The 70,636-nt window shown below is 47.8% G+C and overlaps 1 protein-coding gene across 5 annotated transcripts; it reads left to right on the top strand.

The window, feature by feature from the left end:
- The first annotated feature begins 6,887 nt into the window (after positions 1 to 6,887).
- PDGFRA (platelet derived growth factor receptor alpha) lies at positions 6,888 to 52,884 on the top strand. 5 transcript variants are annotated; one of them, XM_041724496.1, is made up of 23 exons: positions 6,888 to 7,110; positions 16,639 to 16,699; positions 18,298 to 18,615; positions 21,780 to 22,040; positions 23,238 to 23,368; positions 24,967 to 25,138; positions 25,231 to 25,420; positions 28,722 to 28,837; positions 29,781 to 29,907; positions 30,954 to 31,147; positions 31,840 to 31,934; positions 32,149 to 32,281; positions 34,443 to 34,547; positions 35,040 to 35,150; positions 35,414 to 35,567; positions 36,458 to 36,624; positions 38,925 to 39,040; positions 39,533 to 39,655; positions 41,062 to 41,173; positions 42,502 to 42,601; positions 42,717 to 42,822; positions 44,111 to 44,352; positions 49,768 to 52,884. In XM_041724496.1, exons 2-23 carry the CDS (start codon positions 16,651 to 16,653, stop codon positions 49,913 to 49,915), a joined length of 3,270 nt encoding a protein of 1,089 aa, XP_041580430.1. In that variant the 5' UTR covers positions 6,888 to 7,110; positions 16,639 to 16,650; the 3' UTR covers positions 49,916 to 52,884. The 5 variants fall into 5 exon arrangements, with proteins under 5 accessions (XP_041580430.1, XP_041580432.1, XP_041580433.1 ...); XM_041724498.1 differs by lacking the exon at positions 6,888 to 7,110 and adding an exon at positions 8,270 to 8,398; XM_041724499.1 differs by lacking the exon at positions 6,888 to 7,110 and adding an exon at positions 9,338 to 9,643.
- The last annotated feature ends 17,752 nt before the right edge of the window (positions 52,885 to 70,636 follow it).

Here is a 70,636-nt window from a genome sequence, read left to right on the forward strand (position 1 = left end):
CCGCCTGAATATTCAGGAGATAAAGATCCCTGGCTCTTCCTTCTCAGCCTCTTCTCTGTCCCCCCGGGGCAGGGGGTGGGGGTGGTGGTGAGGGTGGGGGTGGTGGTGGCGCAGAATGCCGGACTTACCCACAATTCTGTCCTGGATTTTCTCCTCCTTTGACTCTTGCCTTTGGAAGCGTTTTCCAACATATCATTTTAAGACCGGGCTCATCATTTTCCTCCCCAACTTTGTGTTCCTTGTGTCCCCCACCTGAGCACCAGCACCAGCGAGGGCCTAAACCTGGGACTCCATTCTCCCCGGGGGCTCCCATTCAGTCGGGAAGGGGAAGGGTGTGCACTCTACTTTCTCCTTTCAGATGCACTTTCTCCCAACCCCCCCCCCTGCTGTGAGCCCTGGGGGGGGGGCCCTGGAGGCCTCCACCTCAGCCAGTTGAAACCAAGGGGGGGACCACCCTGCCTCCTGGCACCTTTCTCTAGGATCTGGCCTAAAATCCAACTCTGCTCCAGTCTTGTCCTTCCTTGAACCAATTGTGGAGCTTCCCTACAATGAAGTCCAGACTCAGCACAGCCTGGAAGGCCCCATGATCTGGCCTCCCTCTTGCTCCCCCCCATCTGGCTCTTTCCATGTTCCAGCCATTCCAAACTTTTTTTTCACTTCTGATGACCTTGTGGTCTCTCTCTCACACCTCCAGGCCCTTGCACAGGAGATTCCATGCCATTGAGACTGTTATCTCTCTTAGGTTCAAAAAGATGCCCCTTCTCCTCTAAGAAGTCCCCTGCGATTCCCAAGTTGGGTTAGGCTCCTATGTGATCCACATCACTGACCCCTCTAAAATTTGAGTATAGCACTATGTAGTGCAACTGTATGTTTAACTGATTGATTGGTTTTTTTTTTTTAATTTTTATTTACTTATGATAGTCACAGAGAGAGAGAGAGAGAGGCAGAGACACGGGCAGAGGGAGAAGCAGGCTCCATGCACCGGGAGCCCGACGTGGGATCCGATCCCGGGTCTCCAGGATCGCGCCCTGGGCCAAAGGCAGGCGCCAAACCGCTGCGCCACCCAGGGATCCCCTGATTGATTGTTTAACCCGTCTGTAAACTCTATGCAGGCAGGGCTGTATCCTCACCACTTGGCACAGGGTCTTGGGCATCAGGTTCAGTAAGGATGCCTTGTATTGAACTGGAGCGCCTCCCAACCCAGGCTGGAGATCCCAGTTGCACACATTCTGGAAAGTTTGGGAAGGGCCTGTGGCCCACGATTCAAGACTATGCCCGGTGTGCCTTCCTAGCCATCTTCTTCTTAAGAGTCTCACAAAGCAATGAGTGTTGCCCCAGTGGGTGCGCTCTCAATGCTCTGCAGTGAGGCTACAATGGGGGAAACTTGGGTTGCCAGACAAGAATCTTCTAGCAACTTCCCCGAAGGCAAGGACTATATCCATTCCGCTCACTGCCGTATCACTAATGCCCATAGACCCAGACACGAGGCAGATGCTTAATGAATGTTTCTTGACTCAATGAATCACTCTCCAATGTTGAGAAGAAACTCTGATTGGCACACACCATGAGTTTTTGATGAATTAAAAAATGGCAAAAGAGGGGAAGTCTGGTGGGGGAGGGTAGCCATGCCTGAGGTGCAGGCCTGGGGACACCTTGCTCTACCAGGTGCAACCTCTCAAAGTCAGGGCGTGTGGTGCACAGCCCCATAAGACAACCAAGGGGTTCCCTAACTGATCCCTACCTCAAACTCCACATGCTGAGGCCTCCTCAGCCTTCCTTCTTCCTGGCTCTTGTGTGGCGAGGCCAGGCAGGTCTTCTCATTTTCAATTCCTTTCTTTACCCTTCCTGGCTCTTCCTCCTGCCCTCTTGCCTTGGGCTCATTTTCTTTTCTTTTTTTCTTTTCTTTTCTTTTCTTTTTTTTAGAAGGGCCTGAGACTTTGGGGAGTAATCACTCAGAATCCAGACACTGCTGCTCCCATCCTTACTTGAGAATATGAAAGAGAAAGCTAGACTGGCTTTTCCCCAGCACTTGAGGCCCGTCCAAGGGAACTGGAGATGAAAGTGACAGTGACAATGTCTTTGGAAAAGCCTGAACAAGTGAGAAAAGGATACCATTTATTTAGCTCTTTCCTGGGCTTCACATACCTCATCTCACCTGATTGGCACAACTATCCGGGGATGCAGACATCACATCCGGGGGGATGCAGACATCACAGGCATTCATGTAGGTGAGGAAACAGAAGCTCAGAAACATGACCTGTCTTGACCAGATCAAGCTGTACCTGGCTCCAGGACACAGTGAGGCAGATGGAGGCACTGCTCTATGCAATTTCTTAACCCCTCTGACTTTGCTCACAACCTACAGGGTTGCCTTGGGGGATTAAATAACACCCCGATTAAATAATGGGGCCCCTATTCAAATTTATGTGCTATGCTTAATGCAGTTGTGGAACACAGGTCCCAGTGGCTTTCCACTTCACAACGCCTCGGCTGGATTTTTTTTTTTTTTTTTTTTTTTTATTAAACATCACAGAGCCTTGCTGTACTCCTGGGACTTCCACAGGACAAGGCCCTTTCTTCAGTCAGGCTGACCTACACGCAGCCAGCCCTCCCAAGCCACAGCTGTGTGTTGGAAAGCTGGCTGCTCAGGCCCCTAATAAAGAGCAGACCTCCCAATCTCTTCATTCCCTCTCCCTCCCCTTACGTAGGTTTTCAAATTAAAAGTAACCCAAAGCTAAATCCTTAAGAGAAGGCAAGGGGGGGTAAGAGGCCCCAAATCCTGGGAGATGGAGAAAGTTCGGCTCTCTCAAACAGGATCCTGAAAATCCAGACCCAGAGGGAGTGCAGTCCTACCACATTTTTTCCCAATTCTGAGGATTGTGGGCCCACCTGGGCTGGGTGGGGCCCCAAAACAGAGTTCCCAGTCTCTGGTCCTCTGGGAGGTCTGTAAGCAGGCTGTGTCGCTAGGGACCCTAGGAGACCTTGCAGCTCGGTCTCCAGCCACAGGGAACCGCTGCCTACCTCTCCCTGGACACAAGTCCCGGGAAAGAAAGACCCAAGGAACCCAGAAGAGACGCTGCCCCCTTAGATAGCCAGCAGCCGCCAAGGAAGAGGAGGTGTGAGCTGAGTCCTGGACAGAGAACCGTCACCCCAAGTCACACACTTAGCCAGTCCGGACCCCTTTGGAGAACCCTTCCTCCTGCGCTGCCAGGACTTGGGCCTCTGCATCCTGAACGTGCACAGAGGCTCAGAGCAAGTTTCTGAGCCTGGGCTGGGCAGACCCGAGGCAAGGGCGGAGTCCGCCCCGCTCCCCTGCCCTCTCCGCGGGGACCCCACATCTGGGCGCCACATCCACACGCCTCCTCCGAGCCTTCCCTAGGAAGGTCCCTTTGCGAGGCCCAGGGAGGCGGCTCTTCCAGGCGCAGGCAAGTACGGAAGAGGTGGGGGGGGGGGGGGAAGGGGTAGTTAGAGCCGCTTTCTTTCGCCAACCGCCAAACGGTTTGCATTTTCAAATTGTGAAGCTAGAGATGGGCCCCCACCCCATCAACTTCATCTTGGGGGGGGGGGCAAAAATATCACAAGTTTGTTTCACTGCGTGCACAACGAAGGGCTTTGGTAACCGCTGCAACCCTAAGTCTTCTAAAGCAAAAGGACCTTCTGAATTCTCCAAGGAAAGCAGAATTGGGGGTGGAGCTGTAGAGCAGGGGAGTAGAGAGAGGAAACAAAAACCCCCAGCTCAGCGGGGAACGCCCCCCCCCCCCCCCCGCGAGAGCCAAAGGTGTGCGGCCCGAGCTGGGGCCCAGGGTGCGGAGCAGCGGGGGCCGCCGGGGCGAGCCCTGGAGCAGGCCTGGGTGCAGGAGGGGCGGAGGTTTTGTTGTTTTGGGGGGCCGTTTTGGCTTGGGTGTGCAAGGCTTGCGGGGCCCGCTCTTTGATGGCTGGCTCAGCTTCAGGGCTTTGATGCCCTTGCATCCACTTTTCTGTCGCCCGCGGGCCTAGACGAGGCCACCACGCCAGAACCGCCGTGCCCCCTGCGGCTGTCCCCAGACCTCTGGGCGCAGCCCGGAACTCCGGAGTTAGGCCTCCCGCCCCGAGGGTCGCAGCCCCCAAGACTCGCGGTCTGGGGAGGAAAAAAAAATCCTCCTTTTTAACCCCGTGAGGATTGCTCAAGGGAGAAACGCAAGAGGTTAAGATACGAGGCGGGGTGCGGGCTGGGAGCTCCACGTCGGTGAAAGTCACTCCAGGGCGCGCACGGGTGGCCTGGTTCCCCGCGGTGCCAGGGGCCGGAGCCGGGGGTGGGGGTGGGGGTGCAGGGGGGTGGGGGTGGGTGGGTGAAGAAAGGACCTCGCAGTCCCCTTGGCCAGCGGCGCTTCCAGCCCCTGGCGATCCAGGACCACCCAGGACCCCGGGCGCGCAGGGAGCAATCTGGAAAGATCTTAGAACAACAAGGGAAGAGCGCGGCTGCCCCCCACCACCCCGTCCCCCGCCCGGGCCCGCCGCGCCGCAGACCCGTCCTCTCCCGAAGGGGCTCGGACCCGCGGCGGAGGGCGGACGGCAGGATTCAAACCCGCCTATGAGCCGTGGGAGGCGCGGGTGGGTGGTGGCTGCCGGGGCAGGACGGGTGTCGAGGCACGAACCGCCTCTTTCCAGGGCCTCCAGCCCCCAGGTGGCTCCCGACCACTGGGTTTATTTTGCTTTTGCAGGGGAGGCAGATGTTGACCTCGCTCCGTCTTTGCTCGGCCCAGACTCGGCGAAATCGTCCCCCGCCCCCCGCCCCCCAACCATTTGCTTCCCTGCGCCACCCCCCACCGGTGCGCTATCCCGGGAGTCAGCATCCCAGTCCTTTAAACCTTCTGGAATGTCACACATGGAAACCTTTAGCAAATGTTTGTTAATGATCATAACAAAGGCATCATTCAAATTAGGCAGGTAATTACTACCAGAAGGACAACTGGGTGCTCGCTTGCTCATCCATTCTCCATGCTTCCAAGTGGAGAGGAGTTACGACCCGAAGACACCCCCCTCCTCCAGCGGCGCCCCCCCCCCCCCCCCCCCCCGCCCAGCCTGCTTTTCAGGCCCCTTTAAGCATCTCTGAAATGAACTGTGAAGTTACCATTTGTGGGCGGGGAGCCCAGTGTTCAGGAGACCCCGGCGCGACTGGGCTGGCAGTTTCGCAGAGCAAAGCAGGCCTTCCTGGGTAGGCTTTCTACCTTGCCTCCTCGTCTTTGGGGTATTTGATATAAAAACTCAGATCTCAGCTTGTCTTTTTTAATAGCATGCAAGCCAGCCCCCGCCTTTTCCTATTATTCCGCACGCTGAATTTTTTTTTTTTTTGGTGGGGGGAGAGGGAGGTGTCGCGCGGGCCGGTTCATTATCTACAAGCATTACGGTATCCTGTTAGCATTCCGAACAAGAGGCTGTTCATATATTTGCCTTCAATGATTTCCTGAAGGAACATGTGGAAGTAATAGTGAGCAGTGCAGTCACCCGGACTGAAGATGCACGAGAGGCGGGCGCGCAGCAGAGCTGGGGGGTGGGGGGTGGGGGGTGGGGTGGGGTGGGGATGGGGATGGGGCCCCTAGCCCAGCCCCGGGCGTCTTCCCGAGCCTGACACCCCAGGAGCCCATCCCGGGGCGGCACAGGACCCCACACTTTTCTGTGTGACCCTCCCCTGCCGGCTGCTCCTTGTGCCCCCTCCTGATGCGGGAGGAGCTGACGGCTGTCCGACGTTCCAGGCTCAACCTGGACGCCCCGGCCGTTCCGAGAGTGCGGAGGTGGAGTGGGGGTGGGGATCAAAAATGACCCCTTCCACCCCACTGGAGAAGGCGCTCCCCTCCCCCCGGCCCTCGCACGCCCCACTCGGCCTCCTAGCCCGGTTCCTGGAGCGTCAGCGCCCCCTTTCCTCCGCGAGCGGAATCGCGCCCTCCCGGTACCGTGTCTCGCCTCGCGCCGTGGGGCGCGGGGGGGGCAGAGGATTTGGGGTTCGGTTTAGCCCTAGGGCGTCGGTAAGCTGCGTGCTCCGTGGCGGGGGGCGGGGGGATGCGCGCGGAGGCGAACCTTCCCCGGGACGCCGAGGTGGCCAGGTTGGCCGCAGACGATTCCTCCCAACGCCCAACCCTGAGCCTTATTTCGTGTGCAGGACAGAAGCCAGGGCAACCTCGCCCAGGTCCCCCCACCCCACCCCATCCCCCCCAAACAAAGACGCGACAAGATAAGTGGCTCCGAGGGAGTAAAGGTCGTTCTGTCGGGGAACGTTCCAAACCTACGCAGACCCTCGAGGCTTTGCACCTTCTTTCAAACCCGCTTACAAAGCAACACAAAACAAAACCGAAAACAAAGGCCATCATCTTCCTGCTGGACCCAACAGTTTGCCTGATCCCATTGAAAGAGTTAGCGGCTACCCGGCACTTTCCCTTAGAGGACCCCCAAGTCGTAAAGACGCAACCGCCCGGGGACCTCTCCGGACGGCCCCTAACTAACTAGCAGTTTCTACGGGAGGGACGTTTCTCGATTCCAGATGTACAGTCCTCCGGGGCATGAACTGCAAGTTGGCGAGTTCTGCTTCTTTCCGAGGGAACGCGAAGCAATAGGGCAGCGTAGGAGACGATCCCCCAAGTCAGGAGGCCGACTCCTTCTGGAAGTGATGGGCAGTTGGTATTTTCACGGACCTCTTTCCCGGCAGAGCATCAACACCTCCCCCCTTCCACCACCCCCACCCCATCTGGTCTGCTTCTCCCCGCCCCCCCAGTTGTTGTCGAAGTCTGGGGGTTGGGGCCGGACCCCCTGATTGCGTAAGAGCGAAGAGCGAAGGCGCAATCTGGATGCGTGGAGGCTCGGAGCGCACGGACCTCGGGAGAAACTTTTATTTTGAAGAGGCCAAGGAGGGGGGCGCTTCATTTCCTGACAGCTATTTACTTAGAGCAAATGATTAGTTTTAGAAGGATGGACTATAACATTGAATCAATTACAAAACGCGGTTTTTGAGCGCATTACAGTTGGAGCTAGAGAGAGAGGAAAACACAGAAGGGGACTACAGGAGAGAGGACTGGAAGCCGTGGACACTTTTTGCTCCCTATGTAGGATTTTCATTACGAATTGACATAGGAGGAGAAGGTAAGAAAGGAGGAAAAAAATAATGATTTTTGTTTGTTTGTTTCTAAGACAAGTCCTTGATCAGGCCCCTTTGGGCTGGAAGTGAAGGAACTTCACTCAAACTTTGGGCGATGAGAAAAAAAAAAAAAAAGGAGTGGAATTCCAGCTGTGTGTCCAGAGAGTCATTTATTTTGAATAAACTTCACTTGGAGGAAAGATAACCATAGAGTTAGAAAGTCTAGGGATAAAAAAAAAAGAAAAGAAAAGAAAAGAAAAGAAAAAGCACACATTTTCCAGGCCTATTTTTAAAAGCAGTGTTTTTCTAACAAGTCCATAGCCTCCCGAAGAAATTGTTTTAGGCTTACATTTTTGAGGTTTCTTTTTGGGGCTGGGGGGGTGGTATTCGTGTATGCCGGGACGGGCACCAAGTAGTGCTGGGAGTGGGGGCAGAGGTGTTTGCCCTCTTCTTGGCAGTAGGTCCTGGAAGGCGACAGGTTTTTAATGAGTATTTTCATTCCTCGCCCGCGGTTTGGCGGGACCCGCTGCAGCCGGCGGGGTGGAGCGCGGCGGGGGCCCTGGGGTGGGGGTGGGGGTGGGGGTGGGGGGAGCGGGGCGCCGAGTGGGGCGCGCGCCGGGCTGCGAGGAGGGGAGGCGTGAAGGGCTCGGCTGGAGCCGGGCCGGACCTGGGGTGCCAGCCGGGGGCGCTTGGCGCCGGCCGAGGGCGCGTAATTACTGGACGGCGCAGCGCCGGGTGCGAGCCGGGGCCAGACCCAGCACCGCGGCGGCGGCTGCGAGACGCGCGGAGGGGGCGCGGGCGTGGGCGAGGGGTGGGGTGGGCGGGGGTGGGGGGTCACCCGGGCGGTGTGCGTGCGGGATCCGCGGGGCGGGAGCGCGAGCGGGCGCCGGTCCCGCAGCGCGCGGGGGTCGTGCGCCCCTGTGCGGGGGCGCGGGCGGGCGGCGGGCGGTCTGGAGTAATGACAAACACATTTGGCCCCGAGTGAAGGAGTCGTCGTCGCCTCGCATTCCAGAGAGTGGGATTTGAGGAATTCCGAACCGCGCTCCGAGGGGCCCTCATTGTGCGCTGGGGTCCCCACCTCCACTCCGTGCGCGCCCCCTTTCCTCGGTGGAATCGTTTTGGTTTTTTTGCTTTTTTTTTTCTTACACCCCCCCCCCCCCTTTGCAAAGTCCGGGACTCCTCTGCTGCCCGGTCCCGGCCACAGGAAGGAAAGAAGGAAGATCGCCAGAAAAGTGTAGAACTTCTCTTGGGGGAAGTTAGGGACGCCTCGGAACGGAGAAACTGGGTCCCTAGGTAAGAGGAAGGTGGTAGGCGAACCGTGCTCCCCACCTCCCGCCGGGCACCTGAGCTCAGGTCCGCACCCCCCCCCCGCTCGCGTGTCCCTTTCCTCGCGGGGATGCGTGGCACTCGCCGTCCGCGCTCGCCCTGCGCTGCTGGGGCCGCAGTGCCCGGGTCTGCCCCGCTCTCTGCGGCGGCCTCCTGGGCGGCTTGGGGGGGTCCCCTCTTCGCGCCCCTCCCTCCTTCTCCGACCATCCCCGTGGAAATCGGCTTTTGCTTGTGAGATTAACTTGTCCCCCGGCAGCGCCGGGGTGGGGGGACCGGCGGCGTCCACTTGGCTCTCAGCAGTTCTGGTCGGAAAGGGGCGCAGCCGGCTGGGAGCCAGAGGGACCCGAGGACGGCCGCCCTAGGGGCCGGGGGCGGGGGCCGGGGCCGGGGGCGGGGGCCGGGCCGCCCGGCCAGGTGTGCGGGAGCTGCAGCGTCCTGGCCAAGCCCTCCGAGCGGGAGAGGCGCTGGCTGGCTGTGGGTTGGCCGCGCGCCCTTCCAGCGGCCGGAGCGCCGGTCCCTCTCCCTGCTTCCCTAACCCTGCTGAGACCTCGGGCTTGCAGAGCGGGCGCCTGGGAGGGCCGGTCCTCCCTCCACCTCCCAGGGTGAGGCCGACCCGCGCCGAGCGGGAGCCTGGATGGCCTTTAGCGGGTCCGGACTGCCCCGAGCCCGGCCCAGCTGCCTGGAAAAGCCCCGGGCTGCGCGCCCTGTGGGAAATGGCTTTTTGGCTCCGCAGCCGAATTGCTCAACGTTTTGGAGCGACTCGTCTCGCCGCAGTCGCTCCCGAGCAGAACTAAGGCAGCTTTTATAGGGTCGGGGACGTCCGGGGCACACGGGCGCGACAGCCAGGCGCACGGCTCCCGGGACCCACACCCCCGAGCGCGGCGCGCGTCCGGGCTGCCGGAGGGAGGGACAGGCACTGCCGGGGGCGCACCTCGCCCGCACCGCTGGTGGCTCTGCTTCTAACACCCCCACCCCTTTACCCGCGTCTGACCCGCTCCCACTCGGACCCTGGCGCCTCTGCTTCGCATCCCTGCCCAGCTTTCCTTTCCTCCTTCCACTATCTTGGTTTTCCTCCTTCCACTGTCCCGCCTGCCTCGCTCCCCGACAGGCGACAGACGAGGGCCCGTCCTTTCTCGCCTTGACACCCCGCGCTGTCCCTGCTCCGAGGCTCCCACACAGTCTGGTTTTTGGTTCGACCCAAGCGTAGCTCGAGTGAGTCCCCACAGCGGGGAGGGGGGTGGGGTCGGGAGGCAGAAGGAGGAGGTCGGGGTGGGCGTAGGGGGGGAGGCTCCGGGAAGGAGAGGGTGGGTGACCCTCGGCCCTCGCACCAGCCCTTAGGGGGGCCGAGAGGGACCCAAAGCAGAACCCCGGCTCCCGGCCGCAGGGCTGCTTTCTTCCCGGGACGCGGACTGGGGAGGGGTGCAGGGGGAGGAGCATCGGGCCGGGCTTTCCAGCTGCAAACGCGTCTGGCGCCGAGGCGGGCCCGTTCTGTGCCTCCTGGGGACCGGCCGTGGGCGGCGCGCAGCCTGGACGCGTCCTGCGGACGTGGTGGCCAGCGCCTTCCTGCACACCCCGCAGGGAGGGACGCCCTCTGGCCTGCGGGAGCTGCGACCGGGTTGCACGTTGCGGATGGACGAGCGGCAGTTCTGGGGGGGAAGCCAAAGCCTGCTCGGGGACCGAAAGGTGCGGCTCTCCGCGTCCCTGGAGTGTGGCCCGCGGGGCCCCCGCGCAGCACCAGCCGTCGGGGGGCGGGGGGGCCCCGCGGTTCGCGGGCTGCGGCCAAGTGCCTGGTCCCCCCTGCGCTCTGGCCCGGGCTTTGCCGGTCCACGCCGCTGGCCGAAGCGGCTCTGCGGCGTTTTCTTTTGTTTTAACCTGAAGAGGGAACCCGGAGTCGGCTGGGAAAAGAGGTTGGGGTGGCTCAAGGGGACCTCGGGTTTGGGGCGCTCCCTGCCCCCAGCTGCAGCCCTCCCGTGCCCCGAGACGCGGAGGCGAGGGGCGCGAGGGTGCGCTGGACGGCGGGGCGCAGCCGGGAGCCCCCGGCCGCGGGGGGGTCGCAGCCTGCGCGCCCCGGGCCTTCCCCGCCGCCGTGCGGCTCGCGCGCCCGTAGGAGGCGCTGGCGCGCGCCTGAAACCCTAAACCCCCGGGCCCGCGTCCCTCGCCCGGCCCGGCCCCCGCCCGCGTCTCCGCCGAAAACAATGCAAACGCGGAGCGCCGTGCCCGGGGCGCCGGGGCCGCCGCAGCCCAGGCCGGGAGGGCGGCCCTAGTTAGGGACGCCAGACTGCGCGAGCGGCCGGCCGTGGCCGCCGAGCCCGGAGACGCCGGGCGGGACGCGAAGGGGCCGGCGCGGGTTCGCGGCCCGGGGGGGGCGGCGGGGCAGGAGGCGGGGCCGCGCGGACCGGCCCCCGCCAAGGTGGTGGAGCTGCGGGCCCGGCTGCGCTGTCGGGGACCCGGGGCCGAGCGCGCGACGGTAAGAGCCGCGGGGCTGCCGCGCCCTCTGGCGGCCTTCGGGGCGCGCGCCGCGGGCTCTGCGCGGGGCTGGGGGCTGCGTGGGGCGCGGGGGGCCTCGGGGAGACGCGTGCGGCGCGGGTGGGTGGCTCGGGAGGCGCTGGGGGCTGCGGGGATGGATGGGGGCGTCGTGGTGCCCGAGCGGGGGGCGAGCGGAGGGGTAGGGCCTCGGGCGCCTTTGCGGGTGGCTCGCCCCTGGGCTGCCTGCGGTACGGGCCTGCGCTCTCGAGCAACGGGCACAGTCGTTTCCAACCAGCCAGCGGTTCCGGCGGCGCGGGGGACGCGGGGGCGACAGTGGCCTGCGAACAGGTCGGGCCCCAGGTCGCCCCCCCGCGCGGCCCCAGGTGGCTTCCCTCCTGCAGGTGGGCGCCGTCCCCGGGGCGGGGAGGCCGCGCGGGAAACGAACCCGGGGCCGACCCTCCGACCTCCTCTCGGGGCTCCCCCGGGGTGCGCGCGCCGCCCTCGGGGCTCCCCAGCGGACCCGCTCGCCGCCAGGGGCCTGCTGGCTGCCCCCCGCCGAGTTCTCCGGGGTCCCCAGGACGGTTAAGCGTTTGGGGCAACAGCGTCGTCGCCCTGTGGCTTGCATTCCGTGGGGTCCGAACTGAGGTCACCCCGAAGCCTGGAAGTACGATCCAAGGGAGGAAGAGATTGGAAGCTAAGATTTGGGGCATTTTAGCGCAGAAGGTCTGAGAGCAGCATCCGCGTCTCCGCGGACCCCGGGACGCACGTCCTTGGACCAACACTGGCACCTGCTGGCCGCGCCGGGGAACTGCAACGACCCTCCGCGGGACCGGGCTTCGCGGAGATTCTAAAAAGCGTGTCCTGGCGCGAGGAGGTGCCTTTTCTGCCCGGCAGGACCAAGTGGAGGATGATGGCAGGTTCCCTTTTTACGCTAAAGCTGCCAGGATCGTTGGGCCGATCGCATTTATTTTGTGGACCTTTGTGTCGGGTTGTGCGGCCGAGCTCGTTCTTTGCAACCGTGTAAGGAGGGAAGCGCAGACCTACCGCCCCAGTCAGGGCCCGTCTGCGGAGAACCCGGGGCGGACACCTGCGGATATGGCTTTGTGAGTCCACGCTCTGCAGCTGGGGAGCTGGCCTGGTGACCTAGAGTTCAAGTGCACGCCCAGGGTTGTCTTCTTAGGAGTCACACCAGTTTGGTGACAATCCGAAAGGCAGTGTCATTTTAGTCTTCCGTGGCTAAATGTCTAATGCAGGAAGAGCAGAAAGGTTTACGAGCTCAGATTGTCCCATAAAATGCTCCCATGTAAAAAAAAAAAAAAAAACCTCCAGCCACCACCCATCCCTGGAATGTCTGATGGAGCTCAGGGAGAGATCAAAACAACACAGCAGCCTGTGGTGGGGGGCAGATCCTGGGAAACACACCCTCCGGGAAGTCGCCACCCGTGTCGGCCGGCGTTGGGACTGCAGGGGGGTTAAGTTAGGAGACTGAGTGGAACGTTTTGTCACAGGGAGAAAGCAGGGTATGTAATTTTCACAGTTAGAATTAACTTCGAGCTGACATTTAACCGAACCTCGGAAATCTGAATCTTGGAGTTGTCGGTGGCTTTGGGGACTGTGAGAGAGTCTCCCGTGGCCTCTAATCAGGCCAGGGCGGGGTGAAATCCAACCTCCAGCGGCTCCGCGTGCAGTTGGCAGTCGAGAAGCTGGCTCCCCGGCCTTCGGCCTTCGGAGAAGGCCAGGTGCTCTCACTTCTGCAGAAAGTGCCCAAGCTCCGTTTCCTCTCTAGCTTCCTTGCCATGTTGTCTTTGGGTATGAAGTTGCCCTTCATGGCTCTTCACTTCGGGGTGCGGGGCCAGGGGTGGCAACCCATTAAGAACACTGGCTGCAAACAGACTTCTTTTTCTGTTGTGCGTGACGGTAAACATTGGTTCACGTCAACAGGACCTTGGTCATTCATCAGGCCTTCGTTGAACCTGAGTCGAGACCTCCCTCTCCAACATGCAGGTGACGAGGGGCAGGTCGGAAGGCCTGCCCGGCTGGGCCTTTCCTTTCTCGGTAAGAAGTAGTTGAAGAAGTTACTCTGACATCCCTGTCATCCGAAACGTCTCAGGGGGCGCCTGGGTGGCTCAGTGGGTTGACCCTGGGACTCTTGATTTCGGCTCAGATCATGATCTCGGGGTTGGGAGATCGAGCCCTGCAGCAGGCTCCGTGCTGAGCACAGGGTCTGCTTGGGATTCTCTCTCCTTCTCCCTCTGCTCTCCCCCCCATCCCCCGCTCTTTCTCTTTCTCTCTCAAGTAAATAAAACCGTCATAAAACATCTTAGAGTCTGCAGGGAAAGAGTCCATCTGAAAACCAGTGGCTGCGGTTTCCAAAGCACTTTGGACTCAGCTGTAACTCAGTCTTTGTAACAATGCGGTGAGGCGAGCCAGGGAGTCAGGCGTTATTAGTCCTCCTTTCTAGAAGAAGAACTGGAGGTTCAGAGAGATGGACTAAGCGTCCCATAGGGCATGAGCCTCGTCCAAAGCGATTTGCATCGTACTTTGGAGAGAAGGGATGAAAAAGCCAAGAAAATGCCAGGGAGGGGGCCACAGATCACTTGCATGGGAGTGAATGTGGCAGATATCTTTTTCCTGATTGTTTTTTTTTTTTTTTAAAGATTTTACTTATTCATTCATGATAGACACAGAAAGAAAGAGAGAGAGAGATGCAGAGACACAGGCAGAGGGAGAGAAGCAGGGTCCATGCAGGGAAACCGACCTGGGACTCCATCCAGGGTCCCCAGGATCACACCCTGGGCCGAAGGCGGTGCTAAACTGCTGAGCCACCGGGGCTGCCCCCTGATTGTTTCTCTAACTCTGTTGCCGCGTTTTTTGCGTTGTGGTCTTGGGGACTGAGGCTGAAACCCAGCTTGTCACTGGCACGAGAGGGCACAATCATGATTTAGTAAAAAAAAAAAAAAAACCAATTTGGATGACGTCCGTTGCTCTCCTTGCAGAGTGATTCGCTCTTGCGGGCTCATGACGTGCAGGGTGGCCCTGAACCTGTAACCTCAGCCCCTTCGGTTTGCACATCTGACTTTTGGGATGGGGGCTACCGAGTAAGGGTGAGCGTTTATGACCCCCGAGCAGAGAAGCCCCCCCAGAAAAGCCGGGGCTCCTCGAGATCCCCACGACGTGGCCAACGGGCAGGGGGGCTTCCCTCCTCCCCTGTTGTTTCCCTGTAGGGCCAACGCCGTGCGATGACTCCCGAGTACATTGTCCCGAGTACATGTCCGAGTAGGGACAGGAGACCTCACCAGCGCGCCTCGGTTTCCAGCCAGGGAACTCCCCTTATCAGAGAAGGGAGCTGGACATCTCAGGCAAACACATGCTGATTCGCAGTCTCCGCATCATTATCGCTGGCTCTGAGGCCCTGTTTTCGTTGCCCACTTTGTGTGTCAGTAAATAATCCTCCCTGGCAGCAGGTCCCCCGTATCTGCGCGCACAGAAGGAAATCTGGCGGGGCTGGCCCAGGGCAGAGCGCTCCTCAGAGCCTGCCCTGTAAAAGCAGCCGAGCCCTTCTCTTAAAGCTCGGGAATGCTTTAAAGATGCATCGTTGGCAAGCCTCGCTGAAGAAATACAGGATATAAATGTGATAAAAACCCAAGACATCAAGCTGGCTCTGGAGGGCTCCTTTGAAGTTGGCTAAGTGGATTATCAGTGGGAGGCTGATATTTATATGTACAAACACACAGGCCGTTACTGCTAATTGTGGTAAATCAGGCCTGGGGCCCGCTGTGCCCGTCGCCACAGCAGTGAGGAAACCCTGCAACCCGCCCCCCCTCACCCCACACTCTCTCCCCGCCCCAGGGGCACATGCCAGGAGCCTCAGAAGCCCTGGCGAGCCAGCACTGTGCAAATTGCATTTGGGTTCACAGCACTGCCATTGTACTCCTCTCTCCCGGTGGTGAGCAGAGAAGGGCAGCGGGGGGGCCCCATTTGCATTAGGAAATAGTGCAGGGCGGGGGAGGAAGGGGGCACGCAAGGCTGAGGCCCTGACCTCCCCTTGAGGGGGACCATATGGTGAACTGGAGGGAGCATGGCTTTTGCATCACACAGACTTCGTGTCAGAATTCTGGCTTCCTCGCCTGCTGTGTGACTTGGGGTGACTTGCTAAACATCTCTGAGCCTCGGCTGCCGCTGCCCGAGATCAGCTATGTCTCGGGGTGTTGGGGAACAGACGCGGGATCCACGGGGAAAACTTTGGCCTGTTAGTTCACACTGGTTTCTCATCCCTGCCTTGGAGAAAACAGAATTACCAGAATTACCTCCCTGGGGCCCGCATTGTGCCTTCCGCTCTTTCTTCCTCCTCCTTTTTCCTACTAGAATTCAAGGAAGCAGGAATCTGATTCATGCATATGGGCCAACTTGCCACCTTAAAGCAAAAATGCACCACCAGGGGCGGAACACGGGCACACACACACTTTTTTGTTGCGTTTTCTTGGTGTGTTTTAGGCCAATGTGCTCAGGACTCACGAACGCACATCTTAGTTTCCAAAGCTAGAGGTGAAACCAATGAAATCCACGGATTTCTTCGGTTGCATGTGTGAGGGTTTTGAGTAAGTCGGGGACCCAGGGCATCCTGGGGCCGAGGCTTAGGTGACTTTTTTATGGGGTATCCTAAAGCTTGCACCCCTGCATGCCAATAAAACTGGGGTCCTTAGCAGCGTCCACACCTGCAAGCCGGTGCGCGGGTCTTTCATTGACTTCAGTGAGATCGCATTGACTAAAGGGGCCTTTTCAGAGGATTGACCAGAACAGACTGTTCCGTGGCTTCGCCCTGGAGGCTTCCTGGGTCCGCCTGTATGCACCCTGTTTGTGTCTCAGGACACTCGGTTTGGGGTTTTGGTCTCTCTCGCCAACTCTCTGCCCATCTTCAGATTTTGTGGCAGGAGAGTGGGGTGGAAGACTCCACATCTCTACTGGCCCCCCTGGGTGGCTCCGGAACGACGGACCTGCAGGCCCACTTTCCTCCCCGTGTCCTCCCCCTGCTTTTTTCTCTGCTGCTCCGTCCACAGCTGCGCCCTGGGCTCCCTGGGCCCTGCCCAGCGCGGCCGTGGGTGCAGCGGGCCCAGGCCCGGCCTGCCGTGCATTTGCAAGAGTGACTTGCACTAAGTGACAGTGCTTGGTGGGACTCTCAGAAACTTCAGATCAGAATGGCTTAAGGTCACTAAATAAAATCAAGAGATGGTGAAAAAAAAAAAAAATGAAGCTGTTTGTTGTAGCCCAAGCATCTTCGACAAAGGTCGTGGAGGATGTGAACTTGGTGTGCTCTCTATGTAGCGAAACACAAAGCAAATGACAACCTGTTTTGGGGTGAAAACAGCTCCAGTTGAATAAGTAAAGACTCATGCTTGTTTTTCACATTCTTAATTTCAAATAGTTTAAAAGGTAACGGGTCTCCTGTACTCTTGGATGCCTCCTGAGACCATGAAAGCCAGACTTTTTGGAATCGGAAAGCTGCATGCAATCCAAGAGGGTTTCAGCCTCACGTGGCTCTGGTCAGGATCTTGGGGTCCCATTGGGCTCCGGGATTCCTTTTTTGAGGTATCTTATTGCTTGAACCCTAAATCTTCAACCGGGGTGTTTTTGACTGAAATGATGCTGTTAACATTTTCCGTATCGCGAAGCACGAGAAGAATGAGGCTCACCTGTTGTTTTATTGGCTAACATCGCTTCTGTTTGACTTTTGATTTTTTCAGTTTTCCGGAACTATGGGGACTTCCCTTCTGGCACTCCTGATCTTAGGCTGTCTCCTCGCAGGTATGGATCCCAATACCCTCTGAGTTCACTCTTCTGGGGGAAGCCTTGCCTTCTCAGTTCTGTGCTCCGGTGTGTGTTCCCTGTACTCTGCAAACACAGTCTAAAGGAGTGAGAGGAAGTCGGAAAACTGAGAAGTTATCTAGAATGACCACAAACCTGTTCCCTTTGCCCTTTGGCACTAATTCCGACTCGAAGAAGAATGCTCACCAGTGGCATTTTTAGTGTATGTGTGATCCTGGCACTGAAACGTGGTAGGAATAATAGCCAAAGTTTACCCATCGCTCTTTTCTTTTTCCCGGGACATGGATTTCCAGAGACATTCGAGAGTGTTCGAAGGAAATAAACGGTGGAAAAATCCATGTCCCGGAAATCATAGCTGTCTTAAGTGGAAGATGCTTAAGTTGCTGGAAAACCCTAGACCCTTTTCCCTTGGAATCTAGTTGATAGAATATTTGACTCTTGGGTAATCTTACTAGTGTTTTTCTACCAGGAGGATACTACTTGGACCATTTGTGGAAATATTTATTGGTATTTTTGAGTTTTCATCCAGATGTTTATATGTCACAGATGCTCCCCAAGAACGCCGTGGTTTTCTGGTTTGAGGAGCTGATTTAGGTCTGTTAGGGCTTACTTTTATGGGAATGTCAGCAAGGGCAGTGGTTTGGTAGTTCCAAAGTCCACCAAGTCTGTCCCGCCTGCAGGAGCTTAGTGACCAGACGCACTTAGGACTAGCAGGTGCATGGTAAAGTGGGCTGGGATTCCCACGTTGGGCTCCAAAGGAGATTAGAGACCCCGGATTAAAAATTAAGTTATAATATATCTCTTTTGTTGCTTTTACAGGCAGGGAAAGCTGGACTGAAATTTTAGTTTCTAAGATGATCCTGGAGGCTTCACTCTGGGGCTTTAAGGCATCCTTACTTTTAAAATTAAAATCCAGGGGCGCTCGGCCAGCCCAGGCGGTAGAGCACGCGACTCTTAATCTCAGGGTCATGAGTTCAAGCCCCACGCTGGGTAGGGAGCCTACTTAAAAATAAATAAAGAAATTAAATTAAATTAAAATCCATTATCATCCTCCTTTGGTTTCTGGGAAGCCAGTAGAGACAAGGCATGCCGCGGTGTTGCAAGAAATGGAAAAGACGCGATTCTTGGGCACCAGTCTGCTCTGTGCTTCGTTCAGTCTCGCCGCCCCCTTTTGCATCCCATCTCTTACCGCGGGAGGCATCGGCAGGGAATGTGGGCAATAAAGAACCCACATGCGCTCGCGTCTGTGCCCTCTTGGGATATTTGATGGTCACACATGAGAGTCTGAAACATAGAATTGGATGGAATCAGGCGTCTTCTCTCCATCTGAGTGTTGGGAGGGGTGACTCTCGGGGCTTGGGGGTGGGGGGGGCTTTTGAGGCCTTTGGAACATTTGCTGCTCTCAGCAGATGCAGCCCCTGTTACAATGGGGGGCCTTTCACGGGCATCCAGGCCAACGGATTTTTGCGCAAAAACGGTCATTGTTCACGTAAGCTGCTGCTGCTGCCTCTCTCGGCTCGCTGGGTGAGACTGTCCTTTCTGGCTGCACCCTATTCAGAGCGTGTTTCTTTTTCCAGGGCCCAGCCTAATCCTCTGCCAGCTTTCATTACCCTCGATCCTTCCAAATGAAAATGAAAAGGTTGTGCAGCTGAATTCATCCTTTTCTCTGAGATGCTTTGGGGAGAGTGAAGTGAGTTGGCATTACCCCACGTCTGAAGAAGAGAACCCCAATGTGGAGATCAGAAATGAGGAGAACAACAGTGGCCTTTTTGTGACCGTGCTGGAAGTGGTCAACGCGTCAGCGGCGCACACAGGGCTGTACACTTGCTATTACAACCACACTCAGACAGACGAAAACGAGATCGAAGGCAGGCACATCTACATCTATGTGCCAGGTGAGCTGGGGGGGTCCCTGGCCCAAGCTGATTGTCCCCCCCTCTCCCGTCGACTCTGTTACCGTTTGGAGGAATGTAAAAATAAGACGCGTGTATTGGAGAAAATGTGAGAAATATAAGAGAGGGCCCAACAGTAAATCGAGGTCGTCTGGGATCCCATTAGCAAGACCTATGTATTGGTAACGTTTTGGAGCCATGTTATTTTTTTTTAAAGATTTTATTTATTTACTCATGAGATGCACACACACACACACACACACACACAGAGGCAGGGACACAGGCAGAGGGAGAAGCAGGCTCCACGCAGGGAACCCAACGTGGGACTCGATCCTGGGACCCCTGGGCCGAAGGCAGATGCTCAACTACTGAGACCCCCGGGTGCCCCTTAGAAATCATTTTTATCATGGCACGTTTTATTGGCATTGTGCAGAAGCTCTGGAATGTACTAATTTCTGTTCAGTTCAGCCAAGTTTGACGAGTATTTGCTGTTTGCTTATTTGTATCAGGCACTATGCTAAGTGTTGGGGACCCGAAAAATTAATTAGGTAGGTCCTATCTGGGAGCTGCTTACAGTTTATCTTAATAGGTTCCCAAATAACCGTACTCTTCTTTAGATGGCATGAAATATGTATTCTTGATTAATTAGGGGGCTTTTTTCTTTTTAATTAAAATTTGGGGGCAAGTTCTGTACTGTGTGAGAAGCAGATGCCAAGATAGGAGTAAGATAGGATGAAGCACACCAGGGTTTGATTGCGGGGGCAAGCCTGTGAGAGGACGTGGGCGGGGATCCAGCGGAACCTGGGAGCACTGGCTCCTGGATTGTCAGTGTGACCTTGAATGGAGGAGGGAGGGATAGAAGGTGGAATAGATGAGACCTAGAGCTCTGTGTCAAGGAGGTCTGGGAGTCCTGCTGCCTAAGGAGCCCCCGTGTCACACAGTCCTTGGCTGGTGGCACCTCTGGAGGGTGTGGCCTTGGGGGGTGATGGATTTCAGAGCCTGCCCCTAGAGGGGAGGACGGTGTGGTGCTTTCTCCTGGCAGCTCAGCTAGTCCACTAGGCTTAGCCACCAGCTTGGGGTTCATTTGGTGTAGCACCCACCGAGCATTCCCTGCGCACTCCTTGCAACGATCTAAGTCTACATCTGTACCTGTATCCATATCTGAATCTGTATCTTTGTCTATATCTGTCTCTATTTTTTTTTTTAGATTTTATTTATTTATTCATGAGAGACACACACACACACACAGAGAAAGGCAGAGACACAGGCAGAGGGAGAAGCAGGCCCCATGCAGGGAGCCTGATGTGGGACTCAATCCCGTGCCCTGGGCCGAAGGCAGGTGCTCAACCGCTGAGCCACCCAGGCGTCCCTGTCTCTCTCTGTATCTAAATCCATATCATCTCTGGGCAGCCCCAGTGGCACAGTGGTTTAGCACCGCCTGTGGCCCGGGGCATGATCCTGGAGACCCGGGATCGAGTCCCACGTCGGGCTCCCTGCAAGGAGCCTGCTTCTCCCTCTGCCTGGGTCTCTGCCCCTCTCTCTTTCTCTGTGCCTTTATGAATAAATAGATAAAATCTTAAAAAAACACAAAATAAAATAAATCCATATCATCTCTTTGTGTATCCATGTATATCTGTATTTATCTATATCTGTGTACATTGGTTTCTACCGAGGACCGTGGCTTAACGGAGGGCCATGAAGTTACTTAAACATTGCAGAGATAGTGCTTAATGGTAGGGACAACTTGCATGTTAAAGGAAGCCCTGGCCGATGGGTTACGGATATCAAACTGTATATTTTAGCCTGAAGTGAATTCGTAGCTTTGTTTGCCCAAATCTTTACCAACAGAGTCCAAGGATTTGGAACTCTGAACACAAATTCAAGTAATGGCAATCTTCGTGCATAAATGGAAAAGGGCTATAGCTAGAGTACTTGGGTTAACACAAACAAGCACAGAGCTCCCGATAACGCTTGCCATCCTGTTTTGGCAGCGGCGAGGTGAGGGGGTCTCTGAAGCATGTCTTCCTATCTTTCTGCCTTTTCCTTGTAAATATTTGTAAATCAGCCACTCTTCTTGTCCTCTGTAACTGTGGGTGCCCCGGGGATCTAGACCCTCTTCATTCTCTCATGACATTCTTATCTATCTGAACCCTCCTTCCTAACAATACAAGATTTTTTTTTTAAAGGGGAGGCATTTAGGGTGTCACTCCAGCTTTGTTCATACATAAATGCCTCCTGCTTTGAAGAGAACGGTAGGAATATGGGCTTGTTAAAGGTATATGAGGTCTGGTGTTTTGATTGTCTTGAGACCGTCAAAAATTCTTGTCCCTCCCCTTTTCCCAGCACAAGCATCATCGGAATAGGCTCTGCACTGCTGTCAGAGATCTTTTTATTTGTAGCCATGGAGAGTAAGGGGCCCTTTGGGAACTGCTTCAGACTCTCTCTTTTTTTTTTTTTTTTTGAAAGATTTCATTTATTTATTCATGAGATACACAGAGAGAGGGAGAGAGAGGCAGAGACACAGGCAGAGGGAGAAGCAGGCTCCATGCACCGGGAGCCCAACGTGGGACTCGATCCCGGGACTCCAGGATCATGCCCTGGGCCGAAGGCAGGCGCTAAACCGCTGAGCCACCCAGGGACCCCGGCTTGAGACTCTCAATACTCCTTACTGTGGTAGCTTCCATAGCTGGCTTTCTTTTGGAAACAAAATTCTCAGGCTATGGAACTTTGTAATTCTATTTATTGCTTGACAGATTATTTTTTAATAGGTTTCTATACTACTTTTCAGTAATATGGACTCTAGGCAATAGGAATTTTTGAAATTATGAATATTTTTTCTTGTTTTGAAAAGATTTGATTATTGATCATGTTTTTTAGTAGTGCTTAAATTTTGATATCAGTCTCTGGCTGATACTTATATTCATCACTGGTCTTTTTTTTTTTTTTTTTTTTTTTTACTAGGGTACAGGCATTTTGGTGGTGTTCATACCTTAAAATAGCCTTCTAGTGCTTACGAAGATTAATGTCAGCGTGGTGACAATTCTGGATATATGTGAGGGTATCATTCATGCCTAATATGATTAATGCCCGTGTGATACTTTTTCTGAATATATGTGTAAAGGTGAAATCAATGCATAATGTGTTTTTCTTTCTTTTCTAAACCACAGACCCGGATGTCGCCTTCGTACCTCTAGGAATGACAGATTATTTAGTCATCGTGGAGGATGATGACTCTGCCATCATACCTTGTCGCACAACTGATCCCGAGACTCCGGTCACCTTACTCAGCAGTGACGGGGTGGTACATGCGTCCTATGACAGCAGACAGGGCTTTAATGGGACCTTCAGCGTTGGGCCGTATATCTGCGAAGCCACCGTCAGGGGCAAGAAGTTCCAGACCATCCCATTTAATGTTTATGCTTTAAAAGGTACTTTTGCTTTCTCTCTTCTTCTTTAAGTAAGACTTAAGGCAAAAGAATTAGATGTACATAGAATTTTTTTTTTTTAAATCCTCGCCCCTGGTGATAGGGAGACTCTGAATATTTGGGGATTTAAGACCTCACCTTTACCATACAATGTTAGGCTGCCCTCTGTGGCTTTAAAAACACTACGCTTAGCATTACTAAAGGCAAATGCTTCTTTACCCCTGTAAGATTTCATATTTCATCAGTGGACTTCGAAATACTGTAAGGAATTCGTTTCTTGCATATAAGCCTCTTACTGTTGTACCCACATTCCTGAGTACAGAGGCCCTGAAGACAAACACACACCTCTGGGGGTTGGATGCCTCAATTAACTTTAGTAACTTAAGAAAAGTTATTTTGATTTTGAGAACAGCTTGTTATAGTCCTTCCTTTGATGTGAGTGGCTAACGTGAATGGGAAAGTATAATACATGTTTGGGTCAGCAGACTTACTAAACACTCACGGGCAGGTAGGCAGCCGCAGAATGCCACTGAACGCTTGGTAAGGGCTTCTTTTGTGCCAGCGCTGTGCTTGGTTCTAGAAAAGCGCTGAGAATAGCTGGGTAGCAGGTGGGAGAGAGAAGGCGAGAAATAGGAGGGTAGCAGCAGAGTGCCCAGAGCAGTGCTGCTCAGTAAAGTTTGGTTAATTAAATGAGTAAATCCATCCATAAAGGTGATTACAGGAGGCGAGCCATCATTAACCCACATGCTCAGGAATGTGGTGTTCTGTTGAATGGGAAGTTAGTTTCCCCATTGTTGCCGTTTTGTGTGTAGATATTTGTGTGTGTGTGTGTGCTATTTTAGAACTATGTGCTAAATTATGTATGCCAACACAAAATCACAGTTCCTGAGACTTTACAAATTTTGTCTTGATCACAGTGGTTTGAAGATTATTTTTCTATGGGGCAGCGTGGTGGCTCAGTTGGTGAAACATCTCACTCTTGGGCTCAGGCTGTGACCTCAGGGTTGTGAGATTGAGCCCTGTATCAGGGCTTAAGATTTTTCTCTCTCTCCGTCTGCCCCTCCCATCAAAACAAAACAAACAAAAAACTTAAAAAAATTTATTTTTTAGGGTTTTAAAAAAGAAAGCAAACCCAAACCCTATAAGGTTCTAACTATACTACAGATATTGAGGCCCTTGTGTTTTTCTTCTTTCAAATAGCAACGTCAGAACTTGATCTAGAAATGGAAGCTCTTAAAACTGTGTATAAGTCAGGGGAGACGATTGTGGTCACCTGCGCCGTCTTTAACAACGAGGTGGTCGACCTTCAATGGACCTACCCTGGAGAGGTGGTAGGTACCTTCAAGGCTCCTGGTGGCATGGAGCGGAGCACAGCAGGGCTCAAAAGATCTGTCACTGACAGGGCGTGACACCAAGCTGCTCCAGAGCTCAGCTCCCCGTCTCTGCAGTGAGCCCATTTGCCTAGATGACTTTATGCCTCTTTGGGCAATGGGAGAGGTTGAGAGGCTAGCTGGACCAGAACCTTCAGAATGTCTAAAGCTTGGGCAGCTTGGGTGGCTCAGCGGTTTAGCGCCACGTTCAGCCCATGGTGTGATCCTGGAGCCCTGGGATCGAGTCCTGCACTGGGCTCCCTGCATGGAGCCTGCTTCTCCCTCTGCCTGTGTCTCTGCCTCTCTCTCTGTCTCCTATGAATAAATAAAATCTTAAAAAATTTTTTTAAAAAGAATGTCTAAAGCTTGAACACTGAACCTTCTTTTTCAGAAGTCGGAAAGAAATAGAAAGGTTTTGTACATATGGTCTTTAAAATATATATATATATATTTATAATTTTTTCCTTTCATTCCTATTTTGCAAATTTCTGCTCCTTGCTCTTTGTTGGCATCTGATAGCTTCTTTCCTTTTATCCATTCCTCTCCCCTGTGCTCTTGGTGCCCCTCTTCGTTTCTCTCTGGGGCATCGATTGGAGGTTGGGCATCTTCACACATGACCTTATAGACCTCATGCATTGAAGAGACATTCATAGTCCGACATGTGCACATTTTCCCTGAAATATGAGGCAGTTTGGTCTTATTGTTCATATTTGATTGCCCTTAAGCCTTAAAACATAAGCATTTCTTCTCATTTATTGGAGATAGACATTTTCCCCCCAAACCACAGTATATGCTATTTGGCCCCCAAAATATATAATCGAAGTATTGTTTTATAAAACAAAGTTTCCATCAGATGACAAAAATAATGCAGGTTTATTGTCCTAATGTTATCAAATTTAAAGAAACAGAGGAAAAGTCACTTCCTAGGACATCACCGTTAATATTTCAGGAAGATAAATCCTTTCAACACTTTGTATACAAAATAAATGTGACCATTAATAGGTATCATACTTTTAAATAGTACTTTGTCACATCCTTTTTCCTTTGGCAGTATAGCACAAACACCTTATTATGTCATCGAATATCCTTTTAAAACATGATTTTCTAAGGAGTTAGCTTAAAATTTTTTTAAAATTAGATTTTTTAAAAATTTATTTTAAAGATTTTATTTATTTATTCATGAGAGACACACAGAGAGAGGCAGAGACACAGGCAGAGGGAGAAGCAGGCTCCACACAGGGAGCCTGATGTGGGACTTGATCCTGGGTCTCCAGGATCACTCCCTGGGCTGAAGGTGGCTCTAAACCGCTTCCCCCAGATTTTTTTTTTTTTTAGAGCACTTTTAGGTTCGTAGAGAAATTGAGTGGCCAGTACAGAGATTTCCCATTAGCCTCTGCCCTGTGCATGCATTATCAACAGCCCCTGGGGTGGGGCTGCGGACATTACAATCTAGGAACCTATATTGGCACCTCATCCCCACCCACGGTCCACAGTTTATGTGAGCTTTTGCTTTTAGGAGCTAGCTTTTTCAAGTTGGTTTTCCTCCCCTTCTGCTGTAGAAAGGCAAAGGCATCACCATGTTGGAGGAAATAAAGGTCCCGTCCATCAAATTGGTGTACACTCTGACGGTCCCCGAGGCCACGGTGAAAGATAGTGGAGATTATGAATGTGCTGCCCGCCAGGCCACCAAGGAGGTCAAAGAGATGAAGAAAGTCACCATTTCTGTCCATGGTACATTCTGCTTTCTAAAATGTCAGTCGTCCCTGCTGCTCGGGATCCACTGTGTGGCCATCATTACTTAATGGAAACTCTTCCCCGTACAGAGAAAGGGTTCATTGAAATCAAACCCAACTTCAGCCAGTTGGAAGCTGTTGACCTACACGAAGTCAAGCATTTCGTGGTGGACGTGCAGGCCTACCCACCTCCCAGGATATCCTGGCTGAAGGACAACCTGACTCTGATTGAAAATCTCACGGAGATCACCACTGACATAGAAAGGACTCAGGAAATAAGGTAAAAAAAAAGACACCCTTCTCAAGTGTGCCTTTCCTTTTTACTGGGTCTCTCTAGGTGGACTGAGGTTTATGCATGTCTTACAGCACAGGCCAAGAATCAATCTAGAAAATGAGCAATCTGACACAGGGGATACTTGAAGTCAGGTACCTTTAATGGTAACGTTGCCATGTAATACCATGTTGATAAAAAAAAATACCATGTTGATAACTATTTCACGATAGAATAAGAAGAAAAAACTAAAGAGCTCTGTTCCCAGTGAGAGACAGTTTCCTGCATCCAGGAAGGGGTGGAGGAAAGAAAGTAAAATTGGACCCACTTGGACTGAATAGAGTCCATGACATCCACTATCTGTATGGCAAGTACACATGTATGGTGACCCCAGTTCCAAGGCAATTATCGCATAAGCCTACATGAAACACAACCTCATCGGTTTAATTCACAACACATTTGCCCCCGTGAGGCGTCCACAGGAAAGAAGAGTAGCATCTGGTTAGATGGATGTGGTTTGGAGAAAATGCACAATGAATAGTCTGGTTCCCCTTCCTCTCATGAGACCATCTGCAGCTCTCATCTCTTAACTAGGTTTGATGTAAGTCACCTCGGCCTCAGTCTCCTCATCTGTAATGTGGGGGTTAATAATACCATATGTCCTTCGAAGGTAAGGAATTGGACCAGATAATATTTCGAGGTCTCTTGCAGTTTTAAGCTCTGATTAGAATCCCAGAGCAGAGGGTGCATCTTGAGCGGCTAAGTTCTCCGGGCCTGCGCCCTCATCAGAAACCATCCCAGAGAGACACGTGTCAGTCCTCTCCTTCTCGCTTTCAGGAAAGAGGGACAGAGCCTCTCTCATCAGCTCGCTTAACCTTGGGATTTGCTTGCTTCTTTCTGAACTAAGCCCCGTGTGTAGTTGAGAAGTAGTATCTGAGAAAATGGAATTTTACAGTCTCTGTAGAAGAGCAGTATAAAAGGCGTCGGGTTCTGAATCTGGAAGGCTTTTCTGAAGACATGAGATTAAGGTGTGCAAAGAGGTGGGCAGTGCCAAACTTACAGTTAAGCTGTGAGGCCAGAGAGGAATGGGGTAATCCTGGCCCAGCTAACACTTCGGATGCTTGTGTGAGCCCTGTACGCAAGCCATAATCAACAGTAATGACAAGATGAAGCTCGCCAGCTGAGAGGTTCTGGAGAGCTGCCTGGGCAGGTGATTCACGAGTTCCTCTAGCACAGATTCTTCTAGTTGCCATTGTGGGACAGGGAACATAAGGATGAATATGACGGACAAGTGGATGTGGCTTCTTGAAGCTTAGAACTAGTGGATCTGCCAGTTTTCTTGGCTGAGCAAGTGTAGACAATGAATGGCAGAGGGTCGTTTGGTGACCAGTAGCCGAGGGTGCCTGTGGGGACTGGCTAAGAAAGCCCGGGCCTGAAGCACGTCCAGTGTGGTGCAGCAGAGGAGAAAGCAGCCCCCTGCCCTCTCATTACACAGGCCGGTACCTGGCATGTTGGGCTAGAAGACTCTACATTTCCAGGGTACTTTTGAGCCTTCAAAATGCTTTCACAGAAGTCAACCGGAGAAGGACAAATATATGGTCTCATTCATTTGGGGAATATAAAAATTAGTGAAAGGGAATAAAGGGGAAAGGAGAAAAAATGAGTGGGAAATATCAGAAAGGGAGACAGAACATGAAGACTCCTAACTCTGGGAAACGAACTAGGGGTGGTGGAAGGGGAGGTGGGCGGGGGGTGGGGGTGACTGGGTGACGGGCACTGAGGGGGGCACTTGATGGGATGAGCACTGGGTGTTATTCTATATGTTGGCAAATTGAACACCAATAAAAAAATAAATTTGTAAGTAAAAAATAAATAAATAAACAACATAAAACAAAAAACCCAAAATGCTTTCACACTTATAATTTCATTTAGTTAATTCTGAAAAGGACACTGTGCTATTGCATTTGGTTATCCCGCGCGAGATATAAGAAAGCTGAGGCGTGGAGAAATGCAGTCACGCCCAAGCTCTTCCCTTCCGTCCCATTGCTTTTCCGCGCTATGATGATTTTTTTTTTTTTTTATAAAGAAGGGCAATCAAATGGGCAAATACCTTATTGGTGGACCCACACAAACACCCAGAGCCAAATGCCATGTATAATCCATGGAAGAAATCTTTAGGGGAGATTTAATAAAGTATGAAGAAATAGATTTTTCTAATTTATTTTATTATTTTTTTTAAAAAAGATCTTATTTATTTGAGACTGAGAGAGAGAGAAAGAGCAAGAGAGAGATCATGAGCAGGGAGGAGAGGGAGAGGGAGAAGCAGACTTCCCCCTGAGTAGGGAGCTGATGCAGGACTTGATCCCAGGACCCTGAGATCATGACCTGAGCTGAGGGCAGACGCTTAACCGACCGAGCCACCCAGGTGCCCTAATTTATTTATTTTTAATAGGTGATGGAATCTTATGCTTTATAAATATTTAAGCATCAAGAGGGTGTGTTGTAAGAAGCCTCGCTCGATTCCTGCCACCGTTTACCCCTATCTCCTTGCCTCCTCAGGTGGAGGGAAATACTTTTATTAGTTTCATTAGATTCTTCTGAAACCTTCCAGAATTTCTTTAAGCAAGTACCAACAAGTAGGAATGTTAACATCCTGGCGACTTCTCCGTGTCAGTTTGTAGACTGTGTCTTCATTCTTTCTAACAATGGTGTCCCATCCTTTGGCTGAACCACCTAAATGGTGCATATTTATATTTAGGGGAAACAAGTATTTTTAAAAAGGGAAAAACCAAGTTGTTTTTTTTTTTTTAAAGGAAAGTTGGTGAGATGTGTCTACTTTCATTCAGAAGTCAGTCCTTACTAGGACTGATTGCTGTTCTGGCCACATAAGCTGTCTCGTCTCTAGATGTCTGGTCTTCTGTTTAAGAATTAAGTATTTAGGGACGCCTGGTGGGGGGGCTCAGCGGTTGAGCCTCTGCTTTCGGCTCAGGGCGTGATCCTGGGTCCTGGGATCGAGTCCCACGTCGGGCTCCCTGTGAGGAGCCTGCTTCTCCTTCTGCCTGTGTCTCTCATGAATAAATAAAATCTTAAAAAAAAAAAAAAGAATTAAATGTTTACAAGTCAGACCTTCAACATGTAGAAAGTGCATTGAAAATCTCAGAAAAGTGATGGTATGGACAAGAAAAAGGTGTTTCTACTTTTTACAAAAACAATTAAAAAAAAACAAAATTTGAAGTGAACACGGTAACAGCTTGAACGATTGGCATCCCTTGGGCTACGACTTGCTGAAACAAAGCTCTGTTCTTTTCAGGTATCGAAGCAAATTAAAGCTGATCCGTGCTAAGGAGGAGGACAGTGGCCATTACACTATCGTCGTTCAAAATGAGGATGACGTCAAGAGCTATACTTTCGAACTCTTAACTCAAGGTGTGTAAGGGAGTATGTCAGCTCGGTGATGAAGTGAAGGAGTGTCCCCCAAGGAGAGCCTGGCACTTTTCTCCCAGGGCTTGGAGAGAAAAGCAACACTTTATGGGGAGAAGCAGTGGGTGTCGATGTCACGCGTCAGGGAGAACTTTGTTAATAAATTCACATCATTCTGGGAAGTTCCAGGTTGCTCTGAAGCAGTCTGGGGAATTCCTAGGTTACAACACCACCTGCTTCTCAGTCTGGCACCTCCAGTTCTTGGAAGAGTAAAGTGATGGTTTTTTGGTCCAGATGACCTTAGGTTGTTCCAGAGAGTTTTGGCCTTTTTTCCTTAGCTTCCCTCATAGGCTTTGGACAGCGGCCTTTACCCTTACCAGGAGCGAGTGCCCCAGTCTGTCTGCATTCAGGTCCAGCACCTGTTCCCTGGGTACCCACCATGCGCCCGGGACTGTGTTAGGTGGACCCATTTGACCCTCACAGTAAATCCGTGTGATACAAGTATTAGCATATTTCTAACTTATTTGATCATGGATTAAAAAAAAAATCTTTAAAACCTAGTCGCATTCCGCAGATGCACTTTGGTAAATGCTGCTTTAGATTATACTCTAGCTGAATCCATTAGTTGAACCCCAAGCTGCAATACAATTTTAAGAGCCTCCTTGCCTTTCAAGCCAAATAACCACAGGGGCTTTTTGCTTTTCTCGCTCCAGATTTAGAACACCACAGGATACAAATCCCTAAACACTGAAACTGTGAAAATGCTCTTAACCAAGTGGGTCTGCCCAAACTGGAGCATTATTATTATGCACATAATTGCTCTCGACCCCTCCTGGGGAGATTACTTGCTCGGAAGGTCCGAATGCTACGTGGACACGTTCTGAGCTTGTAGTTCACAGGAGTTCTGGGACACAGACCCTTCAGTTCTGATTTCTTTCACCTCTGACAGTTCCCTCGTCTATTCTGGACTTGGTCGATGACCACCACGGCTCTACTGGGGGACAGACCGTGAGATGCATCGCTGAAGGGACACCTCTTCCTGATATCGAGTGGATGATTTGCAAGGATATTAAGAAGTACGGAAACGAGTTTTCTTTTTCATTCGTGGTCAGAATGTTTCTTCCTTGGTACAAAGAACTTCAAGTGCATTTTCTTTCTTTTGCTGGCCCTTCTTTTGTATTTGTGATTCTTATGGGGCCAAAGTCTCATAAACTACGGGCGAGGGTTCTAAACACGGGCCTGCTGTGCATGCGTGCATGGTATGTGTGCATGAGCACTCGTGTGGTCATGAAGAGTTGCAAGGAGAAGGTCCATGGCTCTTGCAAGATTCAAAGGACTACAGCTATAAGAGGATTTTCACTACCCTGGCCCACTTGACCTTATATTTCTTACGCAGTGAGCTTTATTTGGTAGCGAGACTGGCATGTGAACATAAATGACAATATTGCCCACGTGACCCCTTGTCTCACTTGCCTACCTGCTGTTAGGAGGGAGTTAACTCACCAGTCCTCCTTTACCCCCCACTTTTCAACCTTCTCTGGTGGGTACTTGAGTGACACGCTCATGCTTCCACCCCTGTGTTCAGAAGCCTCAGTTGTTTCTCCTGGAGGCTGAGAGTCCTAGACCTTCCCTTTCTTGGGGCTGAAGGACCAGACCTGGATCTTGACGGGAGCTGGAGTCTAGGTCTCGTAACTCAGCCAGGGGATCACTCCAACCTTAGTGACACCTTAGGGGCTCTCTACAGACAGTGCAGGTGGGGAGAAAAGGAGGGAGCCAGGCTTTTCCAAGGGGTGGGAGCTTGGGATAGTTAAACATTCTTGAAGCGGATCTGTTCAGTTTGCTCATGGGTTCAAGGCTTGGCATTGGCAGTTATATTTGATTGAATTATTTCTACCTTGCCTGCTTCATAAACCGTTAGCTTTGAATTATCTACATACAGGTTATGCTCTATGGAGTGTGTACAAGCAGGTTTCAATGTTAATATGCATAGAAAGTCAACCTGTAGCACCCCCAAGATGTAGGCAAGGCCAGAACTTCTTGCCACCATAGATGATTCCCACTGCTTCGCTCACCTCCGTTATCCCGATAACTGGCTCTATATTTCTGTCCTCTTTCTCTCCAGATGTAATAATGAAACCTCCTGGGCGATTTTGGCCAACAATATCTCAAACATTATCACGGAGGTTCACCCCCGAGACAGGAATACTGTGGAGGGCCGGGTGACCTTCACCAGAGTGGAGGAGACCATCGCCGTTCGATGTCTGGCCAAGAATCTCCTTGGGACCGAGAGCCGAGAGCTGAAGCTGGTGGCTCCCAGTGAGTTGCTCCTAGCCATCGGCCAAGCCCTTCCTCCTTCAGGCAGAACCTTGAATCCCAGATGGGATCCCAGAGGCAGAAACTTGGCTCTGAATGCTCTTGAAGGGCCTTCTTGGGGCATCCACGTGGGAGCCCTTTCTTTCAGATTCTGACCCCGAGCTGCACCTTGCACAGGCATCCTAGGCATTTTGCTTGTCTAACAGGATAGCTACTCAGTCTCTTTAGTGTGAGAGTGGGGATGGATGATGGGGAAGGAGGATCTTCGGCCTTGTTGCTCTTTACAACTGTCGAGACAGGCTGGCTTCTTTAAAAAAAATTAATGAAGCCCAAAGTAATATAAACAAAATGCAACCTTTCAAAATAAACTGAACCCCTGTGGCTCTCAACCTCCTTTATCAATCTTTACATTCCAGTCCACGTTCTGTCTAGAAGGTTAATGTTGCAGCACCTTTGGGGCCAGTATTGCATTCCCCTGATTGAGTTTTGTCCCTTTCTCTTCTAAGGAAAGAGCTGGCGTAGTTTCGTGTATGTAGATGATTGAGAGGTAGAATTGCCCATCTTTAAAACAAGCCAGGCAGCCTTGCTGCTTTTCCACCAGCAGTGAGAGATTTCCGGCCCAGACACAACTACGTGGCCTTCTGGGCCTCCTGCATGTCTGAGCAAATTCCTCATCAGGTCTCTTTCTCCTTCAGCGCTGCGTTCTGAACTCACGGTGGCAGCTGCAGTCCTGGTGCTATTGGTGATTGTGATCATCTCACTTATCGTCCTGGTTGTCATTTGGAAACAGGTAGGTCTTTTCCTCAAAGAACTAAAAATCTTCGAGGCCAATAAGAAGAAGAAGAGCAAGCAACCCAGTTCAGTGCTTGGGCAGAGAGAAGGCGCTCAGTAATTCTGTGCTGAATGAATGTGTCGATGCGACTGTCTGGTCACTTTGCTGCGGTCAAGCTTTGGTGCATCTGGGCTTTGATAATTCACCAGTTACCTGTCCTGGTCATTTATAGAAACCGAGGTATGAAATTCGTTGGAGGGTCATTGAATCCATCAGCCCTGATGGACATGAATATATTTACGTGGACCCGATGCAGCTGCCTTACGACTCAAGATGGGAGTTTCCAAGAGATGGACTTGTGCTTGGTAAGCGCCTACTGGGGTGATCTCCCAAGACCCCCCTTTGATTTGTACATAACTTTACTTTTTATAACCTTGTGCAGGAATAAGGGATCTGAGCTTGTGTTTGGTTAAGAGCTAGGCAATAGAAATTGGCTTTCAGAAATATTTTTCTGTCTTGAAACGGAGTTAATTGCATCACTGCAGTGGTTTTTTAAAAAAAATCTCGTTTCAGGGGTGCTTGGGCGGCTCAGTCGGTTAAACGTCTGATTTCGACTCAGGTCATGATCTTGGGGTCCTGGGATCGAGCCCCGCGTCAGGCTCCACCCTCAGCCTACTTGTCCCACTGCCCCTCTCCCCCTCGTGCTCTCTCTCAAATAAATAAATAAATAAATAAATAAATAAATAAATAAATAAAATCTTTTAAAAAAAAAATCTCGTTCCATAACCTTTCCATTAAGATTAAGGAAAATTTTGTAAGAGAAGAGAATGTGAGGAGGTCCTGCCAAAGATACTCATTGAAATGGCTTTGCTTTGCGAGTGACACAAATTGATGAGATGAATTTCTGTGACTCAAAAGGAACCGAATGACGACAACCACAAATGGTATTTTAATCCAGTGCATTCTGAGGATGTATTAGATGCTTCTTAAAATACGTATATTTAGAATATAAAAATACAGGTACTTTTCAAAGCAAGACATGTAAAAATAATATCCGGCCAACTTATCACAAACTTTTAAAATATTTCAATCTTGGGTGGAGACTCAGTACATGAGTCCAAGGAATTTTTTTAAAAATCACATTCTGAATGAATGAAAACAGGACAAAGACCCCAAACAGATGAACGTAGGGAAAACAAAATAAGGCGAACATAGAGAGGGAGGCAAACCGTAAGAGACTTTTAACTCTAGGAAACAAACTGAGGGTCACTGGAGGAGAGGTGGCTGGGGCACGGGGTAACTGGGTGATGGGCATTAAGCAGGGTGCGTGATGTAATGAGTGTGGGGTGTTGTATGCAACTGATGAATCCTTGAACTGTACCTCTGAAGCTAATAATACGCTATATGTTAACTAAATTGAATTTAAATTAAAAAAAATTTTTTTAAAAAGACAAACGAAAGAGCTAGGGGTTGTGTCACTGGGCATATGCCAATGGTGTGTCCTTTGGAGGATGCCAGTTTAATTATCCACTTGTCTCATTCCAAGGTTAGGTCTTAAAGAGTTACATAAACTGGCAAGATGTCCTAGCTACTTCCAATTTCAACTACTTGTATCTCTCACCCCCCTCACCAGTCCCACCCTTACCACCACCCCTGATTTTATAAAAAGGGATGAGGAACCTAAAGTGGGAAGATGTGGGGGGGCGAATCCCTAATGGGCTAAGCAGCATTTGTGTGTCTCTGGGCTCCTGTGTGCCGAGCTGCTAGGGCAGCAGCACCTTCGCAGGTAGAGCTTCCCGCAGTGCACACATGCACTCCGAGGCAGTGCTGGCCGCTAGCCCCTTAGGAGCTGAGTCGTTCCCCGGCTTGCCTCGGCCTGGTGAGACTGATAAGCTGGGAAACATCCCTTTGACATTGTGAACTATCTGAAGTGGGGTCAACAGCTTCCACTTCCTTCTGTGGCTTCCAGCTGGGAGCAAAGCGTGTGCTCCCCAGGGCGCAGTTAGCCTTTGGTGTTGCTGGTCCTTCCGACAAGCGTGCAGCAAGGACACCGGCCCGGGGCTCCCTTCATCACTCCTTGGAATCCGGGATGTCTCGAATACCACAGCATTTCCAGTGGATAAGGACTTCTTGATGCAAAAGATGCCTCTGCTTGCATGTGGAGAACTGAAGGGCAGAGAAGCAGGGGGTTTGGGGTGAGAACCACAGGAAGCAAGTGCCTGGGAGCCTGCGGTGAGGCCTGGCGCTTGAGCTGGGAGACAGCTCACACCAGGGAGGGATGCACCCTCCTTACCCCTGCCAGGGTTTTCCTTCCCACTTGCAAATGATATTTGACAAAAGCAATTGTCCTAATTTCCTTCCCTGTGGGCTCAGTTCTGGTTCTTGACATGATGACTTGGAGGAGTTATTAGGCTTACTCCATTCTGGGAGAACAGCCCCGCTGTGTCCCCGCCAGTGCTGGCTGTGGTCAATAAAACTGAGGGGACACCACTGTCTGCCTGTGTTAATGGCTCTGATCGCTCACAGGTCGAATCCTGGGATCTGGTGCATTTGGGAAAGTGGTTGAAGGAACTGCCTATGGATTAAGCCGCTCCCAGCCGGTCATGAAAGTCGCCGTGAAGATGCTGAAACGTAAGTGCCCCAACCCCCGCCCCCGGGATTTTTTTTTGAAAACAGAGGTTATGAGCACTGGGTGTTATTCTGTATGTTGGCAAATTGAACACCAATAAAAAAAAATTTATTATTAAAAAAAAAAGAAAGAAAACAGAGGTTAGTAGAGTGAATTGCTCAAAATCACACTGCCAGTAAATGCCAAGTTGAGGACCACATCTTGGTTCTTTCGATTCTAGGTTTTAGGTGGATTTAGACTCTTCTCTCAGTTGGATTATTTCGATTCTTTTTTGCGGCATGTATGTTGGAACACGAAGAGTTGTCATTTTTTGGTGACTTCTTTTTACCCTGAGGACTAGGTGTTCGTTATTAGAGCCTAGACCAAGTCACTGTGTGTTTTGCTTTTGGACTCTTGGTAAATAAAATGATACCCAATCAGAGGGTGAGCCATGTTATTGGCTTTTTCTGGGAAAGAAATCACTTGAACTGATGCGTGATTTATTTCTTCAACAGCCACAGCCAGATCCAGTGAAAAACAAGCTCTCATGTCGGAACTGAAGATAATGACTCACCTGGGGCCGCATTTAAACATTGTGAACTTGCTGGGAGCCTGTACCAAGTCAGGTAGGCTTCCTGACCTGGGAGTGAGGATTTTTATAGAAGACCTATCGTTGTGAGGACTGTCCACGCTCTTTAAAATTCTTACTCTCAACCTCCAAACATGCCAGCAAATATAAGTCCCTTGAACGGAGTTGCCCGGATGCTGCTGAATTGATGGAAGCTCCTTGTTTTTGAGCAACATCTCCTGCCGGTGCAAACATAGCATTTCATGGCTTTTCTGTTCTTGATTCTCATACCCATTTCTTCACTGGTTTTGGTTCCCACAGGCCCCATTTACATCATCACCGAGTACTGCTTCTATGGGGATCTGGTCAACTATTTGCATAAGAACAGGGATAGCTTCCTGAGCCGCCACCCGGAGAAGCCAAAGAAAGAGTTGGACATTTTTGGATTGAACCCTGCTGATGACAGCACACGGAGGTGGGTGCAGGGGGACACGTTGCTGCGAATCATTGGCTTACAAGCCTCACCAGTGGAGAGCACCCATGTCCTGGTGGAACCCATGTCTGCAGATCCAGGGCCAGTAGGCAGCAAGATTTAGCATCTAGCCACCCTGCCCGTCATCCCCTGACACCACCAGTTCATACCTGTCTGCAGGTGTTTGGATCAGATATCATGGCGGGGGGGGGGCGGGGTGTGCAGCGCTTGCTGAGAGGTTGGAGTAGAAGCAAGAGTTGGAATCATCCTGGGACCCATTTTGTTGTTAAAACGTGGTCCACTTAAGACCTGCAAAATGCGGCTCTGGCCAGGGATGCCCCAGTGCTGCTATCTTGTGAGAAACTGTCTGAGGATCTCCAAGTTTGAGATTCTGGTCTTTGCTGAGCCTGGGCCTATAAATCAGGCCAGCGGTGGTAGTCCCAATGGCAGGAACCTATATGTGGCTGTGAAGGTCTGTGTGGATATAAAGTTCTGTAGGATCAGAAAGTACAAGTCCACTTTATATTGAATTACTCGATGGACACTGCCAAACTGGCCCTAAGTTTATTGAGTAGCAGGAAACGTCTGCCCAAGCCGTGTGGTCCTGTGGCCCAGGTTTGTGGCCTGTGAATTGAAAAGCAGAGCAAGAATAAGGAAGGCCCACCTGAGTTGAGATGAGCCCTGTATTTCTGTGATTATTGGTTAATGCTCATCTCAGCTCGACTACCCCACGTGAAAGGCACCCCTTGGTTGTGCCTTTGCTCACCCCGTGCTGCCACCATACCTACCGCACCGCCTTGGACACTGTGGGCACCCGGTCGTCGTCTACTGAATGTGAAATGGCCACTCCGGAGGGGCGCCCTGAATCGGGTTTCTTCTTCTGTTTTTTACAGTTACGTTATTTTATCTTTTGAAAACAACGGTGACTACATGGACATGAAGCAAGCTGACACCACACAGTATGTCCCCATGCTGGAAAGGAAAGAGGTTTCTAAGTACTCGGACATCCAGAGATCGCTGTATGATCGTCCAGCCTCGTACAAGAAGAAATCTATGTTAGGTAAAAACGTCAGTGTCCACTCTTTGCATCTTCCAGGGGTTTAATATGATACAGATTTCCCCTGCTACCTGGAAGTTTGGTTTATGCCACTCTGCTTTTAGGAAACACCTACATAAGTACTGGTTTTCACTCATGAAAGAAGTCCCAGAAGGACTTTTTTTCCCCAATAGTAATTGCTTTCCTTGCTTTACATCATTTTGGCTTACAAAGGGTTTTATAGGAATGCTCTACTTTCAGACAGTGGTGGGAACCTATATCTAAAATACTCAGAGGAAGGGGCGCCTGGGTAGCTCCGCCAGTTAAGCATCTGACTCTTGATCTCAGCCCAGGTCTCCATCTCAGGGTCCTGAGTTTAAGCCCCGTGTTGGGCTCCATTCTTCACATGGAGCCTCCTTTAAAAAAAAATACACTCAGAAGAAGGTGAGCGGGCATGCTGAGCAGGACTGCCAGGCCGTGGTCCCTGAATGCATGTCTGCACAACTAGGTCTGTGACATGTTTTCAGAAGTTTGTGGCCTGTGAATTGAAAAGAGGAAAAAGAATAAAGACCTAATAATGCAGTGTATTTTCATATTTTCAATGTAATCCTTTTAAAGGATTGTTTACCCTGATATAATTATCTTCCTTTTTCGGTGTTAACATGTCTTTTTTTTTTTCAATGGAAGTGTGGTGATCATTGATTTTTTCCCCCCTCAGTGCCCTTATTGGCAAAATAAAAAGATGGCTGCCTTATGCTGGTTTCTGATACTATTCTTAAGATTTTAATTATGTAAGTCTTTGGTATCTTTGAGTTCAGTAGCCCTTGCTTTTAGCTTTGTTAATATCTACTTCGTGATAGAAACTGGGAAGTAGACAATTTGAGGTTCTATTTTTCTGACAAGAGTGTTGGGTGTTTCTATTGAATGTTTGGAGGAAGGTCTGTCTGGTTTTTCAAAACAGATGAACATGTGGCAGGGTTGCATTGATTTATAAACTCCAGGGAGCCTAGCTGATGCCCATAGCAGATGGACCACCCCTCTTCTGAGGGGGCGGGGGTGGCCCTTCCAGGTTCTCGTCTGATCCCAGACTCCTAGCGAGGAAGGGGTCTGACATTGACGCGTCTTGTGGTTTTTGTGTTATTGGGCCTGGGTCTGACGTTGACGCGTCTTGTGGTTTTGTGTTATTGGGCCTGAGCCCTCCCATTAGTCAATGCAAAAAGAGTGTTGGGCTGCCACGGAAATTATTTTAGAAATCACTGATATGCTCAGAATGCTTGTGAGGTTCTTAAGTGAAAGGTACAATCTGTTAAAAAAGAATGTGCTTGTTTTGCAAAGCTCGGGACACAAGAATATTTTCCATTGCTGCACTTCCAAGTTCCATTCACTTCTCATTGCCAAATGGGTAAACTTCCAAGCCCTTTTAAAAGAGTAGCCAATGAGAGCTGTCGGAACCAGTGCTTCCTCTCCCCTCCCGCATTGTTAAAAATAGTTTACATCGCTTCCCAGGCTGGACCTGGCTCCAGATGTCAGGGGAACCTGATTCATGCTCAGCCTGGGCCCTGTTGGCAGGCAGACCACTGCTTTCTGGCCTTCTCCTAGCTGGCTGGAAAAATGTGAATGGCTGCAGCTACTCTTCACTTGCCTGAAAATTTTTAAAAAGAAATGAGAAGTGCTGGCCTAGATTACCTCCTTCCTCGAAAACCCTGGGACCTTTCCAGGCGGGACTAACTAGGGAAAGTGGACAAGTTACAAAAGGAACTAAATGCAAAGTCATTGGCACTGACCTTTAAGATGGCTACCTCTAGCTGACTGGGGCCTGATTTTATTCAGGAAATGAGCCAAACACCATGAAGGTGGCTATAAAAAGAAAAAAGAAAAAAGAAAAAAAAAGGAATTCCTAGAAGCTACTTTTTCAAAGGGAACCTCATGTATATTCATCATGGAAGATTGTGTGTATGTGTGTGTGTGTGTGTGTGTGTGTGTGTGTGTGTGTGTGTTAGGGAGGTGGCCGAGGAGCCCTTTGCTAACTAGGGCTGAAAAAAGAAATTTGGGAGGCAAACAACAAAACATGTGTGAGAGCCCACTAGACTGGTGCTTGTGGATGTATATGTGTATAAGCCAGATACGTATTTCCGCGGATAGATTTGTTTTTAATGGTAGCACGTCTGCATGGCTGGCGCACCCACCCGTGAGGTCTGGAATCACCATTGGAACATCATCTTAGACCAGTTCTTTGGACGAGCCTGTGCAACCTGACAAGTGGCCCGGTGGGGCATGTTTCACACCATCCTCCAGGGCCAACACACTTAATTCCTTTCCTGCAGACTCCGAAGTCAAAAACCTCCTTTCGGATGATAACTCAGAAGGCCTTACTTTGTTGGATTTGTTGAGCTTCACCTATCAAGTCGCGCGAGGAATGGAGTTTTTGGCTTCGAAAAATGTAAGTGTGTTCATGGAACAGAGTTCTCTGTAGACGCAGGCCCCAGGCCCGAGTGACGGGGGCGTGCAAGGTCTCCAAGAGGCCAGTAGCCATGGTTGCTTCTCTCTTCCTTTTCCCCGGAGCATAGTGGGGAGGCTGTGGTCATCAAGTGTCTGCTCTAGAGCCTTTTTTTTTTTTTAGATATGCTATGTTTTTATTTAACTGTTTTAGCGGATGAACATTCAAGTTGTTTACACTCTTAAGCTATTATTAATAATGATGTCAGGTCTACAAAATTGGTGCATGAATGGCCATAAGTTTTCATATTTCTTGGGTTCTCCCTCTGGGTTGAGAGGAGAGCCTGGAGGAGGTGAGCTCACAGGGGTCCCAGGACTGCCTCCCTAAGTGGGCCCCGCAGCTCCCAGCACCATGATGAAGTGGCCAACCCTGCAGGGCTGACGTTGATCTAGCGGCAGATGGACAGACTCTGTTGTTTCTTCCCTTTCCATGCAGTGTGTCCACCGGGACCTGGCTGCTCGAAACGTCCTCCTGGCACAAGGGAAAATCGTGAAGATCTGTGACTTCGGCCTGGCCAGAGACATCATGCACGATTCAAACTATGTGTCTAAAGGCAGTGTAGGTGCTCTCTCCCCTCACCTGACAAGCCCACCTTTCCTCACTGAATCTCTCAAACTAGGTGTTGCTTCTGACCATTCAGTGTCCATATTTTTAATGTGGAGTCCGTGAAATTCATGAATGGGCTCCAGGGAGCCAGTAGGAAAAGCACAGGCTCGAGGGCCAGACCGCCTGGCTGAGTACTGGCTCCAGCCCTTACGAGTGTGGAGATTTGGGGCAAGTGGCTTGACCATTCTGTACCTCAGTTTCCCTATCAGCAGCAGGCACTGATAATCTCCTGGATGGCCATGGGTGACTCAGTGACTTTAACGTGAAGTGCTTAGAACAGGGCCTGGAACCTACAAGCACTCGGCAAGCGTTAGCTCTTAATCGTATGTGCCCGTGTGTGCGCCTTCATTTCCAAAGAGAGCATCTCTAACTTTTATCAACTTTGCAAATGGCATCTCTGAGCCCTAACGCATCGAGAGCATTTGCATGAATAAATCTTGGAGATATTCCTGGAGATATTCATTCTAAATTAACACGCAAGCTCTGCTCCCCACCCCTTCCACCCCTGAGCGGATGCGGTAACTCCGAATACATTTGCCACCTGTAGGTACGATTCCAAATCACCCCACTACACTGGCCGTGACGCCTCTCAGGGTTGCTGCATCCACCCCCAGAAGGCCACTGGTCTGTGTCCAGCCTCCCTGGGTTTCGTGTGCTGTGTGGCCGCGGCCTGTAGCTTTAGGCACCTCGAACAGATCAGCGGACTTTGGAGGAGACACACTGTCACCTGCTCAGGCAGCCGATGACTGTGATCTCGCCAGCCCTCCCAGAGGCCCGAAGGATGCGCATGTGGTCACGTGTTGGCCTCACATAGGGTTTTCACCGCGGCTGGCACCAGCCTCGCGAAAGAGGCTGCAAAATTATGAAATGAATATTTCTTAAAGTTCAAAAATGTAGTTGGTTCTCGGATCCCTGGGTGTGCTTTTAATCTTGTTCCTGGGAACACCTGCAAATAGGCCCATGCAGGGCTCTCGCTTTCTGGGTAAAACACTCAGGATTAAATATTTTCGGATGTTAGTCCTTTTGAGGACATAAGAGGCAACGTCGCCCATCTCATTCATCAGGCATTGATTGAGCACCCATTAGGTGCCAGGCACTCTTCTGAGTGCGGAGAGGGTAGCACCAAACCAAAAACACCAAGATTTCATGGGCAGGGTTCTTTTTTTTTTTTTAAATTTATTTTTTTATTGGTGTTCAATTTGCCAACATATAGAATAACACCCAGGGCTCATCCCGTCAAGCGTGGGCAGGGTTCTTAGTGCAAGTTATTATTGGTCCAAAGAGAACCCCCACTATTTCTGCGGCTGTAGCTCAGCCGTGGGTATGCCGGGATTCATGTCCTCCCTCTTTCCATGCAGACCTTTCTCCCCGTGAAGTGGATGGCTCCCGAGAGCATCTTCGACAACCTCTACACCACGCTGAGTGACGTCTGGTCCTACGGCATTCTGCTCTGGGAGATCTTTTCCCTTGGTACGGGCCTGACATCTCTGCTCATGTGGGTTGTTCTGGAACAATACTGGAAGGAAAACACTGTTCTCGAAGCTCCGGGGTATAAATGATGTTAAGATCCGTGCTGTGAGTCGGGTGTGCTGCAGCTGATTGAAACCACTTGCTGCTTTTTCATCTGGGGCTTTGGGTTAAGTAGGGTTCCCCAGTGGAGAGCTTCCTCCCCCTTGCTTCGTGGGGATCGATGCTCAGGTGAAAAGTAGAATGGCGAGAGACAGGACATGGCTGGCCCTCCTGGCCATTGCTTAGGAGGAGAGGAACCTTCTGGTCATCCAGTTATACCCAGTCACCAGGGCCCGAAGGGCACAGGTACCCCTGTGTGCCATGTGAGGGCCCTGAGGCAGGAGCCATTCATGACCCTGACCTCAGATAGTTCAGCTGGTGGGGGACCACCTCCATGTAGCAGTGAACTGTGGGGTGCTGATTTAAAAGTGGGCGAGAAAGGAGAAAGGGGTCCTGTGGTTTTGGAAGGCTTTAGAGAGGAACCTAAGCTTGATTTGGTCTTGGCCATAGAAATCGAAATGTTTCGTGAATTCTCTTGCCTTAATGTGGTAGGAAAGGCTTTCTTCCCTGCCTCCCCTCCTTTTTCGATTCTAGTTCTCTCTCCTGCTTGGACGTCACTGTGGATCATCCCAGTGTGAGACTTGACTGAGTCTCGCAGTCTATTAAAAGCAGAGAATTATCAGGGTGCCTGGGTGGCTCAGTTGGTTTAAGCGTCTGCCTTCAGCTCAGGTCATGGTCCCAGGGTCCTGGGATCGATCCCCGCATCAGGCTCTCTGATCAGCGGGGAATTGGCTTCTCCCTCTCGTTGTGTGTGTGTACACTCTCTCTCTCCCAAATAAATAGATCTTTTTATTTTTTTATTTTTTTTTTTTAAGGCAGAGCATTATCTAGATATTTCAAGCCCCAACTTGGACTTTTGCTCTAGTTATTTGAACACTTTGGGTGAAAATGATTTTTCTTTTTTGCCTTCAATGGTTCAGAATTTCTCCTGCTCTTCCATTTTGCTTTGTGTATGCGGATCCAATAGAAACATTGAAAAAAACCACTTCTGTGCTTTTTCCTAAAGATGTAGAAGTTTAGCCTAGGGTGTCGGGACTTGACCAACATTAAGCCTTAGTTACATTGAAGACTTAGGGGAATCCTGTGAAGTCAAGGAGATAACACTTAATTTTCTAGAAAGAACCAGAACTTCAGGTGGGGATCCCCAAATGTTTTCTATAGGTTCACCCTGAGCGTTTCCTCAGTGTACCACAGGCTTGTTAATCCTGGTGGTTTTCTCTGGTTTTCAGGCGGCACACCCTACCCTGGCATGATGGTGGATTCTACTTTCTACAATAAGATCAAGAGTGGATACCGGATGGCCAAGCCTGACCATGCCACCAGTGAAGTGTGAGCCCCCTCCCCACCTCATGGGCCTTGTGTTCATGCCCAGCGGGTCCCTGGCTTGGGTGGAGGGTGCTTGATACTCCTCCCTGTGCCCACTCTGATTTCTGTGCCCCTGCAGCTATGAGATCATGGTGAAGTGCTGGCACAGTGAGCCAGAGAAGAGACCCTCCTTTTACCACCTGAGTGAGATCGTGGAGAATCTGCTGCCTGGACAATATAAGAAGGTTTGTCCGGGCCCCTCAAAGATGGGTGGAGAGGAATGGGCAAAGGGGGAGGAGTCAACAGCTGGTAGTTATGCAAGTGAGCAGCGTCCTTCAACACTGTTTTGAAGGAACATTTTCAGAGGAGGAGAAAGAGTGATCCAGGGGCCAGGGCTTCATGGAGCGCTCCCCAGGCCCCTGGTAGCAGTGATGTATGAAAACCCTCCCCTTTCTGCAGGGCTCCCCTTTCATCTCAAGTGTGCAACACCTGTAAGCACTTTATTCTCCAGATGTTTGAGTATCTGAAGCTACTGTGCGGTTAAAAGTCTCAGGGCATCCACAGCCATTAAATCGCTAATTTGAATGCACTTAAATCCATGTGAAATTGGCTTTTACCAGCTGACTGGAAGGAACAACCTCAGCTGTTATCTATGGCTCCAGCTGGTTTTTTTTTTTTTTTTTTTTGTGGAATAGGAAGCATTGTTCAAAGGAACAAATGTAATTTCATGGAACCAAGCAGGATATGTTAATGAGTGAAACAACTTTCTGCTGAGATGCTGTGCAGGAACCCCAGACATAGTTGTATAATAAACCCAATTTCTGAGGTTCAGATTAGTCACTCTGTAGAGTCGTAGTATTTATTGCTTCTCCTTCTTCTCAAAGAGAAGGTCGCGTGCTGAACTGGGAGTTAAATACTTTTGTCTATTGGTTATTTCACTGCCCATTACAGCTCCTGTAAGTGAGGCATTGAGGAAGCAGAAGGAAATTATGGCAGGTCAGTCAGACACTCTGGGTTAAGTAAGTTGTGTTGGTGGCTGGAGCCTGGACCTGTTGTTGAAAATGGGGTCTTTTTAGATCAAAGGTCTCTAAGTTTTGAGTTAGATTTCCCCAAGATTTAGGGATCAGGAAGGTTTCAGGGATGGTGCTCCCAGTGGAAGTCCTTGTCACCTCTTATTGGGATCCGTCCAAGCCCTGGAGAGACTATTGAATGGGGACCAGAAGGGTCCATGCTAGTCCCAGAGAAGCGAGTGGGTGTGTGTGTGTGAGGGGGGGTGGGGGGCACAGTCCTAGCTACTGACTCAGAGAAGGGGCTCATTGAATCTTAAGTGAATGAGAGAGCTCATTGGCAGAATGACATCGGTGGCCCTTTCCTCGGTCAGAGGCCTCTGGGGACAGTTGACCTCTGAGCCTCCTTCAGTTGTCTAAGCCCCTTTATCTGGGAGGCTGTGTGGAGACACAGGTGGTTAAATGGTCGTCGGTTCTGAGCGTCCCTTTCGCAGTTCGGGTGACCATGTGACGTGCATGTCTGCAGAGTTACGAGAAGATTCACCTGGACTTCCTGAAGAGCGACCACCCCGCCGTGGCGCGTATGCGCGTGGACTCGGACAACGCCTACATCGGCGTCACCTACAAAAATGAGGAGGACAAGCTGAAGGACTGGGAGGGCAGCCTGGACGAGCAGAGGCTGAGCGCCGACAGCGGCTACATCATCCCCCTGCCCGACATCGACCCGGTGCCTGAGGAGGAAGACCTGGGCAAGAGGAACAGACACAGGTGGGCTGCCTGCTGAGCTGCCCCCCACTTCCCAGCACCCTGGTGGTGAGGCCCCGAGGCCGGTCCCCCCACTGCATCTGTGCAGGGCAGCCAGTGGCAGAGGCCCCGAGGCTGGTCCCCAGGTGCATCTGTGCAGGGAGGCCAGTCGCAGAGGCCCCGAGGCCGGTCCCCAGGTGCATCTGTGCAGGGCGGCCAGTCGCAGAGGCCCCAAGGCCGGTCCCCAGGTGCATCTGTGCAGGGCGGCCAGTTGCAGAGGTCCTGAGGGGTCTGTTTCCCAGAGGATCCTAATGCGGGCCCTTGGGGCTGTGGGGGTGGGGTGCTGTAGAGTAGTCAGGGACGTGCTTCCCTGATAGAGGGTCTTTGACCTGAGTCCTCAGGGAGTTTGATCAAACCGCCACAGCAGCCTTGAATATTGAGATACCCCTAAGCCTCTGTCGTTGTTTTCTACATGAGTCCTGGAACCGAGGAGAAGGCCGAGAGAGAGGCTAAACTGGGCTTTTCCATGCTGCACCAATAGCTCTGAACCCCAAGTTCAGATCACCTGGGGAGGCTTGAGAGCTGGTCTACAAACTTCATCCAGACCAACAAGTTAGGATCTCTGGGAATGGATCCCAGGCGCCTTCTGCTGATTTGTTCCTTCTTTTTATCTCTGTATAATGGAAGGTTTCACACATGTCTGGTTCAGGTCGAATAGTGAACTGTCAATTAATCTGTCACCCAACTTGAGCATTTAGGAGCTCAGAGCCAGACTGCATGAATAGCATACCTACTCGGCTACTACTCTCCTTGGATTATTTTGAAGCAAATCCTAGACATCATATCATTTCATCCATAAATACTCCATTAACGTGCCTCTAAAAGATAAAGCCTCTATTTAAAAAAGTAACTGGAGTTATTAGGTTATTAAAAACAACTATAATACTGTTATCTTCCCCCACCAGCTGACAATAAATCATTAGGAGCATCAGATATTCAGTGTTCTGATTTCCCTATCTCATAAATACGGTTTTGCATTTGTTTTGTTCTAATTGAGACCCAGTAGGAGTCACACATGGCATTTAATTGCTGTGTCCCTATACATTTGTCCTGCACCTTCGTACCCCCTTGCATGTATTTGTGAAGAAACCGGGGCATTTGCCCGTAATGTTCCCACGTTCAGAATCTTGCTGATTGCACCCTGTCGTGTGTCTTACCACGTGCTTTGTCTCCTGTATTGGCTGTAAGCTGGGAGGCTAGAGGCTTGCTGTGGCTCAGGTTAGATTTTTGGCAAGTGTGCTTCAAAGATGGTGCTGTGTGTGTCCATCGGAAATTACACACTGTCCAGTTGACTGCCTCTGTGACATTAACAGCCATTGGCGACCATTGCCTGGATCCATTAATTTATTACCAAGGTGATGCTAACATCCAGCTAGGACCAGAGCCATGAGCTCCCACAGTCTCCTCGTGAAAGGGGCGTCCCAGGCCCCCACCGTCTTTGTGTAGGCCTTGAACAGAGGTGGGGAAAGTGTTCATAGTGGTCCTTGGTTCCAGGTCCAAGATGCATAGGAGTCTCCCTCTCTCTTTTTTTCCCTTCTTCGTTCAGGATACTCTGGTCCCTTCTTCCTCAGTCATTTGGTTAGCTACATATAGTTATTTAGGCAAAAGCACATGGCATTATCAATTTGGAGCCTTGTGATTGTGACATCCCTTTGCTGTTGGTATGAACCAGGTATGAATTGGTATGAATTTAAAAAGTATAATTGTGGGGGGTTTTCTTTTTGCGTGTGTTTGGAATGTGTGGTGAGAATTGGAGGTTGGGCAGCGTGCCCTGACTTAACTTTTGCTCAGGATGATTTCAAAAATATGTTTATATTCTTTTGGCAAAATGTTTCTCTGAGCTTTGGGTATGTGTGGTCGCCCTCCACCCCAGATCTGCCATCCAGTTTGGTTATTTTGTATGTGGGGGCTCTGAATAATAGAGCAGTTATAGAAAGGTTTTGCTTCTAAGTTAAGTTAGAAAGTTGTATTGATGAACAACATAAGAAAGGTGCCCAGAACTTTTTTTGGGGTACACGAAGCTGCGCTGCAGAATTTGACATCTGTTACATGGAGAGAACCATTCTAGCTGATAGATAGTTGTTGTATTAGATAATTAAAACTTCTGCAAGGGTGATAATGTTTGATCTTCAAATTGTACAAAGTATGTCCCAAATGACTATCCCAGGTCAGGTGAGACTGTGGCCCTGACAGGTGGGCTCAACGTGGTGAGTGTCTTGATCAGCTTGGGCTGCTGTTACACAGTATCAAAGATTTTGGGGGTTTAAACAGTAGAAATCTATTTGCTCGCAGTTCTGGAGGCTGGAAGTCCAAGATCAAGGTGTCGGCAGGTTTGATTTTTTTTCCTGAGGCCTCTTTCCTTGGCTTGCAGATGGCCATCTTCTTAATGTGTCCTCACATGGTCTTTTTCTGTGTGTGCATCACAGATGTCTCTTCCTTTTACAAGAACACCAGTCCGATTGGGTAAGAGCCCCACTTTAACGACCTCACTTAACTTTAATTACCTCCTAAAAGGCCCTGTCTTCAAATATAATCACAATAGGGATTAGGGCTTCAACATGTGAATTTTAGGGGGTGGGGTGGGATACAGTTTAGTCTATCATGGAGGTGGGTGGATCCCAGAGTTGGGATGCTCTGGGTCTAGGAAGGGGTAGTGGTCCCATGGAATCCTCTCCTTGGGCTCAGGAGGCTTGGCCTTGGGAGGGGAGTGGGCATGAGAAAGACCTGGCCTTGCTTACTATAGACGGTTTGGGGGTGCTAGGTCAGTAACTATTGGAAGCCAGGCCCTAGGCCACAAGATGGCCATGGTAGTTTGGGAATCACAGGTAAGCCTAGTCATCAGCTCCAGGACCACCATGAAGCCTGGCAAGCAGCAAGGATGATCTGGTGCTCTCTGTGAAGTTAGCTTCCCCCATGCCCACACCCCGGCCTTCTCTCTGTGAGGGAGACTGGGAGAGAGGAGCATGCCAGGCCCAGGAGGGTCAGTGCAAGGGGGCAACTGCCTTGTAGGACTCAGCCATTCGTCCAAATCACAGTGGCCAAAGAAGTCTCCTAAATGCAGGTCCTAGCTGGCTTGGGGCCCATACCCAAGGGTCGAATCAGGCCTCCAGCTACTGGCCAGGGCCCGAGGAACCAGGTATGGTATGTCTGGCCTCCCAGGGAGAGGGCTTGTCAGGACCACATGGTTCTCAAGACCAGTCCAGTGGACTGCGGTTCACAGTGAGATTCCAGGACCAGGGTGTAAGTCGAGGGGCAGGGTGGAGTACAAAGCAGGAAGGGAGACAAAAGCTCGGTCACAGGGAAGGGCCCAGTCTGTGGGGTTGGGAAAGGAAACCCCAGTGTGGTAACCCTACAGGTTCTAAGAGCTCTCCAGGCCGCAGGATGGCAGCAGACAGTTTCCCATGGGCATCTACCTGTCGGACTCAGTCCCCTGGCTGGCCCTCCGGGAGGAAAACAGCTGGCAGGGTTGACAGCCCCCTGTTGGGCATGCATATGAGCCTCCTTCTCCGGCTGGCCAGCCGGAGGGTGGGTTACCTGTTAGGTCAGCAGCCTCGTGGTGAGGACAGACTGTCCTGCTTGTCAGCAGATACCCTGCTGGGAGCAAAGAGATAGATGCAGACATCTTGCAGTCCAAGGCAGGATGAGGATAAGACCGTTCAGAGACGGGAAGACGGACAGGGAATCCTTACAGGCTAGAGACTAGGGAAAATTATTTTTCTAAAAATCTTTGTGAGAAATTTTAAGTGTCCAGAAAATGGAGAGACTACTCCATCTACCATTTAGATTTAGTAGTTGCTAACATTTTGCCACATTTGGTTTACCTGACCGTGTAATGTCTGGTTATGCCTATTTTATGTATGTACGTAACACACACTACGTATTTAATAACATGTAACGTGTAGGAGTGTGTATGTACCACACACATACACACTCATACTTTTTTTTTCTTGCTAAAACATTTGAAACTCATTGGGCACCTCAATGGCTCAGTCAGTTGAACGTCTGCCTTCAGCTTGGGTCGTGATCCCAGCGTTCTGGGATTGAGCCCCACATCGGGCTCCCTGCTCAGTGGGGAGTCTGCTTCTCCTTGTCCCTCAGCCCCTCCCTCTGCTCATGTGCTCTCTCTCTCTCTCTCTCTCTCTCTCTCATTGTCAAATAAATAAATAAGCCTTTAAAAAATGTTTTTGAAACTCCAGAAAACATCTCCTAAGAATAAGAATACTCTGGGCGCTTGGGTGGCTCAGTCGGTTGAGTGTCTACGTTTGGGTCTGGTCATGATCCTCAGGGTCCTGGGATCCAGCCCCACATCGGGCTCTCTGGTCAGCAGGGAGTCTGCTTCTCCCTCTTTTTTGGCACCCCCTCCCTCGCACGCGCTCTGTCAAATAAGTAACTAAAATCTTTAATAAGAAAACGATAAGGATACTCTCCTATATAATCATAATGGCATGATCACATGTAAGAACATTAGTACCTACTTCCTGTTATTGTCTGCTATCCGGACCCTAGTCAAGTAGTTGACTAATAATAATAATAATAATAATGATAGCTAATATTTATTGGGCACTTAGTATGTTCTAGGCACTGTGCTCAGTGCTTTATGGTTATTACCGTATTTGATCAGCCTGACAAATGGGAATATTGTCACATACTATTGTCTTCCCAATTCTATAGGGCAGGGAACAAGTTCAGTGGGGGTTAAGTGACTTGTGTGACTCCCACAGCTGCTCAGTGGTGGATGATTCCAGACCCCAGGCTTTCCGACTCTAGAACGTTGTTCCTTTCAGCCTCTGCTCTAGTGGGTAAGAGCCTTCACCGGGTGTTCAGGAGCGAGGCTGGGGGAGTTGGGGGGGGGGTTGTATGTAAAGAGGAGGGTGAGGACGGCATTCCCGGGGAGTGGGCTCAGATCCTAAGAACACTGTTTGGACACTCAGGGGTTTCAGGAACAGCAGGTGACTGCCCAGTTGTAGTCACAGCTCATTTCAGCCCTCTGTGCTCTTCCTTCTCCCATTGTCTCCCCATCAGGCACTGGTTACTCTCTTTTCCACTAGGACCAAGTAGGGACAGTAGAAATTGTCCCAGCTTGTTAGCAACTCTGCTGGAAGATTTGAGAGAAGAGAAGGGAGACCAAGGTGTGGAGATGACCTGTGGATCTTGAGTTTGCACGGGGTCTACTGTGACATGACACCTGATGAGTAGCTGCCTGGCTTGGAGGCACAGTCTTGCCAGATGGGTGGCTTTAGGTTGAATGCCAAAGGGTCTCTCAGGAAGAGCTCCTTCGCCTTTGGGTGGGTGGGTGGGTGGGGGCCACCCTTGCCACCCAACCACAGTCTCGTTGGTCTGTACGTGGGCTTACTCTTTCCTATCCTCTCCCTCCTCCAGCTCGCAGACCTCAGAAGAAAGCGCTATTGAGACAGGTTCCAGCAGCTCTACCTTCATCAAGAGAGAGGACGAAACCATCGAGGACATCGACATGATGGACGACATTGGCATAGACTCCTCAGACCTGGTAGAGGACAGCTTCCTGTGACTGCCAGATGCGAGGTGGGGAGGTACCTTCCACTCCTGGAGCCACCTTGGATCCCTTTAAGAAAACCACTTTATTGCAATGCAAAGTTTGGGAGGAGGACTTGGGTGAGGTGTAGAGAGAAGTTCCCAGCCAAGGGCCTCAGGGAGCCTGCGAACTGTGGATGGATGGCATGTTTCGAAATGAACTTTTTCAGTGTTGCCTCTTGCAATGCTTCCGTAGCATCTCAGCAGCATGTGAAGTTTGGAGACAGATGGACAAGGAGGTGATAGGCCACACAGAAGGTGAACTTTGTGTTTCAAGGGCATTGGTGAGATTCCAACATACACGACTTCTATTGTGAGAAAACTCCATTGTAATTATGTAAATAACTCTAACTGAGGATGTGTTTAGATTTGTATTAACTGTCTTCTCTGGACTTCTAAAGAGACCACTCAACCCATCCATGTACTTCCTGCTTGAAACCTGGTATCAGCTGCTGCTGAACTCCTCTATGAAGTACATGCAAAACCACTTTTGAACCTTAAAAGGTACTGGTACTATAGCATTTTCCTTTTTTTTTTTTTTTTTTTTTTTTTTTAGTGTTAAAGAGAAAAAGAATAATAATTAACCAACCTTGTTTACTAGATTTGGGTCCTTTAGAAGCCCACCAACTCATTTTCATATTGTAATCTACGTGTATAATACTACTGTTATCAGTAATGCTAAATGTGTAATGTGTAACACGTTTTCCCTACAGAGAAAGCACAATTTAAAAAAAAAAATTCTTACTAAGTAGGCGACAAGTTTGACAGTTTTTGACATTTATATCAAATAACCGATGTTTCTCTATAAAATATGGTAATAGCTTTAGTGGATTAAATTTAGTCGAACATAGAGAACAAAGTAAAGGTAGTGTCTTCCAGAAAGTCAGTGTTTTTAACTGTGTACTGACTAGGTTCACTAATCCGTTGTACTAAAAACAATTAACTGCCCTCTGAAGTGATGGGATTTGAAAGAAACAAAACCCCTAAATCCTAAATGTTCTCAGTGTAAAGGCGTAAGCCTATGCCTAATGTGACTTCTCATGTTATTACCCAGTAGGAAAAATAATCAGCAGCAAAAAGACTGAATTTGCAGAGGTCATTTTCATGCCTGGTGATGAACATCTATATTTTTGAAATTTTATGACCCCTAGAAGAGTCCAAAGGATGCCTTGAACATCTCCCCCTTTCTTTCATCTCCTACCCCACAGAGAAATAGTTTGAAACTGTGAGAACATACAGGCATTGTTTAGTGAAGGCTGCGTCTGCGTTAGCCTGGATCCTTGGTTCCCAAATGTAATCGTAGCCAGGATCACCAAATTCTAGATCCCCATCCTAGAGCTTCTGAATTACTGAGTCTGGCCAGGAGCAGGAACCTGTATTTTTATAAACTCCTTGGCTGTTGTGATTAGCCACGTTTGGGGAACACCAGCTTAGGTTACAGGAAGTTGCCATGGGAAACAGATAATTGGAAATTTGGAACTGGGCTAGAAGTCAACCATGCAGGAAGCCTACTATTTAAATCTTTGGCTTTGGGTCAGTGACATTTAATGCCCTATACCTAGCAATTGTTGCCCTTAATTTAACTTTTCAGCCTTAGCTGAGGCTGCAAAAGCTAAATCTTGGTTTGGCAGAGCTTCCAAAATAAAGACACCTCTTCCCACTGCATGGGGCTACTGAACTTGCCCCCCACCCCACTCCCACCCATGGCATGTACGAAAATGAGGCAATTCAGTGTCCCATGTCTCTGTATAACCAGGTCGATATTTGGGTGAAAAAAAGATTTGAAAGTTTTGCTGAAATTTTGGGGTGAGATGGCAGGACAGATTGTCACATTCATCCAAACCGTCAAACTGATTGGTGTGGGATCATTGGCATTCTTTGCAGTACCGCTTAATTGCTGACACCGAATGAAAGAAACATGGGCTGTGATTACTGCAATCACTGTACGTGCTCCTGGCAGGTGATGCGTTGGAGGATGTAGCAGCAGTAACAAGGTACTTGACTACCTACTGGTGCCATCTCAATGCAAGCCCCAACTTTCTTATCCCCCTTTTTCATACTAAGTGTGAAGACTGAGCCAGATTGGCCAATTAAAAAAAGAAAATCTGACTAGGTTCTGTAGAGCCAATTAGACTTGAAATACATTTGTGTTTCTAGAATCACAGCTCAAGCATTCTGTTTGTCGCTCACTGTCTCTTGTATAAGACTTCTTATGTCGGTGCTTTGCATTTTTGATGTTCCTTTGAGTTTTGCGTGACATCATGAAGCTGGATGAAAATTCTCACACAAGCAGGTCCCAGTCCTAATGAATACAACCACCTGAGTTTGTGTGTGACTACATTTTTTTTTTTTTAAACAGTGTTTTCAGTGTATCACAGATTTGTTTCCTTTTTGGCCTCCTGCAAAGTCCCCAGATGAAAATTTGCCAATCCTTCCTGCTTTCTGTTTTTATGAAGACAATCAAAGCTGGCCTGAGAAACACAATTTGTGACTTTTTTTAAACGGTCAATGATGTCCTTAAAATGTGGTCTGCCAATCTGTACAAATGGTCCTATTTTTGTGAAGAGGGACGTGAGATAAAATGATGTTATACATCAATATGTATATATGTATTTCTATATAGACTTGGAGAATACTGCCAAAACATTTATGACAAGCTGTATCACTGCCTTTGTTTATATTTTTTTGACTGTGATATTCCCCACAGGCACATTAACTGTTGCACTTTTGAATGTCCAAAATTTATATTTTAGAAAAATAAAGAGAAAAATACGTTAAGTGTTTCCAAAACGGTGGTGTGGTGAATGTGTGAGAAGTAACTCAATAGGTAGGGTCTACTGATAAAAAAAAAAATGTATTACAAAATGCCCCGTTCGTGTTTTTGTTTTAAAACGTGTAAATGAAGATCTTTATATTTCAATAAATGATATATATAATTTAAAGTTATGCTAAGGTTCCAGCACTTTTGTTTTTAGCTGAATCACATACACTAAAGCCATTCGATTCAATTTGCTTTCTTAGCAACATTTCAGTAGGACTCTTGATCATGGTTTTGATGAAACCGATAGGAATTTTAAGATTTAAACATTATTTGAGCTAGTTAAGTTTTCAGGCACAGTATTTGGCTTAAAGATGACTGGCGTGTGGCTCATCTTCGATCCTACTCTTTGTTTTAGTAGCATTGTATTGCATGGGAAGCATTTACTGTCTACGACATTCAAACACTGTAGATGTGCATAATATAAAAGATTCCAGTCTTTTTTTCACTCTCTCTTCTTCCCTTGTCTCTGTGCTGACTCCCAGAGGGAGGACTATCTAACAGTTCCTTTTCTGTGCCTCTGATTCTATACATATTTATACATCTGTTTTTGCTTCATATTTTACCTAAATGGGGTTCACATTTTTAAATTAAGATTTTATTATTATTATTTTTTATTTTAGGAAGAGAGCATGAGAGAGAGCATGCATGCATGAGTGGTGTAGGAGGGGGGCAAGAGGGAGAAAGAATCTCCAGCAGACTGCCTGCTGTATGCTGAGCCTGATCCCATAGCCCTGAGATCATGACCTGAGCCAACATCAAGAGTCAGATGCTTAACCCATTGAGCCACCCAGGTGCCTCCATAATGCTTTGTAAAGTACCGACCCTTTTTTCCTTTTTTAGAAATAGATTTTTATGTCCTAGAGTAGTTTCAGGTTCACAGCAAAATTGGATGGAGGGTACGGAGGTTTCTTCTCTGCTCCCTGCCCCCACACATGAACACCCCCCTCTCCCAACCAACTCCATTATAAGCATCTCCTAGAGTGGCACTTTGTTACAATTGATGAACCTATACTGACATCTCATTCTCAGAGTCTATGTTGCTTTTCTCTTTTAATGCTGTATTTGAGAGATCTCTGTGAGAAGTACCTATAGACAGATCTCCCGCATTTCTTAATGAGCTGTATAGCTTCACCTTATGGAGGGTACCAGAATTAATGCAATCATGTTCCTCTAGGTGCATTTATAGTTTCCTATGCTTTGCCATTGAAATGACTGCATGAACCTTCTTGCACATAATCCGTGTGCACACACAGTAGTGTTTCATCAGGATAGAATCCTAGAAATAGAATTGTGAGGCCAAAAAGTGTGCACAGAAATAAGGCGATGGTAAGCCCAAGTCTTTCCGTACAATCATCCCAGTAAATTTTTGAATTGCCTGCTTTGTAGATGATTTTATGAACCCTAGTTTTCTAGGGTTCCCTCTGCCTCTCATTGCTCGCCGTGACATGGGAAGTGCTGGGAGGATGTTTGGTTTTTGTGTTCTGAGGCATGTCGAATCAAATGTCTTGAGGATTTAAAAAACCAAAATGACACAGTTCAACTTTCCACGGATAATGGAAATTGATATGGAAATTAATTAGAATATAGCAATTCCCTATTCCAACATAACTCCTTATTATCCATATTCGATTAGCCTGAGGATCAAAGCATACTTCCTTGGAGTAAGTTGGAAGATGCTGACTGCAGGCTGGATATTGGCTCTGCTTCTCTTCCAGCCCCAGGAAGGCGATGGAACATGGGGAACAATAATCCTACTGATTAAGCAATAGCTGCTTGATCTAGCATCCACGCAAGGCGCTAAGCCTGCAGAGCGATCTTTCTGTTCTCCTTTTTAATGTATAATTCTACCTCTTAGTAGGAGACAGACAACGTGGCCTCCTTTATCTCCTCCTGACGATAAAAATGACTTTTACTAATGGAGCCTTTTAAAACTCAAAGATCCTTTTCACGTTTACTTCTTTTGATTCTTCAGATAGCACTTGGAGGCAGGGAAGGCATTTTCTAGATGAGGAAACCAAGTGACTTCTAAAAAATCATACAGCTGGGTAATGAGAGCACCAGGGTTGGAAATTGTAAATATACGGATTCCAGTGCCGTTTGCATCACACCAGACCGTGGGAAAGCAAGAGAGATCAAGAAATGTCCGTGTTCAGAAGCAGGTTTTGCTTTGCTTCTGGAGAGATTTCCAAAGACAAGTGATGGACTAGTTGGCCTGTAGAAGTATTTCACACGTTCATAATAAGAACAATTTCTTTTTAGGCTATACTATAACAGCTCTAATAATGGAATTTATGGTTCTAATAGTTATATGCTTCATAAAATGCAGCTCAGGAAAATGACTTAGAATATCTGAATCCGTCATCAACAAGGCAGTTTCCCCCAGGATAGTAGCGATAGAAATGCTTCATTATCTCTGACTCCAAATACATATAAGGATTAAATCCAACCACGTTGTTATAGCAAAATTAATATACTGTGCTTGTCACAGACACAAATTTTTCACCCCTACAATTAAATATATGTGAAAATACATATGTGGCCTTAATTAGCAGATTATAGGTTCTGTTCCACCCAGCTACATAAATAACACCTGTCCTAAAGAATAATGGATGCATCCTCCCAAATCTCTTCTTACATGGGTAATGTTTCCATCACCCACATTTTAGTCTACATATAAAGCAATGGAGATATCAAGGACACACGGCTTCACGTGGCAGGGGGAGCATATTTGCTCCCTGTTTCTGGTTTAAAGGCTAATTGGAATTTTAAAAAGATTTGCCACATTATCCTGGCAGATGGTATTTTGCTTTATCATTATTCATGGGTATTAATGACTTCCCTCTGGAGCATGTGTATCCTGTCTATTTTGAATTTCATTACATTTCATGCTGACTGCTCCAAACAGAATTGGAGCTAGTATTTTCTGTGGGGTGCTCAAGCTGCAGATTGTTGGGTTGGTCAAAGTTTTCGACTTGATTAGGAATTAAGTTAACTCTTTGAAATGAAGAAAACCTTTTCCTCCTCTCACTCGAGTATTCCATTGTATTCTTCACTTTGTTGAGCTTGGTATTCCACAGGGTTGCGGTTAATATCTGGTGTACAGGAAGACAATTCCAAAGTGGATGCTTCCTTCGTTAGCCTGAGATTGTTAGACACCCTTTCTCTTTCCCTACAAGGGTTGGGGTTGGTTTCCTAAGTGCAGAAAATGCACGAGGACGTGATGTAATGATTTGGCTACAGAAAGTAATTTTTTAATTAATCTCTTCAACAAATATTTATCAGAGAGCAGCCTCTCCTTTGTTTAGTTGATCTCTAGAATATTTAAGCCTCAGAGAGGCAGCTGGCAGGGTTGATTCCAAATGGCTAATTACCTGAGGGGGACATTACATCACAGAACAGAGCAGCGTGGAGCAGAAAACTGTGATGAGTGGAAGGCCACAGTCACTCCTTGGGAGTAACAAAAAGTGGAGGAGCATATTGTGTATATTCTGTACGATATGGAGTATAGCTTAATGGAAACTTCTGATAAAACTGAAGCCTTCCTGCAACCAGAGGACACAAGGTATTGTCAGAACATGTGAGAATGGGATGGTAGGGTTGGAGTAGCCAGACCTGGTGGACTTGCTTCCTGTAGCCCCTTGCCAACCTTGATTCCAGACGCTTTGTGGCCACCTTCACGTCCATCCTCCCCAAATGTTATTCCCCTATTCTTAGATGTTATTGAGTTAGGCACTCTTTTAAGCCCTGGGATTCGGGAATTAATACGAATAGACAAGATATCTCCTATCATGGAAGATAGAAGTAGTGTCTCTCGAGAGCAGAAAGATTTGTTTGATGGCGGGTGTAATAAAGAAGATGTCCCCTTCTGGGACAAATGTTGGTCAAGTGTGCTTGCAGCCCATTATAAAACACTGGTGTTTCCCAAGCTTAGGGTTCTTGAGCTGTGACCCAAAGCCACTGCCTCTAGAGCACCCACCCAGGCCACTTTGCATTACCCCCATAGGGCTCGGGATGCAGGGAGAGCTGATGTAAATATCAAGTTCATGCTGTTTCCTGGATTGTGAGTAGTAAAGTCTTTTGTTTCTGACCCAGAAGTCTCTTGTGTTTTCTGGCAGCATCCAAGAAACTGGTAGGCTAACTCGTAAGCTTGCAAGTAGGGTAAAATCTCAGACCTTTCATAGTTCTTGACACTAACTCAGCACAGTACCAGCCAAGTAAGACTCTATCTTCTCACTTCTTCCCCCAAATGATACCTCCCCCCCTTAACTTTGAAGGGACTGGACTGTGAATTACAAAGAAGTTAAAAAGCTCTAGTTGGGGAAAATAGAGAAAAAACTGGCCATATTCATCTTTTTTGCCTCTGTAGCCTTTCCTTTGCCTTCTTCAGTAGGTCCAAGATGGGGAAATAGAAATTAAAACTTCACATGAAGTTCAGAGTTTATAGTTACTATGCTGGAGGTCGTAGAGAACATTTCGTTATCAAGCATGACAAGATAATGCCAATGGGTTGATTCTACATTTCATCCAAAGCAACAGAAAGAATGAACTCTGCAGAATAGGTATGTCGGGGAAAGTATGGGATAGTAATTAATTACGGTTACTTTCTATTCTTATGCATGTTCAACCCAACCACTACACCTCAACTCTAAAGAAAACAGGAAACAAATAGCAATTTCCCTGCTTCTTGCAAGAACGATGTGTTTTGGTGCAGCCATTCAGCTCCTATCATAACCCTTTTTGCAACCAGAGTGAGGCTCTAGTGGTGGTAGGGTCTAAGAGTTGTCCATGGTGAGGGTAAGGTCGTAACACTCTAGTATGATATGGGAAACAAGTCCTTTCAAATTGAAGCATAAAGTGATATTTTGGCACACTCTTCTAAAAGGGCGTTTATTTAGTCATTATTCAACAACCATTTCTCATCTATTACGTTAAGTCCTAGGGATACTGATATCACTAATGTTCAGTGGCTTCAGAACTGTGTCCTTCCCCCTCATCTTCATAGGAGGAGTAGATATTCTCACTTCATTGATGTTAGACTTGACCATGTAACTCTCTTTGACTAATGGGATGTTACAAAACTGTTACAGTGGATGCTTGAAATTTGTTGTATTAAGGACTTACGCTCTTGACATCTTAGCAATATTGAGTCTTCCAACCTGTGAACATGATATACCTCTCTAGTTAGTTAGGTCGTCTTTGTTAATAATAATATCTCAAAAACATTTTATAGTTTTATGTATTTATCTACATTTTGCTATTTTTAAAAAATATTTCTTTCTTTGATGCCATAAACAGCATTTTTTTTCTATTTCTATTTCTAGCTAGTGTTAGAAATGTGATTGACCTTACATTCTGCAGCTCTGTAGGTTCCTAAAGATTTCATTTAACATAGAAAATAATGTTATCTGTAAGTAAAGAAAATTTTACTTCTTCCTTCCCAATTTGAATGCCTTTTATTTGTTATACTTGTTTTATTGCACTGGCTAGGAATTCTACTATAAAGATGAATGGAAATGGTTGATTAGGAAGGCTTTTTTCTGCATCTATTGAGATTATCATATAGTTTTTCTTTCTTCATTCGTTAGTGTGGTGAGTTATTTTGACCAATTTCTAAAGCTAAGCATTCTTGCATTCCTGGGTTAAAATACCCTTAGTTATGATTTATTATCCTTTCTATATATTGCTGGATTCAACATGCTAATACTTTGTTAAGGATGTGTTTTTCTTTTTGGAGCAGCTTTATTGATTACCAACTTTATTTTACTCCACAAGATTCTTAACCAGCACAGTAAAGTTATTAATCTAATGTCCTTGTTGTTTACAGTATCCTAAGGTATCTTTATCAAAATTTTTCCTCCTCAGATGCTTAGTGGCTGGGGTCTGTTTTCTCTTCTAGTCATGCCTTTGCCCTGGTTTGTATAAACATAATAAATGGCCTTATATAATGGGTTGGACATGTTTTCTCCTCTTCTATATTCTGGAAGAGTTTGTGTAGAATTGGTATTATTTTTCCCTTAAATGTTTGATATAATTCACTGTTGAAGCCACCTGGGCCTGGAAGTTTCTTTGTTGGAAGTTTACAAATTATGGATTCAATTTTCTTAATAAATTTAGAGCTCTTCACGCTATCTAATTCTTTTTGAGTAAGTTGGGTAGTTTGTGTTTTTGAAGGAATTTGTCCATATCAATTATGAACGTATTAGTAGAAAGTTTACTTTATTAGCATGAAGTTGTTGATAACATTCCTTATTATTCTTTAAAATTATAAGATCTGTAGTGCTGTCTCCTTGTTCATTCATGATATTGATAATTTGTGTCTTTTTTTTCTTTTGAGGATATTTATATTTATAAATTTTAGGAATAATCTCAAAATATCAGCTTTGTTTCATTGTTTATCTATTCTCTATCATATGTCCTATTTCTATTTTATTGATTTCTGCTCCTTATTACTTCTTTCCTTCTGTTTACTTTAGGTTAAATTTGTTCTTTCTAGTTTTTAAGATATAAGCTTAGATAATTCATGTGAGATCTTAATACTTCCTAATATATGGATTTAATGCTATAAACTTCCTTCTAAGAGTTATTTTAGGTGTATCCTACAAATTTTGTTTAAGTGCAGTATGATATATAATTCAAAATGTTATCAGGGTGCAGAGAAAAAAGCCTTTACTCAATGAAGGAGATGTTGCAGAGAAGTGTATGAGCTGGCCTTTGAAAGACTTTTTTTCCAGACAGAGGGAAGGTAAGAGTGTTCTAAACCAAAATGACAATAAACTAGGATTCATGAATTGACATTTCCCTGATAAAGTGAGCTCATGAATATTTAATAACCATGGTCCATAGATAGAACATCTTTGAAGAGCAGGGACAGAGCCAGTCATTCCCATAAACCAAAAGTGATGTTAAGGCTGAAAGTTGGTTTTGGGTCTTGAAGTCATCCTTTTAGCTGATACTATTTCAAATGAGAATAGTATTGGTCTAACAGAGTGAAAAAAAAAATACTATCGTGTGAAATTCTTTTTTTTTAATTAATTTTTATTGGTGTTCAATTTACCAACATACAGAAAAACACCCAGTGCTCATCCTGTCAAGTGTCCACCTTAGTGCCCGTCACCCATTCCCCTCCAACACCCGCCCTCCTCCCCTTCCACCACCCCTAGTTCGTTTCCCCGAGTTAGGAGTCTTTATGTTCTGTCTCCCTTCCTGATATTTCCCAACATTTCTTTTCCCTTTCTTTATATTCCCTTTCACTATTATTTATATTCCGCAAATGAATGAGAACATACACTGTTTGTCCTTCTCCGATTGACTTATTTCACTCAGCATAATACCCTCCAGTTCCATCCACGTTGAAGCAAATGGTGGGTATTTGTCGTTTCTAATTGCTGAGTAATATTCCATTGTATACATAAACCACATCTTCTTTATCCATTCATCTTTCGATGGACACTGAGGCTCCTTCCACAGTTTGGCTATTGTGGCCATTGCTGATAGAAACATCGGGGTGCAGGTGTCCCGACGTTTCATTGCATCTGAATCTTTGGGGTAAATCCCCAGCAGTGCAATTGCTGGGTCGTAGGGCAGGTCTATTTTTAACTCTTTGAGGAACCTCCACACAGTTTTCCAGAGTGGCTGCACCAGTTCACATTCCCACCAACAGTGTAAGAGGGTTCCCTTTTCTCCGCATCCTCTCCAACATTTGTTGTTTCCTGCCTTGTTAATTTTCCCCATTCTCACTGGTGTGAGGTGGTATCTCATTGTGGTTTTGATTTGTATTTCCCTGATGGCAAGTGATGCGAGCATTTTCTCATGTGCATGTTGGCCATGTCCATGTCTTCCTCTGTGAGATTTCTCTTCATGTCTTTTGCCCATTTCGTGATTGGATTGTTTGTTTCTTTGGTGTTGAGTTTAATAAGTTCTGTTTTTTTTTTTTTTTTAAATTTTTTTTTTTTAATTTATTTATGATAGTCACAGAGAGAGAGAGAGAGAGGCAGAGACACAGGCAGAGGGAGAAGCAGGCTCCATGCACCGGGAGCCCGACGTGGGATTCGATCCCGGGTCTCCAGGATCGCGCCCTGGGCCAAAGGCAGGCGCCAAACCGCTGCGCCACCCAGGGATCCCAATAAGTTCTTTATAGATTTTGGAAACTAGCCCTTTATCTGATATGTCATTTGCAAATATCTTCTCCCATTCTGTAGGTTGTCTTTTAGTTTTGTTGACTGTATCCTTTGCTGTGCAAAAGCTTCTTATCTTGATGAAGTCCCAATAGTTCATTTTTGCTTTTTTTTTTTAAATTTTTTTATTTATTTATGATAGTCACACAGAGAGAGAGAGAGGCAGAGACACAGGCAGAGGGAGAAGCAGGCTCCATGCACCGGGAGCCCGACATGGGATTCGATCCGGGGTCTCCAGGATCGCGCCCTGGGCCAAAGGCAGGCGCCAAACCGCTGCGCCACCCAGGGATCCCTCATTTTTGCTTTTGTTTCTTTTGCCTTTGTGGATGTATCTTGCAAGAAGTTACTGTGGCCGAGCTCAAAAAGGGTGTTGCCTGTGTTCTCTTCTGTGATTTTGATGGACTCTTGTCTCACATTTAGATCTCTCATCCATTTTGAGTTTATCTTTGTGTATGGTGAAAGAGAGTGCTCCAGTTTCATTCTTCTGCATGTGGATGTCCAATTTTCCCAGCACCATTTATTGAAGAGACTGTCTTTCTTCCAATGGATAGTCTTTCCTCCTTTATCGAATATTAGATGACCATACATTTCAGGGTCCACTTCTGGGTTCTCTATTCTGTTCCATTGATCTATGTGTCTGTTTTTGTGCCAGTACCACACTGTCTTGATGACCACAGCTTTGTAGTACAACCTGAAATCTGGCATTGTGATGCCCCCAGATATGGTTTTCTTTTTTAAAATTCCCCTGGCTATTCGGGGTCTTTTCTGATTCCACACAAATCTTAAAATAATTTGTTCTAGCTCTCTGAAGAAAGTCCATGGTATTTTGATAGGGATTGCATTAAACGTGTAAATTGCCCTGGGTAACATTGACATTTTTACAATATTAATTCTGCCAATCCATGAGCATGGAATATTTTTCCATCTCTTTGTGTCTTCCTCAATTGCTTTCAGAAGTGTTCTATAGTTTTTAGGGTATAGATCTTTTGCCTCTTTGGTTAGGTTTCTTCCTAGGTATCTTATGCTTTTGGGTGCAATTGTAAATGGGATTGACTTCTTAATTTCTCTTTCTTCACTCTCATTGTTAGTGTATAGAAATGCCATTGATTTCTGGGCATTGATTTTGTATCCTGCCACGCTACCAAATTGCTGTGTGAGTTCTAGCAATCTTGGGGTGGAGGCTTTTGGGTTTTCTATGTAGAGTATCATGTCATCGGCGAAGAGGGAGAGTTTGACTTCTTCTTTGCCAATTTGAATGCCTTTAATGTCTTTTTGTTGTCTGATTGCTGAGGCGAGGACTTCCAGAACTATGTTGAATAGCAGTGGTGAGAGTGGACATCCCTGTCTTGCTCCTGATCTTAGGGGAAAGGCTCCCAGTGCTTCCCCATTGAGAATGATATTTGCTGTGGGCTTTTCGTAAATGGCTTTTAAGATGTCGAGGAAAGTTCCCTCTATCCCAACACTCTGAAGTGTTTTGATCAGGAATGGATGCTGTATTTTGTCAAATGCTTTCTCTGCATCTAATGAGAGTATCATATGGTTCTTGGTTTTTCTCTTGCTGATATGGTGAATCACATTGATGGTTTTACGAGTGTTGAACCAGCCTTGTGTCCCAGGGATAAATCCTACTTGGTCATGGTGAATAATTTTCTTAATGTGTTGTTGGATCCTATTGCTAGTATCTTGTTGAGAATTTTTGCATCCATGTTCATCAGGGATATTGGTCTGTAATTCTCCTTTTTGGTGGGGTCTTTGTCTGGTTTCGGAATTAAGGTGATGCTGGCCTCGTAGAACGAATTTGGAAGTACTCCATCTCTTTCTATCTTTCCAAACAGCTTTAGTAGAATAGGTATGATTTCTTCTTTAAACGTTTGATAGAATTCCCCTGGGAAGCCATCTGGCCCTGGACTCTTGTGTCTTGGGAGGTTTTTGATGACTGCTTCAATTTCCTCCCTGGTTATTGGCCTGTTCAGGTTTTCTATTTCTTCCTGCTCCAGTTTTGGTAGTTTGTGGCTTTCCAGGAATGCGTCCATTTCTTCTAGATTGCCTAATTTATTGGCGTACAGCTGTTCATAATATGTTTTTAAAATCGTTTGTATTTCCTTGGTGTTGGTAGTGATCTCTCCTTTCTCATTCATGATTTTATTAATTTGAGTCTTCTCTCTCTTCTTTTTAATAAGGTTGGCTAATGGTTTATCTATCTTATTAATTCTTTCAAAGAACCAACTCCTGGTTCTGTTGATCTGTTCCACAGTTCTTTTGGTCTCGATATCATTGAGTTCTGCTCGAATTTTAATTAACTGTCTTCTTCTGCTGGGGGTGGGGTCTATTTGTTGCTTTTTCTCTAGTTCCTTTATGCGTAAGGTGAGCTTTTGAATTTGAGTTCTTTCCAGTTTTTGAATGGATGCTTGTATTGCAATGTATTTCCCCCTCAGGACTGCTTTTGCTGCATCCCAAAGATTTTGAATGGTTGTATCTTCATTCTCATTAGTTTCCATGAATCTTTTTAATTCTTCCTTAATTTCCTGGTTGACCTTTTCATCTTTTAGCAGGATGGTCCTTAACCTCCACGTGTTTGTGGTCCTTCCAAACTTCTTGTTGTGATTAAGTTCTAATTTCAAGGCATTATGGTCTGAGAATATACAGGGGACTATCCCGATCTTTTGGTATCGGTTCAGACCCGATTTGTGACCCAGTATGTGGTCTATTCTGGAGAAAGTTCCATGTGCACTTGAGAAGAATGTGTATTCAGTTGAGTTTGGATGTAAAGTTCTGTAGATATCTGTGAAATCCATCTGGTCCAGTGTATCATTAAAGCTCTCGTTTCTTTGGATATGTTGTGCTTAGAAGACCTATCTAGTATAGAGAGAGCTAGATTGAAGTCACCAAGTATAAGTGTATTATTATCAAAGTATTTCTTCAGTTTGGTTATTAATTGGTTTAAATATTTGGCAGCTCCCACATTCGGGGCATATATATTGAGGATTGTTAAGTCCTCTTGTTGGATAGATCCTTTGAGTATGAGATAGTGTCCCTCTTCATCTCTCACGATAGTCTTCAGGGTAAATTTTAATTTATCTGATATAAGGATGGCAACCCCTGCTTTCTTTTGAGGACCATTTGAATGGTAAATGGTTCTCCAATCTTTTATTTTCAGGTTGTAGGTGTCCTTCTGTCTAAAATGAGTCTCTTGTAGACAGCAAATAGATGGGTCCTGCTTTTTTATCCAGTCTGAAACCCTGCGCCTTTTGATGGGGTCATTAAGCCCGTTCACGTTCAGAGTTACTATTGAGAGATATGAGTTTAGTGTCATCATATCTATTCAGTCCTTATTTTTGTGGATTGTTCCACTGAACTTCTTCTTAAAGGGGAATTTTAAGAGTCCCCCTTAAAATTTCTTGCAGAGCTGGTTTGGAGGTTACATATTCTTTCAGTTCCTGCCTGTCTTGGAAGCTCTTTATCTCTCCTTCCATTTTGAATGAGAGCCTTGCTGGATAAAGTATTCTTGGTTGCATGTTCTTCTCATTTAGGACCCTGAATATATCCTGCCAGCCCTTTCTGGCCTGCCAGGGTCTCTGTGGAGAGGTCTGCTGTTACCCTAATATTCCTCCCCATAAAAGTCAGGGACTTTTTTTCTCTTGCTGCTTTAAGGATCTTCTCCTTATCTTTGGAATTTGCAAGCTTCACTATTAAATGTCGAGGTGTTGAACGGTTTTTGTTGATTTTAGGGGGGGGATCTCTCTATTTCCTGGATCTGAATGCCTGTTTCCCTTTCCAGATTAGGAAAGTTTTCAGCTAGAATTTGTTCAAATACATATTCTGGCCCTCTGTCCCTTTCGGTGCCCTCGGGAACCCCAATTAAACGTAGGTTTTTCTTCCTCAGGCTGTCATTTATTTCCCTTAATCTGTCCTCATGGTCTTTTAATTGCCTGTCTCTTTTTTCCTCAGTTTCCCTCTTTGCCATCAACTTGTCTTCTATGTCACTCACTCGTTCTTCCACCTCGTTAAGCCTCGTCGTTAGGACTTCTAGCTTGGATTGCATCTCATTTAATTGGTTTTTAATTTCTGCCTGATTGGATCAAATTCTGCAGTCATGAAGTCTCTCGAGTCCTTTATGGTTTTTTCTAGAGCCACCAGTAGCTGTATAATAGTGCTTCTGAATTGGCTTTCTGACATTGAATTGTAATCCAGATTTTGTAACTCTGTGGGAGAGAGGGCTGTTCCTGATTCTTTTTTTTGAGGTGAGGTTTTCCTTTTAGTCATTTTGCTCAGTGCAGAGTGGCCAAAAACAAGTTGTATTGGGAAATGGAGAAAAAGAGAGAGAAGGAAAGAAAAGAGAAAAAGAAAAAAGAGAAAGAAGAAAAAAAGGGGGAAAAGAGAAGAAAAAGAAAAAGAAAAAGAAAGGAGAAAAAAGAAAAAAAAGGGGGGGTGGGGTGGGGGAAGCAATCAGAAATCAAGAAGAAAGAAAGAAAAAAAAAAGCACAAAACAAAACAAAAAAACAAAACAAGAAACAAAACAAAACACGGGGGAGTATCTTCCGATTCTGTGTACTTTAAGTCCCTTGACTTCCCCTGGAACTGGTCCGTCTCCTTGGTCTTCTGGGGGAGGGGCCTGCTGTGCTGATTCTCAGGTGTTGGCACTTGGGGGAGCTGCTCTGCCCCTGCCTGGTGCAGGGCTCGGTGGGGGTTGTTCACCCCGTGAGGCCCCGGGAGGAAGCCACAGTGGCGGGGGCAGCTCTGGGACCCTGGAGTCAGCTCCCGCAGTAGCTCCGGGGCTCTCCGTCTGCAGGGCCTGGGGGCTCCGGGGCGGGGCCGCTGATCTGCTCAGTTCCAGGCAGGAGCGTCCTTGCTGTCCTGGGCCCTCCCGGCCTCTGCCTGTCCCGGGGGAGGCCGGATCCTGGGCTGTGTCCCGGCGCCCTGTGCTCCGGGGCCTGCGCTGTTGGATTCGCGCTCCCGCCCCGCAGCCCCCTCCGCGGAGCCGCCGCCCGAGCCCCTCCGAGCTGTTCCCGGAGCCGCGCCGCCCCCTCCGCGGAGCTTCTTCCTCCGCCCGAGCCGCCGCCGCTGAGCTGTTCCCGGAGCCGCGCCGCCCCCTCCGCGGAGCCGCCGCCCGAGCCCCTCCGAGCTGCTCCGGGTCCCGCCGAGCGCTGCAGCCCTTAGGGAGCTCGGCGCATCTCCCGGGGCGCAGTTCCTCTGTTACTGTCCCAGGGAGCCCGAGGGCGTCCCCGCCTTTCTGGGGATCCTGCTCCAATTCCCCGGGAGCCCCTTTCCGCGGGGAAGGTCGGTGCAGCTCCTGCTCCTCCGGGACGGGGCTCTCCTGTCCTGGGACACTCGCCCCGGCCTCAGCCCGGCTCCCCGCGGGCCCCTCCCCCTTGGAGGCCTTTTGTGTCTTTATTTCTTTTTCCCCGTCTTCCTACCTGATAGAAGCGCGAACTCTTCTCTCTGTAGCGTTCCAGCTGGTCTCTCTTTAAATCTCAGGCCGAATTCGTAGATTTTCAGGATGATTGGATGGTTTTCTAGGTAATTTGTTGAGGACAGGTGACTTGGACACCCTACTCCTCCGCCGTCTTGCCCCTCCCCCTATCGTGTGAAATTCTTAGGTAGTGAACAGAACAAAGGCAATATGAGATGCAAATGGAAGCAATAGATCAGTGTCTGGTTATATCTCTTAGATATGGCTCATCAGGAAACATTCATTTATCAGAGAGATACTGCCTTGGAAACTCCCAACTTTTCGTCTACTTCTACATCCATAAGATCTTTATCTCTGCATGATTTCTTACTCTTTGCAGCAGATACTATAAATGGGCTCACTCAACGTCCTTCTGTATGTTTTTACTGCTTTTTAAAAATACAAATGTTGGAAAGCAAAATACCCAAATTCTCTTGCAGCTAGAATTTGGCCATGTGATATGATTCTGGCCAATAAGATGTGGGTATGATTTCTTGGGAACACTTTTGATTGCATTAAAAAGGCAAAGATGAAAAAAAGGTTTTGTCTTTCTCACATTGTCCTTCCCATTTATTTCCTTTCTGCAACTTGAAGACACTTCCTAGAGTTGCAGCCATCTTTTGACCATGACATTAAAAATCACATCTGAAAGATGGCAGTCTAGGAGACTGCGACAGGCTTCCTGATGACATTCTTGCACAGGTGCATTAGCTCTGACCTATCTAATTCTACATTCTTTTTTTGCTTTTTTTTTTTCATTAAAAAATCACATATTTAAATGACTTTTTTCATGCTTTCCATCTGCAATAAATGCATTCATAAGTGATACAACTTGTGACAATTTAAAACGTTGTATGAGGATGTTTGTAATTCCAATCTTTAACATAACTCTCTTAACTGGGTTTCCAAGACATCGACCTCTCTTGGTTTCAATCCTGCACTACTGGTTGATTTTAATCTGTCTCTTTGCTGATCCTTCTCTTCTCTGAGCCTCTATTTATATTGGAGTGCCCCAGGCAAATTCTGAACACCATTTTTTTCTGGTCTGATTCAAGCTCATGGCTTCAAATACCATCCATGTGCTGGCAATTTCTAAATCTATATTTCCAACCCAGTCCTCTCTCCTGAGCTACAGATTCAGGTGTCCAACTATGTCCTCAGCATCTTCCTTTGGATGTCAAATAGTTGACCTCTTAACTTCAAAACTTGACTCTCACTTCTTCCCTCAAGCTTGACCTATCTTTAATCTCCCTCATCTCAGTTGATGGCAACTCTAATCTTCCAATTGCTTTTGCTCCAAATCATGGAGTCATTCTTGACAATTCTCTTTCTTTTCTATTGCACTCTGCAATTAATCTGCGAAGACTTTGGTTCTACCTTAAGCTTATCCAAATGTATTCAGAAACTGGCCACTTCTCACTACCTCTATTGCTATCACCATGGACCAAGTCACCATCACCTTTTGCTTGGATTACTCTTAGGTCTACCTTGCTTTGCTATCTTCCCTCCCACAGTAGACTATTTTTGATATCACAGCCAGAGGGATCCTTTTAAAATGAAGTCAGATCACCGTTACCTCCCTTGGCTGAATACCCTGCAATGGTTCTCTATTTTACTCAGAGTAGAATGTAAAGTGTTGAAATTAGGTGTCAAGGCCCTTCAAGGTCTGGCCTCTGTCAGCTTTCCAACTTCTCTTCTCCCCTTTGTTCACTCCCTTCCAACCTCGCTGGCCCCATTGCTGTTGCTGGAACACAAGTACACACTCATGGTATATATAGTCTTTAAATTGGAATCCTCTTCCCAAGCCAACTTGGATAATTCCCTCCTTTCCTTCATGTGTCTGCTGAATTTCACTTTTCCAATGAAGCCAGACCTGACCTCCTATTAAATATTGACATTGGTCCCATACACCACCTTACCCCACACTGGTCCTTACTTCCAGCACTTCCTTTTCCACTTACCCTGCTCTATTTTTTCTTTTTTCCTCCACTTGTGAGTATCTAACTTACTGTTAATGTACTGTCTAACTCATTGATGTGTTCATGGTTATTTTCTCCACTAGAATGTAAGCTACATGATTATAGGCTTTATATCTGTTTTCTTTACTAACATATCCTTGGTACCTAGAACAGTGCCTGGTTCAGAGTAAGTGCCTAGTAAATATTTATTGCAGGATTGAATGAATCAGCTATCCACAGAGGGAGGAGTTAAAGGAGGCTTCAGGGCAGCAGAATAATTGAGAAAGCAATACTTTAGTCTCTAGTGATTCTGGAGGTCAAATTCAATGTCAATCCCAAAGCTCCTGCCCATGAACTAATCTAAAATGCTTGTTACATAGTGATTGTGCTTTTCTCCAGTGAAAAAAAGGAAAAATAATCATGATAGTGATTGCACGGGAGGTTTTTAGTAGGACACATTTGCAAAGTACTGAAAAGTGTTTAAATAGAGCATCTCTTAAATCCCCAAAAAATCAAACCTTCTGTCGAATGCCCTCATTTAACCATCACAACATCCCATTTAGACTTATAGGAAGAATTACATTCCTTATTTTGACTGAAACCCCCAATTTTTTAAATAATTGAAATATAATTGACAATGTTATATTAGTTTCAGATGTACAACAGTGACTCAGTCTTTGTATTCATTATAAAATGATCACCTCAATAAATCTAGTTTCTATCCATCTCCATACAAAGTTACTACAATATTACTGACTACATCCCCCGTGCTATACATCACATTCACATAACTTACTTATTTTAGAACTGAAGGTTTATATTTCTTTGCTCATTTCAGTTGTATCCCCTTTGCTCATTTTACTCCCTCCCAACTCCCCTTCCTTCTGGTAACCACCAATCTATTCTCTGGATCTGTGAATCAGAGTTTGTTAATTTTGAAATCATGTGGCATTTGTCTTTGTCTGTCTCACTTATTTCACTTAGTATAATACCTTCAAGGTCCATCCATGCTGTCACAAACAGCAAGATTTCATTCATTTTATGGCTGAATGTGTGTGTGTGTGTGTGTGTGTATGTATGTATGTATATATATATATAATATATTTTCCATTTACTGAGTTTAGAACATATTTTATATATATATAAAATGTGTTGTGTGTGTATATATATATATATCACATCTTAATCTATTCATCCATCAATGGATACTTAGGTGTTTCTTATCTCAGCTATTATAAATAATGCTATAATGAACCTAAGGGTGCATATATCCTTTTGAGTTAGTGTTTTGTTTTCTTTGGATAGATACCCAGAAATGGAATTGTTGTATCATGTGGTATTTCTATTTTTAATTTTTTATGGAACCTCCATACTGTTTTCCATGCTGGCTGCGCCTTCACATTTCCACCAATGGTGCATAGAGAGTTTCCTTTTTATCTTTACCAACATTTGTTATTTCTTATTTGTTTGTTGGTAATAGTATTCTAACAGGTATGAAGGAGACCTCATAGTGATATTGATTTTTGTGTTCTTGATGATTACTGATATTGAGCATCTTTTCGTGTGCTTGTTGGCCATCTGGATGTCTTCTTAGATGTCTATACAGATACTCTATTTATTTTTAAATCAGATTTTGTTGTTGTTATTGAGTTGTATGAGTTCTTTGTATATTTTGTATATTAACTCTTTACCAGATATATGATTTGTAAATGACTTCGCCCATTCAGTAGATTTCTTTTTCATTTTGTTGATGGTTTCTGTTCACGTGCAGAAACTTTTTAGTTTGTAGTCTCATTTATTTTTGTTTTTTTTGCCCTTGCCTTTCAAGTCAGATTAAAAAAAAATCACTAAGACCTAAGTCAAAGAACTTACTGCCTATGTTTTCTCTAGTTTTCTAGTTTTAGGTCTTGTATTCAAGTTTTAAATCCATTTTGAGTTAATTTTTGTGTAAGGTGTAAACTAGTGGTTCAGTTTTATTCTTTTGCATATCTGTCCAGTTTTCCCAGCACCATGTATTGAAGAGATTGTCCTTTTCCCATTGTATATTCTTGCTGCCTTTGTTGTAAATTAATTGACCATATATGCATGGGTTAAATTAAAAAAAAAAAATGCTGGCAATCTGTCCAAGCTTGGAGTGGAGCAAAAGGAAAAAAAAAAACTGAGGCAAAATCCTGACACTATTGGAATTAAGTACGTGGGTGGGGTTGGGTGGTGGCTACTTTCATAAGAAGCACACATTTGTATTTGTAGAAGTTGAGGTGAATTTCTCAGAAACATTGACATTTACCTCACTAAG

This window comes from Vulpes lagopus, chromosome 12 (genome assembly GCF_018345385.1).
Source record: "Vulpes lagopus strain Blue_001 chromosome 12, ASM1834538v1, whole genome shotgun sequence".
In the NCBI taxonomy this organism is placed as follows: Eukaryota; Metazoa; Chordata; class Mammalia; order Carnivora; family Canidae; genus Vulpes; species Vulpes lagopus.

Excerpts from the sequence above, each read along its gene's own strand:
- PDGFRA (XM_041724495.1), top strand. The coding sequence starts at position 10,061 with ATGGACGAGCGGCAGTTCTGGGGGGGAAGCCAAAGCCTGCTCGGGGAC. Across the intron at positions 34,548-35,039 it reads CGCCGTGAAGATGCTGAAAC|CCACAGCCAGATCCAGTGAA; the intron begins GTAAGTGCCCCA and ends TTTCTTCAACAG. Across the intron at positions 35,151-35,413 it reads GGGAGCCTGTACCAAGTCAG|GCCCCATTTACATCATCACC; the intron begins GTAGGCTTCCTG and ends TGGTTCCCACAG.